Source organism: Myodes glareolus, chromosome 5 (assembly GCF_982192425.1).
Source record: "Myodes glareolus chromosome 5, mMyoGla1.1, whole genome shotgun sequence".
In the NCBI taxonomy this organism is placed as follows: Eukaryota; Metazoa; Chordata; class Mammalia; order Rodentia; family Cricetidae; genus Myodes; species Myodes glareolus.
The window spans coordinates 57,637,191-57,709,279 of NC_142030.1; the positions used below are offsets into that span (position 1 = coordinate 57,637,191).

The following is a 72,089-nucleotide window of genomic DNA, read 5'->3' on the forward strand; positions in this document are numbered from 1 at the left end:
AGCTCTCAATGTCACTTTAGAAAGAAAGGGGTCATCCGATAGTCCCATTTTTGTCCAATATGTTTGTTAAGCACATCATCTACCAAAGAAAGCTTCTGGGTTGACTAATTTCTTCAGAAAATATTATTTTTTGCTTGTCCTTTTCTGAGCTGGTGTTGGTTTTGTTGATTTGGCTTGAGGCTTGAGACTGGATCTTTCCCAGGAGGCTGTGGGAGGCGTTGTTGTGTCTCTTTTCTCTAGCCAGCGTCACACCCCCAGCCCTGACCAGTTCCCCATGGGTATCTCATATGAATTGCTTGCGTGATTATGTTCCAGCACCAACCAGAAAAGACCGCCAATAGTCTGTGAGATCTCCGTGGGCTGTGGGTTCATGAATTTCAATCTTTTTTCCCAAAACCAGAGACTCTAGTTTGGAAGGTTGTGGAACCTGGGGGAGGCAGAGTCTCACCAGAGGAAGTCCGTCTTGGAGACAGACCTGAGCTTCATTCCCGAGCTCCATTTCCCATCAGCCCTCTGCTTCCCGGTTCAGACGCACTATGAGCAGATGCCCCCACGCTTCTGCTGCCATACCTGCCCTCTGTGGTAGACTGTATTCCTTCTTAGACTGGAAGCCAAAGATGCCCTTCCTCGTTTAACTTGTTTCTGCCAGGTGTTTGGTCACAAGGAGAAAATTATATACATATATAATGCATAGAGGAAACATGTGCACCCCCTCCCTCACCACAAAGTCTTTTTCTGGTTAAGGGTAGGAAGATGCTCAGTATAGTCTAGCATAAACAGCCACAGGTGGAAATTTCCTCATACCTCTCATGTGCATTCCCCCCCCACATCATTATATTACAAAGTCCCCCAACAAAAGTGGAGATCGTATTGTTGGATTGTTATAAATCAGCAGATTTATATTCCTGGAGTAGGCTCGACTTGGACATGCTAGATCTCTATTATAGATGTCACTGGAGATGACTTTTGCTTTGTTGAGGACTTTAGACGTGAGGCTCAGAAGTCACTGGTCTGCAGTTTCCTCCCATGCAATACTTTATGTGCTTTTGATGTCAGTACAATGCTAGGCTCAGAGAGTGAGTTGGGAGGTGTTTTGTGAAGAAGCTGCATGAAACTGATGTAATTTCTCCCCCTAAACACTTGGTAGAATTCACAAAGTAAGCCACATGAGCCCAGAGCTTTGTTTATTTGGGGAGGGAATTGAACTACTGATTAAATTTCTTTCATAAAGATCTAATTATTTAGACCATCTATTTCTGTTGAACAAGATTTGGTAGTTTGTATCCATCAAAGAACTGATTCATTTCACCCGAGGCTTCAGAATTATTCGTATGCAGTTATCATCGTCTTTTCTTGTATTCCCTGCACTGTGAGCGGGATGTGCAGCGGTATCCTGGTATTGGCGATGTCGCTCTCGATGTTAGTAATTTGTGTTTTCCTTGGTCTGCATGTCTAGAAGTTGGTCAATTTTACTGATCTTTTAAAAATTTCACTGATTCTCTCTATTGTTTTTCAAATCATTCAATTTCATTGATTTTTCCATTATCTTTATTATTGCCTTCTGCCTGGTTTGGGTTTAGTTTTTCTCCTTGTTTTGTTTCCTTAAGCTGGAGGTTTGTATCAGATGCACAGCCCCGCCCCTGCCCCCCCTCCTCTCTTGGTGCTGGGAACTAGGACCTTTTGCATCTCAGACAAGCACTCAGCTACTGACCCCCTCCCAAGATGAAGATTCTTTAAAAGTGAATATCATCATTTTATTTCCTCTGAAGCACTGTTTCCCCTAGCAGTGTACATTTTGGTTGACTGTTTACTCTTACCGTCCTGTTGCTCAGCCACACTGTCTAGTTTCATGAGGGAGGAAACAAGGGACAAAACAGGACAAATATCTAATGAGTTTCCCCAAATTCTGTACTGGTTGTTTTGACTTTCCAACTCAATCTGAATGTTGATGTCTACTTTTCAGAATTCTCTGGCAATTGTTTGTGATGTGTTAAAGTTTCTCACTATGGTTATTAGAAGGCACTCTCCATTATGGTTAGAAACTGAAAGCCTGTTCTCTTTGAGAGTGTATCGGATGATTAGTAGAGTGTGTATTGACGGTTACTCATCTTACTGGGCAAGAATCCTTGATGGTCCCATTGCCTCCACCTGGGAAGAGGAGCCAGTAATAGAGACTTAGAATATGTGCTCTCTTCCTAAAGTAGAATAACAGTCTCTTGTGCTTTCAAGGGAATATCAATTTCCAGGTCCCTATCAGAATAGGAGAATGATTTCAAAATGGACAAGGTCTGTAGAGAGGGAGCAGTTCTCCCCAGTGAGGATAGAGGAGTGAGAGAAAACCTGAGTGGACACTGTCTGTAGTGGGCACATTCTCACTGGTGTGACCCCATGCAGCCGTGGGCACTATTCTCACTGGTGTGACCCCATGCATCCATGGGCACTATTCTCATTAGTGTGACCCTATGTACCATGGGCACTCCTCACTAGCCTGACCCCATGCACCATGTGCATTCTTCTCACTGGTGTGACCCTGTACACCATGAGCACTCTTCTCACTGGTGTGACCCTATATACCATGGACACTCTTCTCATTGGTGTGACCCCATGCACCATGGGCAGTCTTCTCATTGGTGTGACCCCCTGTACCATGGGCAGTCTTCTCATTGGTGTGACCCCCTGTACCATGGGCAGTCTTCTCATTGATGTGACCCCCTGTACCATAGGCAGTCTTCTCATTGGTGTGACCCCCTGTACCATGAGCTGTCTTCTCATTGGTGTGACCCTCATACACCATAGAAACAGCTAAAGAGAGGAAGGATTAATCTTGGCTTGAAGTTTCAGAGGGTTCAGTTCAAAGTTGTTTGACCTGTGCACTTGGAAAGAAACCCATGACAATGAGAGCGTGAGTCAGAAGCTGCTCTTCGGGATTTGATTGAGTGGAAAGCAGAAAGACTACAGGACTGCAGGAGGGGGTCAAGGGCAAGGTATGTCTCCAAGAACCTGATCTCAGTGATTTATTTTTCTCTTCAGTTACCTGTTGATTACTTCAAAACTGTCTCATCTAATGATCTTTGGAAACATTATCACTCACACCTAGAAGTATATTGTACTATCACCATGGGTATTTTTTAAGCCAGCCATGTTGACAATGAAGATCATCCATCACACTGTTCATTTGCAGATATAGATCTAATTAGGATATTGACTCTTCATTTTTTAAATGGCCTACCAGTAAGGTTCCAGCATCTTTCTCCTTTGGCAGTTACCTGGAGTGTCCCTGACTCTGTCTTCTTTCTCCCTGCATTCAGTTTAGTTTTTCCTACCTACCTCTACTCTACGCTGCCATAGGCCAAAGTGGTTTCTTTATTAACCAATGATAATAAAACATATTCACAGCATACAGAAGGAAAGCCCAAATCAGATTATCTCTATAAATAGAATTGTAAACCCTTACCTCATGAGCACATATACAAATTGTATAATTTATACAATCCTTTGTATGTTGTTTACTGGGCATAATATATAATTATCTAGTTAAGTAATATATTCAGATAAATATGAACAATGCTTAGTTTTTTTCACATAAAATATAAATGTTAAAGCAAATTCTGAGTTTGTCTTGTCACATGACTTGAGGTGTCTTGAGCACTTAGGGTTGCATTTCCTTTCTTTTAGGAGTATTTACTCAATCATCCCACTTGGAGCCACATGGTTATTAGCACTGTCTATCCAGAACTCGGTAAGTGCCAGTGTCTGCATCACAGGAACTAAGCACAGCAAGAGATGAAGATGCTTTTGATGAAATTTCTGGTACCCATATGGTAACACTAATACATAGGTGAGCTTGGACTTCAACCTCTAATCGTTTGACTCTTTTACTTCAATTCTCCTGGATTACATTTTCCTTAGCTTATTGGGATCCCATGAATAGAGAGAAGCAGGGCATGCTGGAAGATGGGAGATAAAAGGTTGACTTAATCCTGGTATCAGCCATCACAGAAAGTGGAAGCTCCATCTCTCATTTAAAGTCATGAATTTCAGCACAAAAAGGAACTCCTCTCCTCCCTTCCTCTCTCTGAAGTCAGCTTCTCCATCCTCCTGCCCAGTGCGGCAGCAGAAGGACCAGTGAGCTCTGTCATCACACATTGCCCCTTTCTCTCCTCTTTCCTCCTGCCATTACCCATCAGCTCACACCAGCCTCCTAAGCTGTTCCTTGCAACCTGCTAATGAAATCGCTGTTTCTTTTGTAATTGTATTTTAGCATGGTTCATGCTTTGATACCAACCTTAAATCAAACTCTTTGCAGAAAGGCTATCACGGGATGACAAGCTCCTTTCTGCACGTCTCATTACTGAAACATTTATTCAGGACATTCTGAATGATATGAGTGGCTGCCTCTGAGTGCTGCGATGACTTAATACACTACAACTGAAGGATTTTCATTTCCTCTCCTGGTCTGCTCACCGGTCCCTTCCGGAGTTTCTTTCTTATTGTGGATACACTATCAGAAAGGGGTGCTGGGCCCCTCTTGGACCTGTAGCCTGGAGACAGCCTATTGTGGGCCTGGGACCTGAGACATTGATCATAGAAGGATCTAGTCCCATGCGTTTTCCCCAGATTCTGGGTAGCTTGTTTTCTCATTACAGTATATGATCTCTCTCAAAGAGTTATGGGTAAATATAAAACTAAAAGGACAGCTCTTAAGAGGAAAGGGAATTAAAAATTAAAATCCTCTTGGTTTCTCTGTCAAGTGACCTGTATCTAGGATACTTTAGGATTTTTTGTTCAGCAGTTGAGAATTATGCCAAATGTCTCATGGACCCTAGACATGAGAACAACCACAAACAGGTATAAGTCTACCTATAAGAAAAGCAGAATTCTGGACAGAGATGTGCCTAAGGCTTTCTGTGAAGAGAAAATATCCCTTGGAAGATGCACATAACAAGACGATGCACATAGCAAGATGCTAGAGATGATTTTCCTTTAGTTCCAGAATTGGCAAGTCAGACTCAAAGATGACAACATGGGGAATTATTTCTGTACATTCTAAAAAGAATCAAAACCAATTAGAACCAGACACCTATTAAGGCTTAATTAGAAGCAAACTGTCCTTGCTGAAATGTTCCACGGTTCCCGAACAGCTTGAACTTCATTCCGTGTGAACATCAAACGAGCGCTTCCTAATCACTTGTTCCACTCATCGAATCGCCACCTCCTTCTCTTTGTTGACATTTCAGACAAACCCCATAGTGTGTCATTCATCTTAGTCCTTGAGACATGCTGGCATGTTACTGAAGATATCTAGCTAATACCCTCTCTTGCTTCCTCACAGTTCAGGGCCACTCAGCGCTTCCGGTATGCTGCCAGAGCCCCATTTTGGCTGCTTCTGCTCTGACTCACACTGGCTGTTCCCTCAAGTCTTCTGTATGTCAACCTCTGTACATAATCATTCGGGGATGCAGGCTTCAAGGAGGGATGGAGGAGGTGCTGTCCATTTTTTTTTTTGCCTTTTCACCATAAGATACTACATCTAATTTGATCATTTCTAAACACTCCAACTTTCTAGCTCCTAGAACAGCTTCCTCTGTAGCTCAATCCTCTTAGTCACGGTAGCAGCAAGGTATCTTACACTATAATCCTTTTGAAGCATCTGCTTAGCCTGCAGAAAAATTCACATGTATCCTTTGACTCAACAAGCACGAATCACTATATGCAGCCCATCACATAAATGATCTCAAGGATAGAAATCACATAATTGTCTTAATGGATGTAGGAAGACTTTTGACAAAATCAAATGTCATACTGGTGATTCAGTTTCCTTTAAAGGCGTGGCCTCTGGAAGGCTGGCCATGATCCAGTGGATGACCCCATCAGTATATGGCCATAACAAACTGGATTTGGTAAGCTATTAAAGAAGAAGACACAAAGCTAGAAATAGGGGAGGAACCTGAATCTGGGAGGAGTTAGGGGAAGGAGTAAGGAGGGCATATGATCAAAATACATTATATAAAAATTTTAAAGGATGTGTAAAAAAGAATAAACTTTACTTTTAAAAGTCCCAGAGAGACTAGGAATGGAGGAGATATATCTTAATTCAATAAAGGTTGTATGTGACAAGGCTACATGGACCATCATGCCAAATGCAGAAAAACTCAAAGCATATCCACTAAAGTCAGGAACAAGATAAGAATGCTCACTTTCCCTATGCCTGTTCTTGTAGTGCCTGGGATTTAGCTAGAGCAACAAGATGAGGGAATAAAAGGGACACCAAGAAATTAAAGCATACTTACTTTCATATGACATGATTCTATACACAAGAGACTCCTAAGACTACTGCAGGAAATCTTTGTGCTTGATAAACACCTCCAGCAAAGTAGCAGGTTACAGAATTAACGTACAAAAATCAATAGCATCTTAAAACACCAACGTCAAGTTTCTTAGTACTAGGAAAGAAAACAGGGAAGCAGTCTTATTCATAATAAAAATGCCTTTGAATAGACATAATGAAGGAAGTTAAATATCTTTACAATGAAAAAAATGCACTGAAGAAAGGTATTAAAGAAGACTTTAGAAGCTAGAACGGCCTTAATGCTCGTGGAGTAGCAGGAATAGTAGTGTGAAAATGGCCACCCTCGCAAAGCAATCTACAAATTCAGTTCAATCCCAATCAAAATGAGAATTCGATTCTTCACAGAAATAAAAAAAAAAAGTGAAAAGTTCATATGGTAGCACAAAAGGCCTTGGATAGCCAAATCAATCCTGCACATTGTGAACGCCGCTGAAGTACAATACCTGATTTTTTGTTGCATTGTAGAGACAAAGATCACTGTACAGGCAAAGAAACAGAGACAAAGGTCAAGGGGATAGAATAGAGACCTCAAGGGTAAGATCATGTAAATCATAACCACCTAACTTTTGATAAAGAAGCCAATGCTACTCATTAGAAAGAAGACAGCTTTCTGATAAATGGTATTGGGGAAACTGAATATGTGCATAAGGAAGAATAAAACCTGATTCTTAGCTCTACTCTGTACAAAAATCAACTCTGAATTAACCAAAGACCTCGGTGTTAGACCCAAGATAAAAGAGAGGGTACACTTAAAGGTGTAGACATGGGCTAGAACTTTCCAAACAAAATGCCAGCCACTCGGGAAATAAGAACAATGGTTACATGAGAGCTCGTGAGATTGAAAAAGATTGTGAACCACAAAAGAAACTGTCACTCAAGTGAAAAAACAGCCTATAGAATGGAAGAAGGTCTTTGCCAGCTGTACTTCTAACAGAGGGTTAGGGTTTAGAATATACAAAGAACTTTAAAAACTGAAGGTCAAGAAAGCAAGCAACTTTACCAGTAATGGACTGTGGAACTGAACAGAAAGTTCTTTAAAAAAATGGCTAAAAATACTTTGTAAAGTGTTAAAAATATATAGCCATCAGGGAAATGCAAATTAAAATTACTTTGATTTTTTTTTTATTTTACTCAAGTCAGAACAGTTATTACCAAAAAAGGTGACTCCAAATGCTGGCAAGTGTGTGTGGGAAAGGGGACCTCATATTCATTGTTGGTGGGAGTGTCAACAGCCATTGTGAAAATCAATGGGGAAATTCTTCAAACAGCTAAAAATAGAACTGCCATATAATCCCGCTATACAATCCTGAGCATGAGCCCAGAAGACCCTGTACCCTACAAAACATATATCTGCACTTCTGTGTTTGTGTGGCTATGTTTGCAATAACATAGAAATAGAACCAGCCTAAGAACCCCTCAGTGGATGAATGGATAAGGAAAAGGTGGTACATATACACAATGGAACTTTACTCAGTGGCAAAGAAGGATGAAATTGTGAAATTTGCAGGAAAATGAATGGATTAGGAAAATATTGTACTGAGTGAGGTAACTCAGACACAGACAAATGCTACATGTTCCCCTTATATGTGTATACTCATAATACAAAGTTTTAGAATAGTGCATTTAATTATGAGCAGTAGTAAAAGTCAGAATAGAAAAAGGGCAGTAGAGGACAAGGGGTGGGAAGGGAATCGGGGATAGTAGAGTACACTGGACGTGAAACTGAAGGGTAAACCCTAGGGCCAGAAAGAACTAAGCAAAAAGGCAGGTCAGAGAAGATGGCAAACACAGGGGAGAGAAGGGTAGCCAACATATTAGGGCATATATAAAAGGATAAAATCAGAACATATGAACATCCTATTGTCATTCCTTTTGCTTTCCCACCAGAACCTGATGGTAAACTGTATTGATGAAGACAATGTGCGGTTTGGTTATGGGGTGTAGAGAAATGAAATTGTAGGTAAACTTGTTCCTTCCCACGGGTTAGCTTTCATACTGCCAGAGGATCTACACAGGCTGCTGGGGAAGAAAAGCCATTATCAGTCTTACCTAGCTGTGAATCCTGAGAGCTGCCGTAACGACCTACCAGGCATGACATGCATCCTAGTGTTACAGGGGTAGCACTGGTATGGGAGTAACCTGTTCCACAAGAAAGGGCTCATGGTCCTGTAAATCTGGTCAAGAGCTCATAACTGGAAAGTTCGTAGGTTCCAGTGGGGGAACCTACCACTGTTTGTGATAAACGGTGATGCTGCCTTTTGCACATTTATTTTTACACCCATAGGTTAGTGCCATTCCCCGTCTTTACCGTTGGTGCATCTTACTATTTTGGTCTTCCATTAATGCGGAAAGCTATAACTGGCCAAAGTGCTGGAAATAAGGAAGGGTGGAATACTCTGACTTAAACGGAACAGCTGTAGCGCTCCGTTCTTGGCGCGGGGAACATGATGGAGAAGGAAGCAGAAAGAACGTACGAGTCCGGAGATACGCAGGGACAAAGAAGGGAATCACGTTCTGGAAAGACATAGTCAGGGCACTCACACTCTCACTGCAGCTGTAGCTCCCTGCACGAGACCCACCCAAGACCATCAGCATTTCTTCTTGGATGGGGGAGGAATTATGGGAGCATCACCCCTTCCTGAGGGACTAATAGAAGCTAACAGTTGTTGGGAGAGAAGAGTCTTATTATTTTCTTCAGTGGTCTAAGATGTGTTGCCCTTGCCCCACTGACGGATGCCCTTGCCATCCAAACTCATGCTAGAAGCTTGAGCTAAATGAATTTCCCTCTCTCTATTCTCTCTCTCTCTCTCTCTCTCTCTCTCTCTCTCTCTCCCTCTCCCTCTCCCTCTTTCTTACACACACACACACACACACACACACACACACACACACACACCATGAAAATAAAGGGATTTCCTGAGAAGAAGAGTTTCAATGGGAGAGGGTGAGAGATGAGGTTGGGAGGTTTCCGTGAGATGACAAATACATTTCATAAATCTGTGAGACCCTGGACAGTTTTTAAAACTTAGGCATGCTGTTGACACCAACAGTGGGTGCACAGGATGTGCCACCTCCACCTCACCCTATCTTTATGTCATATTTCTTCCTTCCAGATGGTCTCAGAGGCAAAACAAGCCTCCCTTTGGGTGATACCCAACCTAAGGATGAGGACATTTCAATCCCCATAGGTACCTATGGTTCAACTATTGATTTCTTCAGGGACATTCTCAGTTTGGAGGTAGCCTACAAGCTGATGTCAGCGATTTTCACAATCTCTCTCTGCAGTCCTCCAGACTTTAAACTGGCTAAATATAGGTACTCAGCTGTTGGCATATACACGATAGGGCTGGCTCTATTATGATTAACCTAGGTGTCTGCCATAACTGGAGGCCAGTTTACAACCTACCCATTCTGTCTTCAGTCTTGAGATCTGGCTACCAGTTCTTTGAGCAGTATGAAAGGTCCCGGTTACAACCGAGTTGCTCTCCTCAGCTCTCTGTTAAAAGGGGCACCATAAGGAGGAAGCTGAGGTGCAGTGGGGCAGAGGGGGTCCAATTCTGACCTTTCCTAGGATTACTGACTGGCATTCCTCAGAAACCTGGAGTGTTTTCAGGAAGCAGTTCCGTTTGATCACTGGCCACCAGTTTCGACCACAGGAGTTGGGGGTGGAGCTTGTGGATATGGTGTCTTGAGGGGAGACCTGGCCCTCAATCATCAGGTATAGCCAGTGGGAGTTCTTTTCTAAGCATCTCTGGAATGGCCTTGCGACTCAGGCAGCATGTGAAGCCTGACCTTCCTGCTGAACAACGTCTTGCAGCCTTGCTTTGCCAGCCCTCGCCTGAGTTCAGAGTCACAGCAGGACGCCTGGGAGCAAGGCTATGCCCAGACATTCGGAGAAAGCCGCTCCTTTTTTATTTCAGATTCTGTTTGTACCTTCTAAGGGCAGCAGCCTCAGGGTACTGTCCACCACCTCTTTCTTCTAGGAAAATGTGGAAGAAAAATTGTGACTGTCACTCTAAAGGTGACTAATAACATGCAGATATATTATAGGCATATATAATTATATATAATTTTTTCAGTGTTCAGTGTTAGCGTTGTTAATATTGCTTTACATATGTAAATGAACTCACCTCTGAGCAACCGCTTCAGGGGGTACAGCCTATTTTCCTCCTATTTTAAAGACGAGGAAATGGAGACTCTTGGTCAGCTTTTCATGGCAGACAAGGAGAGGATCTAGGGTTGGGGTGGAAGCCATCTGATTCCACAGCACCCACATTTAGCAGCTCTCACACTTTGTCGTTGTCTTATACTTTACTCCTGTCTCAGAAGCAATTGGCTTTTTTTCTAGAGCCACAAAGACTCCACAAAAGTCTCCACAAAGAGTCTATTCAGACCAAACATCTTAAGAAAAGCCTGTGTATAGACCGGAATTTAAGGATAAAGAGAAAGAAATCTCCTCACTTTATAATCACAAGGTTCCTTATAGCACAATGTTCCCTTGCAAGTACCCTGAAAATATGATTTAATTTACCATAATCTAATGCACCGGTAGCTTTTTTTAGAAAGCGTCTTAATATCAATTACTTTCCCTGTTGCTGTTGCAAAGTATCTGATAAGAGAAAAGTAAATAAAGGGAGGGTTTATTTTGGATCACAGTTTGCAAAGACAGTTCATTTTGGTGGCAGCAGGGTCATGGCAGAAAAACTTGGGGTGGCTGGTCACATTGTGCCCACAGTCGGGAAGCAGAGAGATGGATGCTGTGGTTTACCCAGTTTTCTTCTTTTCACGCAGTCTAGGACCTCAGCGTGCTTACTCATGCCACCCATATTTAGGGTGGGTCTCCACACCTCTACCAATTCAGTCTACAAACTTCCCCATAGATGTGCCCAGAGATTTGTCTCCAAGGTGATTCCTGTCAAGTTGTCAAGCAATATTAACTGTCATAGCTATCTTAGGGAGGGGTTCTCTGTCTCCACAAAATGAGGAAACTTTGAAGTGAGGTCTGAAAACCTCACTAAAAAACTTTCTGTAGGAACCAGAAAGGGGAATCAGATTAAAACAACCCGAATTTCATTAATAGTGAATATATTTAAGAATTGTCTAATACTAAAGGAAGACAGAGGGAAAATTTAAATACACTGGGGGCTTTGTTGTTGTTGTGGTTTGGTTTTTGTTTATTTGTTTGTTTTCACCAAAACAATCCCAGAGTCTGACATTGTCTGGTTCTTATAAAACCCAGTCGCTGTTCTAATAGCCTGTGTCAGCAGGGCTGGTGTTTTGTGAAGTGAATTAGTTCAAACACAGGGCCAGGTCACCCAACCTCACCTTCCAGATTTCCTTCAGTTCTTTCACCACGACTTAGGAACAGGACCTAGAGACACCAAGTGATCGGAAATCCAAGAAGCACCTTTGTCAGTTGTGGGTTTAGAACTCTGGTCCACAGGACCCATTTGTTGAGGGGGTATATTTAGTCAAAATCCCATAACAGGATCAAAACTAGGGAGAAGTGAGCATGCAGATACATTGAAAAAAAAAAATCTAGAGTTGCAGTGAGGGGTGGGGCCAAATTCAAGAGAGCACCGGGACACTTTTTAGTCAGCGGTGTTAAACATCACTGTTGCTTAGCACGGAGGCCTGGGGAGCACAGCTTCCTTCTGCGAAGAGAAAAGGCAACGGATCTCTCCATGCAACACTGGCCCGTGATGCAGGCAGAGCCACGCATATCTGCACACTGGATTCTGGGATCTGAGCCCAGTCCTGCCCCTTGCTAGCTTTATAATCCTTAACTTTCCTAACTCCTCCTAGGTTATTGATAAACTGTGAATAACCCGTTAGAAGAGCTGGGAGGATTTAATATGTTTATAGCTGCAAGTATAATTCCAAGACACTGCACAAGCAGGTAGCTGTTAGGATAGTCATTAAAATAAAATCACAGAGGCCTTGCCTTTAAAAGCTTCTAGCACCAGCATGGGTCTTTTCCTGCTCAATGTTTTGGAATCCTCACTCTGACAGCAAAAGTGCCATGGCCCCCTTCCAGTCCAGCTCTAAGACGCAGGACTCCTTGATTGGTGCTGCCCTTGAGGCTTCAAGGTGAAGACATTCTTCCTGGTTAGACTCTGTTGCTCAGGACTTTGGCACCCTCTAGTGCACGATGTCTGTGACTGCTTCCCAGCTCCCGCCCTACCAGGCACAGCTTCCTGAAAACTCTACAGCTCTGGTTAGAGTAAGTCTCTTAAAAACAATTGTCAGGGCTCTTCAGGTATTGGCCAGCCTTGACTTGGCCAACAGTAGCAATGGCAGACAAGCGCCGTCGAGGCCTTTCTGCGGCTGCAAACGTGAACGGGAAACACCGTGGTCATATAGCAGCATGTGACAGGGAAGGCAATGGTCAGACCTCTGGAAGACGGCTGTAAGGAAAAAAGTCCACAAAGAGTTCAAATAAAGAGGTGCATGTGTTTAACATGGGAGACATGAGTGAAGGGCACTGTGGGTCCCAGGCCTATGTCTTTAAAGATTAACTTCTACAACATACCATCAGTTCTAAGATGCAGAATGTTTATTCACATTTTCCATCTTTCTGGAAATGAATCCTTCTTACACATAACAGTATGTTTTGTAATTTGATCTGTGCTGATTTTAAGTTTCTTTAGTGTTATGCAATAATATTTAAATTCACTTTATAATCGCTGACATATTGATGGTTATAATGAGGAAGTCTGGTGGCATAAATTAATTTTTTTTGTCCAAATCCTTTAGACCAACCAATTTGTTCCCAAATGCTGTGCAGAGCTTTATTTTCTAAGTAAAAGCCAGGAGCGAGAGCAGGCACCTGGAGCTTCAGTGCTGGGGAGTTGAGGAAGACAGAGATAGGTGAATTCCTTGAGCTCACTGACCGGCCAGCCTATCCAACCAGTAAACTCCCGGTTCAATGAGAGATTCTGTCTAAAAACAATGAAATAAAGAGGGGCAGGGGAGGTGACTTGATGGGTAAAGGCACTTGCCACTTGCCACCAAGACTGGTGATCTGAGTTTGATCCCCAGAACTCACATGGTAGGAGAGAACTGAGACTCTTGCCAGCTGTCCTCTGACCTCTGTGATGGTTTGAATAGGTATGGATCCCATGGACTCGTGTGCCTGAATGCTTGGGTCATAGGGAGAGGTACTATTAGGAATTGTGGCCTTGTTGGAGTAGGGGTGGCTTTGTTGGAGGAAGTGTGTCACCGTGGAGACTGGTTTTGAGGTCTCACAAATGTGCTCAAGCTAGGCCCAGTGAGACAGTTCACTTTCTGTGACCTGTGGATCAAGATGTAGAACTCTCAGCAACCTCTCCAGCACCATGCCTGCCTGCATGCTACCTTGCTTCCCTCCATGATGATAGTGAACGAAACTTCCAAAACTGTAAGCCAGCCCCAATTAAATGCTTTCTTTTGTGGTCATGGAGTCTCTTCACAGCAATAGAAACCCTAACTAAAACAGATAAACAAACAAACAAATGAAATAACTGGAGAAAGAGAGAGGAAGACACTTGATTTCTGCTACACTTTGGTGCCCCCACACACATCACACTCACATTTTATAAAATGATAAATGAATTGTTGCAAGTTAATATGGAATAAAAGTCAACTCAATAGTCAATTGCATAGAAAAAAAGCAAATACCTGACAAGACCAAAGCCTCAGGAATGGCTGAGACGGAAGACGCCAGAGGGGAGCTACAGAGTAACTTCGACTCTCTTTGGTGTAAAGCTGGATGGTTATTTTGGAAAACCAACGACCTCTACATAGGTTTTGTGCCTCCCCAAAGACCCAGTAGTGTTTCTTCATTAAACATATACCAGAAATGCATGCTTCTTTTTTTCAGTATCTTTCTTTTCATTTTATTTTTCTAAAAAGAAAACAAACTATCTTCTTTCATTTTACATACCAATCCTAGTCCCCACTCCCTCCCCTCCTTTCATCTCCTCCACTAACCCCATCCCCCACCCCACTCCCATCTGCTCCTCAGAGAGGGTAAGGCACACTGCTTTGGGGAAGGTCCAAGGCCCTCCCTTCTATATCTAGACCGAGCAAGGTATTCATCCAAAGAGAATGAGTTCCCAAAAAGCCAGTACAAGCAGTAAGGATAAATCCTGGTGCCACTGCCAGTGGCCCCACAGTCCACTCCAGTCATGGAACTGTCACCGCACTTCTTTCCCATCAGCAATGGATGAGTGTTCCCCTTACTCCACATCCTCTCCAGCATAGGCTATTATTGGTGTTTTTGATATTAGCCACTCTGACAGATGTAAGATCGTTTCTCAAAGTTGTTTTGATTTGCATTTCTCTGATGGCTAAGGATGTTGAACATTTCCTTAAGTGTCTTTTAACCATTTGAGATTCTTCTGTTGAGAATTCCCTGTTTAGTTCTGTACCCATTTTTAATTGGACTATTTGGAATTTTGATGACTAATTTCTTGAGTTCTTTATATATTTTGGAGATCAGTCCTCTGTCTGATGGGGGGTTGGTGAAGATCTTTTCCCATTTAGTAGGCTGCCTTTTTCTCTTATTGACTTCGTTCTTTGCTGTACAGAAACTTCTCAGTTTCAGGAGGTCCCTCTTATTTATTGTTGCTCTCAGTGTCTGTGCTACTGGTTTTATATTTAGGAAGTGGTCTTTTGTACCCGTGCATTGAAGGCTACTTTTCATTTTCTCGTCTATCAGGTCAGTGTGGTCAAATTTATATTGAGGTCTTCATTCTATTTCGATTTGAATTTTGTGCATGAGAATATGTATGGATCTATTTGCATTTTTCTACATGTTGACATCCAGTTGTGCTAGCACCATTTGTTGAAGATGCTTTCTTTTTTACATTGTATAATTTTAGCTTCTTTGTCAAAAGTCAGGTGTTCATAGGTGTGTGGATTAATGTCTAGGTCTTCAGTTAGATTCCATTGGTCAAACTGTCTGTTTTTATGCCAATACCAAGCTGTTTTCATTACTGTAGCTCTATAATAGAGCTTGACGTCAGAGATGGTGGTGCCTCTGAAAGTTCCTTTATTATACAGGATTGTTTTGGCTATACTGTTTATTTTATTTTATTTTTTTATTTTAATTGAGTATTGTTCTTTCGAGATCTGTGAAGAATTATGTTGGGATTTTGATGGGGATTGCATTGAATTTGTAGATTGTTTTTGGTAGGATTGCCATTTTTATTATGTTGATTCTACCTACCCAAGAGCATGGGAGAGCTTTCCAATCAGAAATACATGTTTCTACAAAAAAAATGTTTATGAATAGTCACAGAAGCACCATGTAGTAAGAGACAAAAAAAATGACAATTTGCTAATGCCCACCATTATTTGAAATTTTACCATTTATTTAACAATGATACCACAAATGCAGCAGTGAACTAACCAAGCAACAACTGCATGAAACCAAGAAGATCATTAGTTTGACAATGAAAAAAGTCAGACACAGAGATAAATGTACAGGAAGCGCATTATCTATCAAAATTAACCCATGCCACTGTAACCGAGACGTTCACAACACAGAGCAAAGTATTTGCAGCTGGGTGATAGTCATGTTCTATTTTTTTAAATCTAGATATAGGTTGCATAGATATTATCATCCTACTAAAATATGTTGATTGCTAAGTACATCACTCAGTTGTTAGAGTGCTTGCCTGACGTGTGTGAGGCCCTGGGCTCAGTCACCAGTGTGAGAAACAGGGGGTAGAGTTGGAATTTTTGAAGCTCACAGGTCACAGAAGCAAGGTAGAGGCTGGATTCATCATATGAAGAGACCTAAGAAGCGGGGGAATGTGTACATGTGTGTCTAAGTATATGTGTGGGCAGGGAGGAATCAAACAAAGGGAAAGAGATGGCTGGAGAGAGATACTTAGGCTTGTCACTGAGCCCGGATTTTGCTCTTCCTTCTTTAGGCCGCTTTGGCTTTCTCAGGACCCTGGAGAACCACACAAAGGGCTTACTCTTGTTGTCATCGACATATGCAAATAGGAGAAAGCTTCCCCCAGCATCCTAAATGTGTTAATAACTCTGGCTTGTGTGCACAGTTTATTTTTATCAGCATCCGAAGCTTGGTACTCTAGATGTTGGTGACAGCCTGCTGACAGCTGAGTTTTTTCTAGCCTTGGGTATGAGTGGGGGAGGGGAAGAGCCCAGAGACTATATCCCTTGGAGATGGTTGCTGCTGGGGAAGTCTCTCTCCTGACTTTTTCTGTCTCCTCTTTTTCAGAAGCCCAGCTCAGATGCCCATAGCTGTTTACTGATTGCTATTCTCCATCCACGAGCGCTTTTTCCCCTTAACTCTCTAATTTTTACATTTTATAAAATGTTGTATACAGGACAGTAGTGATCTAAAGCCGCAAAGCTAGAGTTCAGTTTTGGAGAGCAGGACCTCTGGGCTTTCTTTCCTGCAGAAGCTTGCATCCTCCAGAGTCACAGATAGCTCATGTTCTCACAACTGACCTGGGCATCTCCGCACTTCTGTTTACGTTGTCTTCGAGGACTGGTCCAGTGGTGTTGTGTCACAAGTTTATTTCTATAAAGTGTGTTTTTAGATGTTTCTTCCAGTTCATTTTTAATGATCCAAGTTCAAGGCCAGGAAAATGGATGATTTCTGTCTTCTGGATCCCAGGTACTTTGCAGCTATTGCCCTGTGGATTTCAGAACAAAGTAAGCGATTGGCAGCTCCATGTTCTTGGAGTTTTATATGAGCAGCTGTCTATTTCCTTAGTTACTTTTAAGATGATTAGTATAGTAGAGCACATTCCTACTAAAGAACCCATGATCACACAACTATGAACAATCATTACTAAATACTTCTTTCTCTATGAAGCCTCATCGTTAAAAGCATGTGCCTTGGGAAAGATATCACATAGGCCCTGTTGTGTGCGCCCCAGTCCTTCCTAAGAGCTCTTACTACTCGCTGTAGTTCATTCTCATTGTTAGCTAGACTGGATGCACACCTCTGGGTTGATCTCTGACTGTGGTTCCTGAGACGTTAGACTAAGGCTGGGAGAGCCATCTTGAATGTGGGTGGCAGTAGCCTGTGGCTTGGGTCTTCAGTGCCACCATTCCTCCTCCTTTTCCCGTTCTGCCCAGATGTGAGAAACCCTAACCACACCCCTGGACCCATGGACCCTGCCAGACCTTCCCCACCATGAGGTACTCTGCCCTTCTTAACTGAGTCAGGATAAAGCCCCCCTTCTTCTTTGCATTTGCCAGATGTTTTGTATCTGTGATGGAAAAGCAACCCCTGAACCCGCCTCTCAGCCTGAGCTCCAGGCTCACCATGGATTTCTATAGCAGCACATTGTGCCTCTTGAGTTCTGACCGTATGCCTGAGAGATATGGGACTTTTCAATGGAGTCAATTCAATACTGCACGTGTACTTAGTCTGCCAATCCAGTGTGTTTTGAAACACATTCTGTAAACAGAATCCTTGGCCATTAACTTGGACCAACCATAAAAGGATACAAATAGGGCAAGCACTGGCTTAGGCAATAGGGCCTGTGATTTGGGGTTAGCCATTTTGTGCAATTGGGCTTCAACAACTCTTGTTAAAAATGGAAAAATCTGTATGCTTTACCTGATGCATCTTGGGATCACATTAGGCATGTAGTCTTCCTGCCAAGTCCTGGCTCCACCATGGGCACTTCTGTCCTATCACTTCTTAGGAAAAGAGCTATTAGAGTTAAGAGAAAAGAGAGCAATAGAAAATTCTAACGTGAATTTTCTATTTCTAATTAGGCCCATTCATCATCAAAGCTAGCAGTTTAATTCTAAACATCATAGACCCAAAGGAAATGAAAAGAGGAGCATTCTGTCTTGATTTTTAATTTTGCTTCAAGAGCAGAGACTTGATTACCTCATACTAATGGGGACCCAGGAACCCATATTCTCAGTGTCACATGATTTGTTTGTCAGTCCAAACTCCATTGATACAAAACTCCTGGTCTCTATTATCAGAGAGGCTCAAAATGAAGCTGATGTGATATGAACAATAAGCGATAGTGTTTGGTACTTTCAGGGTCATGAATTTCCTGTCTCAGGACGCTGTGGGCTGTTGGGATGTAACATTTATTTTAATGGCCCCAGAAATGCATGGAGCAATAGTGCAGCAAATTAACACCATCTTCCTGTCTGCCTCAAACTGTAAGAGGCAATTTGATTTGCCATTTATAATTATTTTGTAAACCAATTTGCAGAAGTGTAGCAATTATTGAGTATATAGATAACACGTATATCTTAAAAAAGAGTTTAACTTTTAAAAAAGATCAACATAGTCCACTTGGCAACGTAAGTGAGAGGAAGGAGGAATATGTGACTGTCTATGATTTTATTCTTTCTTTACTTTCATGAGTGTGTGACAGAGGGGTGGATGAGAGAAAGAGTGAGATTCTGGGGTTGGGGAGATGGATCAGTTGGTAAAGTGTTTGACACACATGTATAAGGACCAGAGTTCAGTTCCAAAGTTCTCATGTAAAATTTGGTGGGCATGGCCACCTGCCTGTAACCCCAGTATGGGGGCAGAGAGAGACAATCACTAGGTTAATCAGCATGGCCAGCAAGCCAGAACAGTGAGCTCTGAGTTTATTCAGAGATGTTGCCTCAATATATCATGGGGAGAAATCTAGGAAGATATTAGACATCAATTGGTATCAAAGTCTGACCTGTACACACATGAGCACTCCCCTGTGCATAACATACATTCTGTCCATACATGTGGGAATAACACACACACACACACACACACACACACACACACACAGCTGTTATATACTTCTCACAGGAAGTCAGTGAAGTATGTTATCCTTTTATCCATGGTGAATTCTATTTGACCTTCTAAAAACTTAGATTAATTGAAGTCTGTCCCAGAGCAACCTCTTATAGGAAGGTCTGAAAACTGGTTGGTTGAACCTCTCAGTCTCTACCCACCTCTCTCCCCTGCCACGTGCTGAGATGGTCGCCATCAGGGCGCCACCTTGTGTTCCTGGGACTTGTTGTTGAGGGAGCTTGCTCTGCAGAATTACCTGGGTCTGCAGCTACATTTGCACTCTTAGTGACTATCCCTTTGTCATGTGAAGCCTCTGAGACCTGAGGGGCTGTTTGTTATAACAGCATGACTGTAATGGTCAGCACAGTTGTCATCACAAAGGAATCTTGACTGGGAGGTTTAAACAACAGAATTTTTCACCAGAGGCTGGACGGTTGTAGACCACTGACACGTGGCCACCTTTTCACTGTGCCCTCCCGCAATCCCTCCTCTCAGAGCACCAACACAACCAGAGAACCACATGCCTTCCCCAACCCAACCATCTGAACTGAGAATCCTAGAGCTCACTTTGAGTAGAGCTTCACAGCAAACGCTTGGCTTATCTTGACTAATGCAGCAACTATTTTAAGATTTCTAAAAGCATATTCTTGCTCATTTACTGGGCTTACGACAAGAACTGACACCAGTTTTATCTCTGTGAATGCCACTGTCTTCATCACTTTACCGTACATGACCTCACTGCAAATTCTAGAATTATGCCCAGAGAAGCCGGTCCTTGACTCTTAAGGCTGCTAACAGTCCTCAGAACCCACTCCCTGGATCTTCCTTTCATTTTCTCTGATATATCATCTATGTTTTACTCTGAGAGGAGAAGACAGGGCAGGCATGCCAACCATCTCACCTGCTAATCTCCTGCTCCCTGTAATAACCTGGCATGGGAAAGGTGGGTTACATGGCATCCTAGAGAGCAGATTGCCCCACATTTCACTCCTCTCCTCTCTTCTCCTCTCCTCTCCTCTCCTCTCCTCTCCTCTCCTCTCCTCTCCTCTTCTCTCCTCTCCTCTCCTTTCCTTTCCTTTCCCACTTCTCCCAGGCCACAAGGATACACTAAGAGAAACGGACAACTGAAAGGGAAGAAAGAAAAAATGCATGCCTCTTTCTGTTATGTGTTTGTATGTATTTACTAACGCTATAGTCTTCACTGGGTGATGAGTTATAGGAAGACAAGGGTGGCTTACTTTCTCATATACATCCCTTGTGGCCCAGCACATAGGATAGCACAAAAATAAATGAGAGCTGTCTTCATCCTTCAGAGTAGAGTTGAGTCTGTCCTGGGAAGCTGTATGTGACTTCTGTATTTCATGTCCTCGATGGTACAACCTTCAGACGTCTTCACAGCTTTGCCCAGCTGTTGCACCTGCATTTCCCCGTTAAAATGAATAAGTCATAACAGCAGAGCAGCAATTGTCTCAGTCCACCTTTCCTGTTGCTATGACTGTTTCCCCAGCTGGCAGTGCAGAGCACAGCCCTGCATTATTTACTTTTGTCTATCTCTCCACCTTTTTAATCACCTTCAATGGTGCCTCTGTCATTGGCTCTAGGAAGGGTCTGTTAAACATTTGTTGTATCGGGGTGAGTTTCCTCTCCTTTTTTTCTCCTTTTTCAGTTTCTTAGGAATACAGCCTGTGGACCTCTGCCTTTTTTCTACATGAATTTTTATTGTGTCTACCCACAGCATCTTTGATCTGTTTGCCAGCCTTTCATCTGAGGCTGTCTGCGCCAGCCTGGTACAGGAAGACCTCGGCAAATATTCTGTGTTGATAAATGGATAATAAGACACACAGGAGACGAGGAACTTGCCCACTGTCTCACAGCAGTAAATGGAAGCTGAACTCCTTGTGTATAGTTGAACTCTCAATCCACACAGCCCCTGTCACAGCATTCTGCTCGCTAGCCAGCATTTCTTTAGCTCAGTTGTTCAAAGAAGAACACTAATAATGACAGAATTATGGAACTGATACTGTATGAATTCTAGACATGTCTTCCCTGTTTGTGACAAGAAACTGGACCACCAGCCATGGGGGGAACCCATTATAAGGAGGCCAGGGAGGAAAGTGAATCCTCCAGGTTCATACACCATCGACAATTTGAGTCCACAGCATTGCTTCTTCGTACTAATATACTCCTTTCTTGGAAAGAATGTGTGTTGGACATTTACTAACTACTGATTAACCTCACGATTACCTACTCCTTAGTGCTAAGCTTGGTTATTTATGCATAGGTCTGAACTATAAAGGAGCCTCTCACTAATCTCCATGAAAATGAGTGAACCATCCTCTGGTCAGTGTTCTGCTGCAAAACAGACAAGAAATCAAGGAGTCTGCACTCAGTATGGAAAAAATAAACATAGTTGTAGGAAAGGTGGGATTCCAACCCTGGAAGAAAATGCCAATGAGGCCCAGTTTTGATCATTTCCTCATTCTACAGAACCGACTCAAGGATTATCCTTAAAAAGTATGTTGGTAACTTTATTGAAATAAACATTAGAAACATTTATTTTCTTGATTATTCTTTTGATCAGAGACTCTCCAACACTAGGCAACTTTCTCCCTTAGAAAAGAACTCTTTGACCAAAGCTCACAGTTTCTAATGTGGCATAAACTCAACATAATCCCTGAAAGTTGAATATACTCAACTCAGTACACTTCATTGTCTGAGCTGTACTTTTTAGTTTTAAATATGAATTGTGCTCTGACTCAATGAAGATGAAGGCTCATGATTCTATGGGCTCCCAAGCTGCTCACTAGTAGCTTTGATCCATAACTTATCAGATGCCTTCTTTCTCTCTTTTTTTATCTTTAAAATTGTGTCTATGTGCATAAATAAGCATGTATATCTACATGTGCTAGTGTGTGTGTGTGTGTGTGTGTGTGTGTGTGTGCGTGTGTATGCGTGTGTGTATGTGGTGTGTTCATGCAGAGGTCAGACATAAATCAGGTACCTTTGTCAATGGCTCTTCATCTTATTTTGGGAACAGGGTCTTTCATTGGACGTTCTGGAGTTTCTTGTCTTGGCTCACCTGGCCCGTGAGCCTGAGGACCTTTCTATCTCTGTCCCCCAAGAGTTGCGGTTGCAGGAATGCTCAGCTTTACCATGTGATCTGGGAATCTAAACTCAGCTCTATGTACCTCCACTGAGCTGTCTTCTAGTCCTCCATTCCCTACTAGGGAGCCAAGAATCCCTGCCTGACTGCTGAGGAAAATGCGTACTTCACCCATTCTGCTTCTGGTTCAGGTCCTTTGCTCCCCTCCCATCCCTTTATTTCCTGTTCTTTCTACCCTCCTTCTCTGTTTCTCTTTCGGTGATGGGATGGCAGCCTGATGGCACATTCATTTTCAGCTTTCCTGCCATTTGAATGTAGTTCCTGACCAAACCATGCTCCACAGAATGACTGACAGAGTTCTACAGTGGTGTGTAGGTCCTCAGGAAGCACAGTAAAGTCCAAATTGAGCAGTGAGTGTCAATATGGTTTGAAAATTAGACTAAACGTTTTGAAAATGTGATTTCAATGGATATAAACAGTATTATATGTGCCTGGAAAAGTCCTAACTGAATAGAGAGCCTGAGAAAGTTATTAAAATATTTATCTGTATTTAGAGGAAAGGATGGTAAAATTATACGGGAAAAGATTCTTCCTGAAATCCTGGGTGTGATGCATGGCTGTTGCTGCTGATTTTACCTCTTTACAGATATCCTCATTTGCTCTGATCATTCATCTAGACTGCTGAAGGCAGAAGAATATTCACGTGTTGTTTTCACGTCGGTACCGAATGGGAAATCTGCTTTGTGTAGCAAACCTCATGGAGCCATGCAGTTCTGCAGGCAGGGCCTGCATCATAATGAGGGCAGCAAAGACACTGGAAAACATCCTTGGAGGAAATGAATGACTTATGACTGTCCTAGGTGTGCACGCCCCTTCCCTCAACACAGGCCCCAGCTAAAGCCCCAGGAAGCTCACATGTTCCCATGTCATCTAGGTCAAAATACCTCAGCTTCCCTGCTACTACTGTTTCTTTATAATATTCCTCGGTGTTTCACTTGGGAAACAAGACAAATCCCATGCCAATCATTCTGTCTAGGGAGACGAGTTTTGCTTTTAAGACTGGTGCTTATGGAAAGTGAGCGAGACAGGTCCAAGGCTCGTTCCCCTAAGCCTTTTTTTTTTCCTGTTGTGCATGTATCAACACCCATGGTCCTTACTGCTCTTGCAGAGGACATAGCGAAGAGCCCTGGGGTCTGTGTCTTGACTGTGCTCTTAACCTTCTTAACGTATATGACACTAGGCATCCTTCATAGAGACCCAGGAAGGTGACAAAGCTATCTAGAAGCTTGCATCTCTTTTCTCATGGTTTGGTAGCTGTCTCTAGGGACAAAGAAGTCAGACTTTCTTGAATCTCTTGCTAATGTTTTGTGTAGTAGGGCATGGCTGTACTTTTAAAATGAGGGTTTATTAGTGCATATGCTTTCTTTTTATCCTGCCTCAGTACTAGACACCATTGGCTAAACACTTTATGTCTCCAGACTCTTGTCTATCCCAACTTCCCTGTTACACAGAATTAGTATCACTCCCCCTCTCCACTTACTGCTGGAGAAACCAAAGCACACAGAAAGTAATTTCTCTATGCTTGACTAATAGGTGATTGAACAGGATTTGAACCCAGACCAGCAGGTTGCAGAACCTTCCCCTTTAACCTCTGTGCTCTGCTACCTGTTGGTCCGACAACAGAGCATTGCTATGACTCACACTTATACTTACCACCCTTAAAGTTAGAGGCATGTATGAGTTTCCTTATTTTGTTTATAATGGTTCTCCAGTCCTTTCTTTGGGGTTAAGGAAGCTGCAGTGGAAGCGCGGGTGTAGAATTTGAGGAAAAGATTGCATTCAATCCCACTGTCAGGTGTGACACTTGGCCCTCTAATAGTGTAACTAACTGTGGTTAAGACAGCTGTAGCAGCGGACACGCACAGAGAGACACGTGATTAGTCATCTCCGTGCTCGGTTTCTGGGTTTATTTTTAGGAGGAAATGGGACAGATTCCGATCTCTTCAACCTGTAGCCATCTTTGCTTCTGACCTGCTATGTCAGTTCATTTCCTGTCAACCCATTTTTGCCCTTATTAGAAGTAGGGCAACCTGCATCTTAGTTTCCAGGTAGGAAGTGGTTCCTGCCTGTCTTGGCCAGGGTAGTCCATTGTAGTAGGATGCATGATAATGGTAATAGATAAGGGTGGCAGAGTAGGAATTAGAGAGAGCTGGCATTAGAAGTGGGTCAAGATTATCCTCTTCAGAATCCGACGCTAGTGATTCACTTTTGCCAGCTAAGCCCCTACCTCCTGAAGATCCCACCACCTCTGAAAATATTTTCCCCATCTAGAGAACAGGATCTAATATATCAGCTTGTGGGGATGGCATTAACATCCAAACCACAACAGGGAGATTCTCACTCAGAGAACATAGTCCCGTGACCACCATCAACATCCCACAAAGCTGCGTGTGTCTGACCTCAGACTATGGTATATAATTTTAAGCTGATCAAATAAAAAGCATTAGAAAAAAGGGAAAATTTAAAACCCAGAATATTGCACTGGGGTGAGGCTCAAAAGTAGGGGAGGGCGCTTGTCTTGAATTCTTCAAACAATAGGCTCTATCTCCAGCACCAAAAGATGAAGCAAGAAAAAGAATCCTTCATCCCATCTTGTAATCACATTAAAATGATTGCCTTTGGAGAGATGACTCAGGGGTTAAGAACACTGACTACTCTTCCAGAGTACCCTGGTTCAATTTCTAGCACCCATTTGGCAGCTCACAACTATATAACTCCTGTTCCAAGGGGATCCAACACCCTCATATAGACATCTATTCAGGCGAAACACCAATGTGCGTAAAATAAAAATAAATAAATTATCTAAATGATTGATTTTCAGCTGTATTAAGGTACTCTTTCCAGTTATTTCTGTGTCTCCTCTAATTGACATAATACTGAAAGTTCGATATTGATAAATGACAAGTAATTAAATAAGGCTTATCAAATTGAAGGGGCTATTCAGAATGACATTGTCAGTTGATGTCAGGCAAGATTTGGACATGGGTTTTTGACCTTTACTGGATTTGCCTAAAATGTTTTATAATCAGGCAACCTTTTAGAACATAATTACTTCCCATGATGATAGGCTTGGCCGAGCGCAACCACTGGCTAAGCAACCTGATTCATCTTACCCTTCCGCACAGCAGATAGCTTCTGTAGGGCTCTGCTTCCTGTCTTGCCAGGGTCCACATCACTGGATGAAGCACATTTAATAGATGAAGCACATTTAATAAAAGTTCAGAGACAGATATTGGGTTCAACCTGAGGGTCAAAATAGCAAAACAGCCAGCCACTGGCTCTTCCTACTACCTCAGTCTGAAATGGGGATCCTGCCTCTGGGAATCTCAGAATGAGACTGAGGTTGAGAGCTGTCTGCTCCTGTCATATAATCCTCTCTAGTTCTGGGATTCAGGGCGTACACCACTGTCAACTGGTTTCTATGGCAAGCTAGTGTGGCTACTAGGATTAGAGATGTGTGTCATTGCTGCCTGGTCTGTAAGGCTGGCCAGTGTAGCTGTTTGACTTTTCCAATCCTCAGGCAAGCTTTATTTATTAAAATACAAATGAAATACCACTACAACTGAACTTCCAGTAAAAGCATCCATGTTTGCTGGGCTGTTGATCATCCATGTCTTTTGTGGACTGTGTATGTTGATGTTCATGATGAAAGATCTTTGCACGTATCTCATGGTCTTGACTCTCATCTCTCATCTTCACCTGTGCAATTTCCAGTTGTCCTGGTTGTTGTCATAACCATTCTGACCTCTGGTTTCTTCCTTGTGTGAGTGAGTCATTTTAACGCAAACGGTCTCCCCGTTCATGCACTGTGCTATGGAGTCGACTAAATCCCTTAGAGCACATTTTAATCTCTAGGAATTCTGGCTGTAATACAAGTTTCTAGACATTCTGTCTTCTCCTCAAAATACTTATGACAACCAAGTCTGTCCGCGCTGCTCCAAAGATATGCTGCATTATTTCCTTGTCTTAGGCTTCGTTCATTTGTGGGACTTGTGATGATCTTGTAGCCCACCTTCATCTGGTGACATTTACACTTTCTCAGCCTAGCTTACAACATGGCAACTCCTTTGTGAGACTTCTCTTGGCCTTAAATTGCATACTCGCTTCCCTTTTCCTTCCATAGACCCCAGGAGGTTTGGTATTTGTGTTTAACAGTTTTTGTTTGGCATCAGTACAGGTCCTCATGCAAGACGTCTCTCCGTTCTGTAACTTCCCTAGAGGAGGGACATTTCTTCCTTCAGAGTTGTAGCCTCTACGTGGCTCAGCGCAGCACCTTGCTAATAATAGGATCTCCGTAAATGCCTGACAACTTAAACACATTTTAATAAGGCTGGGTTCTGACTGTGTGACAAAGGTTACAAAACCACTAAAGCTGGCTGTTCAAGAACTTAGCGCTAAAATTATTTTTAGATTTTTCTGTCACACTGACAGAATTATGTACTTGATCAGAGGCTTTCTTTAATGGAATTCTTTCTGGAACATCCAAAACCTTGATACAAAGGAACTCTGTCACCTGCTTCCTTTTCTAGGTATCACACTTGGCCTATTAACTTGAAGTTTCTTTTTTTTAAAAACAGTTTGGGAGAAACTGAAGAAAATAGAATAAGTCACCAAAGTAGAGTTATAGAAGTAAGAGGGGCTTTATTTACAGTAAGGCTTTCAAATTAACACCTCCAGCGTGTCTGCTTCTTCATCCAGGTAGGTGTCTTCAGTACCATGCAGCAGTTGCTGGGGGAACAGACCTTCTCTTGGGCTAGGGGTAAAGTCCCTTTCATCTACTGAGAGTACACATGGCAAACCCTCTTCCTTCCTTTGTCTAGGATCCTGAGTATGAGGTTTCTTGTGATACCTGCCTATCTGCAGTCTTACATCTTTTGTGTCATGATCCTTAGTTAGAACCTGATTTTTAAACAAGCTGTATATTCTCTCTTAGAACAATGCATATCATTTTGGAGGTTCTTAAATTCCCTCAATCCAGCCCTTAAATTCTAAGCTCTTAATACCTCCCATAGATTATAAACTGGACAGCTGAGATTTACCTTCCTCATATTTATATTTCCAGTGACCCAACAAATAATGAATACTTTGTAAAGAGTTGTTGAACTAATAAGTATTAAATTGGACAGATATTTTGGATAAGGGTAACATAGCATTTGGTTTCTTAGTCACAAGAATGTCCATTGCATTTAGCTACTGACTTCTACCCCTACTGAACACCAAAACAAGGATAAACGGGATCATGTAGGACTTCTACAGGATTAACCTGGTGGTAAAGAAAGCATTTTCAGGGGCAATCTGGAGACTTACAGTGAATGTCCCATAGTGCTTCAGAAATGTTTCTAATGAGAATCACCTAGATGAACCCCAGGACACAGACTCAAATGGGCAATTATAACATGATCAAAGAACTCAGGGATTTTAAAAAGAAAGATAGAAAACTGAAGGAACTTAAAGAAGACAAGAATAAACTCCTGAGTAAAGTCCAAGAAAGCACAAACATAAGGCTGAAGGGAATGAGGAAGAAAATCCAGGATTCAAAAAGTGTATTAAATAAAGAGAGAGAAACACTGAAGAAAATTCAAACTGCAGTGGAGATGGAATTAAAAAGACCATTAATTCAATTAGAAAATCCAAGGGGAAAGTCTTACCACTAGAATAAATCAATTAGGAGGTTGATTATTAGGGATTAAAGATAATTAAAGAAGAATTGGACCCCTCAATGATATAATAGAATAAAAGAATTAAAATCATTAAAGGAATAGAACATGGGGACAACATAAAAAGACAAATCTACAAATTAAAGGCATAGAAGGAGGAGAATTACAGGCCAATGGCATAGACTTGATCTTCCACTGGATCGGAGAAAAAGCTTGCCTAAATTAAGGAAAGATGTATCCAGAAAGGCACACAAAGCACACATACATGCAAAAATTCTCAAAAATTACTTGCAAACCAGATACAGGTATGTAGAAAAAGACCAAGCTTCATGAAGTTGGCTTCATCCTGAGATTCAGAGATGGCTCCACAAAGGTAAGCCAGTAAAGGTAATGAATCGTACAAATGGGCTCAAAGACAAAGCTCACAGAGGTCTGAGTTTGCAGGAAAATGCCTGTGACAAATTCAATATGCCTTCAAAATAAAAGTCCTGAAGAATGGAGTACTGGAATGAGCATACCTCCACACAGTGAAGGCTATCAATGACAAACCCACAGACAGCATCATCTTCAATGGAGAAAATTTTGAAGTTATCTCATTAAAGTTGGGAAAGAGACAGCCCTGTCCGCCATCCCCACTCCTTTCCGTCATCGTACTCAAAGCACAAATGAAAGCAATCAAGATGAAAGGAAAGAAGTACTCATATATAAAATTTCAAAAGTAAAATACAAACTGATGTCAAGTGACTGGGGCAAAGCTCTCTTGTGTTCTCAAAAGAGAAAAAAAGAAAGAAATTTGTTTCCAATTCCTATTTAATGGAAGCCAGCCACCATGCTGAGAGAAAGCCAAGGAACCATATGGAGAGACACTGTATAGGCATTCGGGCCAACAGCTTCTACAGAGTGCCTAGCCAACAGCTAGCTCCAACCGACAGACCTGTGAGTAAAGAAAACTCTAGAAGGTCCCAGCCCACAATGCTAGCGACAGTCCTAAGCCCTGAACTGCACCAGGTGTGGCTTCTCAACTCTCACCATCTAGTTTACAGACACACAGAGCCCTAAGCGGAACTGAGTGGGTATGCCATTAATGTTGGGCTTTCGTTAGCACAGCGAAGGACGAAAGAGACAACAGTTTAACCTTATGTGAGTGTTTGCTTCTTAACACTATTCTAAGTGGTTCTCACAGAGCAGCAAATTTGATGTTCAGGGCTGTTACTAAGATAGGTGTTATAATCCTCATTCTTTGCTGAGGGGAAATTGAGGCAAAGGAGCGGTAGCTTATCATTTATCCATCCATGGAGGTAGCCTGGCCCTGAGGTCATTTACACTTAATAATTATGCTACCTACTCAAAACCAGGATTTTTGAGAAGATAAATAGATTTTTAAATTTAGTTTAATTTTATTTTAAATTAATAAATAATTGCCTATGCTTATGAAATAAAATGTGATATTTACATATGTATCAGTGGAATGATTAAATCAAGCTATTACTATATGAATAATCCTAAATATTTGTTATTTGTGGCTAGAATATTTAAAACCACGTTATTTATTATTAACTGTGTAATTGTGCAAAGCAGGAAATGATCAGAATGTAAAAGCTGTACCTCTGATATCTTCCTCTTCAGCCCCTGCCTGCAGCCGCCACTAATTTTAGCCTTCCTTTCTAGGAGACAGATATTTTTAGACCCCACATCCGAGTGAAACCACAGAGTATTTGTAGCTCTGTTCTCTAATTATTTCAGAGTAATGTCCCCTGGACTCACCTGTCACAAATAACAGAATTTTCCAGGTCTTTTAAAGGTTGCAAAGAAGCATGCTGAGCTACGTCTATGTATTGTATTAGCAAACTTTCTGTTTCGTTCACTCTCTGCCCTCTGACAAAGTGTCCACAGGAATAAACTAAAGACAGGAAGATTTCCTTTGGCTCACAGCTCCAGAGGTTTCTGAGCAGCTGGTTCCATTGGGGCTTCTGGTGAGGAAAAAGACCAACAGAGAGCTACATAGCTTGACTCGGTATCTGGGAAACAGAGTCAGGCAGAAGGTAATGGGGAAGGAGTCATTTCTCTAGGTCCTATATCTTCCAATGAGGCCCACCACCTCCCCCAAAAGGCCACCAGTTTATGAATCTATCCACAGATTAACCTCCTGGTAAGGTTAAAACATTTTTAATTTGATGATTTCCCCAAGCAACCACTACTACCATTTGAGTCTGTTAGGGGGGCCACTGCTAATCTATGGATGGCCCTCTCGGCTGGTTTTTCTTTGTTTTTTGTCTAGAATACTTTGTGTATTTGAAGGATTTTTTGTTGTTGTTGTTGTTTGATAGGAATTTGAGGATCTTTCCATCTATGAGAAGGACAGCATCATGATAGGGATTTCATTAGATATGTAAATCTCTAATTAGTGGGTTAGTGGTGTGACACTAACAGCGTTTCCAGTCCAGGAGTGTTGGGTGTCTTTCCCTCTTCCAGGTTGTCAGCATCTGCTTCTTTTATTAACATTCTGTAATTTTTGTAGTACAGCTTCTCATTTCATTTGTTGTGTTTTCTTTGAAGTACTTCGTGGTTTTGATGGCATCATTAGAGGAATTATTTTATTAATTTCCTTTTCACATGGTTTCTGTTAGTACACAGAAGCAGTACATATTATAGAACATATTGTATAGCACAGAAATAGTACACAGAATTTTTGAATGATTTGTATTTTTCTGTCCTATAGCTTGACTGAAGTAGTTCATCAATTCAAGTAGTTTTTTAAATTTTAATCATTTGTACGCAAGATCTTGTGCCAGTAAATGGAGACAAATCCACTTTCTCTTGTCTTCTTTGCATACTTCACACTTATTTTTGCTGTCTACTTGCTCTGTCTAAGACTTCTAGCATTTTTGTTGAGCGAAAGTGGAGAGAACCGATGTTCTCGTCTGCTCGTCAGCCGCATATGAGAAGCCCTCAACTTTTCACCACTGTGATGTCACATGAGAGCTTATGGTATCTGGCCTGGCCTGCACTTCATCATTCCTCACAGACATAATTTGTTGTAACCTTTTATTATTGTGAAAGGATGCTGAAATTTATCAAAAGCTTTTTTTGAACCTACTGAAATGAACATGTAATTTTAAAAGTCCATTATTTTCTTAATGTCCTGTAAAATATCTATTGATTTCTGTCTCTTCAGCCATTCTTGCCTCTCAGAAACATTTGTTCATAATGTACGGTCTTTTCAGTCTTTTTAATGTGTTGTGAGATTTGGTCTGTTACTTATTGAGGATTTTTGTGTGCATATTAATCAAATTAATATTCCATACTTTTCTTGTAGTGTCATTGTCTGGTTTTTGCATCAGAGTAGTTCTGGCTTAATAAAAGGGAGCCTGAGAGTGTTCTTTTTCCCTGTGTTTTTGGACCAGTTCAAACAAGATTGGCAGCAATCCTCCTCTAAGTGTAGTAGGACTTGCCAGTGAAACCATCTGGTCCCAGGCTTTTCTTTGTTGGAAAATTTTTGACTACTGATTTAATCTCCATACTAATTATCAGTCTGTTCTGACTTTCCATTTCTTCATGATTAATTCTTGGTAGATTGTATGTTTCTAGGAGTTCGCTGAGTTCTTCTAGATTAATCCTCTTGTCCATGCTCAGCTCTTGTCTTTGCACGTCTGCTAGCAGTTGTATTGTCCTCGTCTCTCACTTCAGATTTATTTGTTTTGATTTGCCTCCCTGTTTATTTTAGCTAGTGTAGCTCAGAGTTCCACAATTCTCTTTATTGTTTATTCAAATTTTGTTTTACTGATTTTCCTATTATTTTTCAATTATTTTTTGTTTGTTTGTTTGTTTCTACTCTAAATCTCTGGTGATTTACTCAATATAATAACCTTCAGTTTAGGTTTTTCTTATTTTTCTAATCCTTTAATGTATAAAGTTAGTTTTTGCATTTGACGCACTTCTTTTTGAATGTAGGTTTCTGTCACTATAAAATTATGTATTGCAGATTGAGTATCCCTTATGCTTGGAACCAGAAGTGTATGGGATTTTCAAATATTTCAGAGTTTGGAATATATAATGAGATATCTTGGGAATGAGACCTAAGTCTAAACACAGAATGCATTTATGCTTCATGTACACAAAAGCTGTGGATAACTTCATACGGTATTTTTAGTGTCACTGTGTTTTACTGTGACCTGTCAGAGAAAGTCAGGTGTGGAGTTTTTCACTTGTCGCATCATGCTGGCACCCAAAATTTTCAGATTTTTGAGCATTTTAGCTTTGGATTTACATATTAAGGATGCTCAAACTTGTTTTTCCTACATCCCTTAATTAATTGCATGCTTTACTGTCATTTCCATTTGTCTCAAGAGACTCTCCGATTTCCCCTTTGATTTCTGCTTTGACCAGTTGATTATCAAATGTGGAGGGGGTGGGTTTGTGTAGGTTTTAATTTCTTCTTGTTGGTGATTTTTAATTTTCTTTCAGATACTGAGTTATAGTTTGATTTCTTTGTGGTAGGTATGCTTTGTAGAATTTCATCTTTTTAAATTTGTTTAGATCTGTATTTGACTTTACCTGTGGTCTATGTTGGAAGATGTTCTTGACACACTTTAGAAGCATGAACATTCTGTTGCTGGGGCTGGTTTAGGTGGATTTGGTCTATGGGTGTTGTTCAAGTCTGCTATTTCCTTGCATACTTCCTGTCAAGTTACTCTGTCTATTGTTCAGTAGAAGGAACTGACATCCTTTGCTGTCATTCTATGTCTGTCTAGTTAGTCTTTCTCTGACATCAGTGGGCTTTCTTTAGGCCCTCTGATCCTGTAGCATGTATATTTATAATATGGTGGGTTGATACTTTTATTTCTATGTGATGTCCTCTTTGTTTGTCTTGAACGTTCCTCACTTAAAGGCTATTTTGCCTTTTGCCACCAAATGAACCTCTGCTCACTTTCAGTTACCAGTGTGTATTTCTGGGGGTGGGGGGGCGTTCATCTTATTTGAGCTTTCTGGATCTGGTTGTTTACTTCCTTTCCTAGATATGGGGATTTTCCAGTCACCAGGTCTCTGCAAAAAGATTTTGGTCATTTTTCTCTTCTCCTTCTCAGACTCTAATGCTGTATATTTGCTGGCGCCCCATAAACACCTGAAGGCATCGTCATTATTTTTCTCCTTTTCCTGCTCTGTTTGGATAATTTAAAATGTTTGTCTTCAACTTGAAGAGTTATTTCGTCTGCCAACTATAGTCTACTTTTGAACATTTCTATCATTTTTAATTGAGTTATTGTATTCTCTCCCAAGATTCCTGTTTGGAATGTTTTCCATCTCTTTGTTGAAATTTTAACTCTGTATTTTGTTCTCCCAATGCGGGTCTCGTATTAATCACAGCGAGTTTTTCAGCTTGGGCCAGCAAGCACACTTTGTTCCAGTACAGTGAAGGTTTCACTGTCAGATTCCTAATTCGAATATATTATCACACAAAGAGACCTGGTAGAACATGTGCTCCCCACCCCCACCCCCAAACTTCACAAACCCAGCCTCTGTTATCTCATTGCTCTTAGCACTGTCTTCCAAGTTCCAGCAACAGTGTAACAGGCTCTGAAAACTCAGCGACTTTCCTAACTCTCCCAAACTCTCCACCCTCCTCCAATTAAACTCAAAGGCATAAAAGCCACACAGTCAGGTCCGTTACAGCAAGCGCAATCACTGGTATCAGTTTCCATTCTGTGCTTTCTGTTGCCACAAAACACTAATCAAAAGTAATTTTGGGTGGTGGGGGGTGGTTAATTTGGTTTATAGGTTACAGTTCAGGAAAGCCAAAGCAACAACTTAAGGCATGACCTGACAGAGAGACCATACAGGAATGCTGCTTCCTAACTGTTCCCAGGCTCACGCTCACCTCCCTTTATTATATAATCCAAGCCTACTTGCCTGGGAGGATGGGGCATGATGGTCCTGTCCACAGTGGGCTGAACCTTTCGATATCAATTAGCAGTCAACAAAATGCCTGCCGGTCAATCTGGCATAAGCTATACCTCAGCTGAGATTCCCTCTTTCCAGGTATGCAAAGTTGACATCTCAGTTTAACCATCACAAGGCCTCTGTGAGAATAAGATGGAAGAGCAATGGAGAACGATATCAGATATCAGTCTCTGGCTTGAAATGCATGGGAACATGTATACACATACTTACAAATACCACATATATAGACACATGAGACAGAAAATTTAAAAAGGTTCTATTTACCTTAGCTTAACATCAGACTGTAAGTGTGTTTTATTTTTGGTTCTCCACTAATTTAGCATTATATCTGGAATAGACTAGGTACTTAATAAATGTTTGATAAATGAATATGTTTTACAGTAGTTAAATTCCAATATGTTCTTCTATTATTCAGGCCCACCGATATTTAGCCAGTAGGCATTTATTGTCTACTGCAGGCCGTGTGACGACTTATCCTGTCAACACCACGTCCTCATGGAACTTGAGGTTTAATTGCAACTCAGGTTTTTAAAAACATGTGAGCGATACCCATAAATGCAAGGAAATGAAGAGGCGTTGCATGAATAGATATTCAAGATGGAAGTCAAATAAAATCTAACGTTCAAGCATCATATCTTCTGTCATATGCAGAATCCACTTAAATGTAAATATCTGTAAAATATGGACGAGGAGATGGCTCAGCCAGGTAAGAGTTTGTCTTGAGGGCACGAGGGCCCAAGCTCAGATCCCCAGCACCACTGTAAGCGGAGGGCAGGGGAATGCACCTGTGTTCCTTTCCTTAGGAGGCAGAGACAGCTAGATCCCTAGAGCAAACTGGGCAACTGTCTATCCAAACCGGTAAACCCCAGGTTCAGTGAGAGACTACACCTCAAAAAGTATGGGCGATTAAAGATAACCAAAGTTAACCTCTGACTTCTGCAGGGACACACACACGTGTGTTGGAAGGGAAACTGGGAACCAAGACAGGGAAAAGGAGAAGAAAAAAAAGTGTATTTTTCTCATACGAAGAAATTAGATTTGAAATTCAGACGTAGGCAGGTGCACATGCACACACACACACACACACACACACACACACCATACTATAAAAGCAGAATTAGTTCGTTGGAAGGAGGTGGGGAAAGCCAATGGAGAGCGATCATGAGCCACAACTACAATGGTTTGTTTGCATGTAATGTGTTTGAAAATATGATGAAAGCCATAATTTCAAGCCAGTTCAGAATCAATAAGATAATAAAGGGTCACACAAAAAGGAGTGTCTGTTGGGGTATATAAGCATAAAGATGAACTTGAGGGATAGTAGAAATGCCAGTGGATAATAGGAAGTGGGTTCAGTATGCCAGAGGAAAAGAAAAAATCAGAATGAGCGAGGTCACCCAGGGGCTGTATTTTACCCCGATGAGAAGCCATCTGAGGGTTTACAGTCGAAACTGGAGTGATTTGACTGACGCTTTTAAAAGTTGAGGAGACACCATGTAGACAATGGGTTGATGGACATAAGTGAATCTAGAAACTTGTTTAGAATCCATTGTAAAAACCAAGGAAGGGGAATAATTAATATTCAGGACAGGGTGACAGTAGCTGTCAGATGGAGACTGGGCAGGTATCAGGTAGTTTTACTCAGCAGAGTTTCCTGTTGTATTAGTATGAGGGAGTAAGGGGTGAGTGGAGTCATGGTCATGAGGGAGTGGTAAGGGAATGTTTCATTCTGATTGAAGCACCAAATGGTGGCAGTGCCATCTGACAAAGGGCAGAAGATGGCGGTGGTTAAGAGCAAGTTAGAGGATTAATAAGTATTTCCTTTCTTGTCACTCTGATGAAATGCTTGACAGAAACAAGGGAAGGGAGAGTCATTTGGGCTCAGAGTTTCTGAAAGTTCTGCACCATGGAGGAAGAAACGGGAGGTGCAGAAGTGCCTGCTACAGGAAGCAGAGCTGGAGAAGGGCATTTTAGACCCAGTACAGCCTTCAAAGGCATACCCCTAGAAACTTACACACCCCAGCTAGCTTCCGTCCCTCAACCATTCAAAACAAGAACCGGTGGGAGACATTGTATGCTGAGTTTGTAACAGCAGAAATGCAGACAGTAGCTAAAGGCACGGCGCCAGACACTTCAAGAGCACACAGTGGTAATTGCTGAAGGTCTCTAAGTGCAGTTATGTACACTAGCACACCCATTTTGTTTAAGGGGCATGAAGAGGTTAAAGAAGTCTGAGGAATGTATCCACAGATGTTTTAAAGAGGAGGATTTAAGAGAACGATCCACTGTTGGATTTTTTTTCTTTAAATGGTTCCTGTTTGTCCTGTAGGCTCTCACCCTGGATTTGCTGCCCCAGCTGTTCTATCCATGCAACTGTCCATAATTAGGATAGAGCGAGTTATTAATCAGTCATGTTTAATTAAACTCAACAAAACCAGCCACACACAAACTAATAATTGATTCTGTGTAAGGTCTTTGTGGGACATAGGTCCAAAGAAGAAACAGGCCCTGCCATCAAGGGACTGTACAAGTGAGACCCCTGAATAGAGGATCGGAATGTTGTAAGGGGCAGACGAGAGAGGGGCACCGTGACAGGACACGGCATCTGCCCGACAGAAGGGTGTGAACTGGCTCTTGAAGGATGGATGGAGGTTGTGAGGGAAATGGTCCTCCAAACTAAAGGCTCAGCCCGAAGGAGGGCAAAGAGGTGAGGGACGGTCAGTACACGGACAGAGAGAGGTGCAAGAGAGTCCCGAACACAGCCAGGTTCTGTGCGTGCTGCTGGGGGCTTAACTGGTCTTTTAAAATCTGCTTTCTTTTCCACGATATGGCGGTCAAAGCATCTTTCTAACAGGCTCCTCCCGAGATGGAAACGACAATGGATCAGGAGTTCTGAACACAGTTTCTAGCTCAGAGAAAGTGCCATGAGCCACCTGTGGAGAGGCATGGGGGAAAGGAAGCCAAGGGCTTGGAACCAAGGCTTTGAGTGCCATGCTAAAGATTTTCAACTTTACTCTGTGGGCCGCAACGATTTGCCAAAGGGTTATTAAACAGCAAAGTGGCGTGCGTGGAAATGTCAAATCTGATTCTGACTGCTTCATGCAGAAAAATAGGAAAGCAGGTGACCAGGGTACAGCTGTAGGATCTCCTCACACAGGTGACCAGGGTACAGCTGTAGGATCTCCTCACACAGGTGACCAGGGTACAGCTGTAGGATCTCCTCACACAGGTGACCAGGGTACAGCTGTAGGATCTCCTCACACAGGTGACCAGGGTACAGCTGTAGGATCTCCTCACACAGGTGACCAGGGTACAGCTGTAGGATCTCCTCACACAGGTGACCAGGGTACAGCTGTAGGATCTCCTCACACAGGTGACCAGGGTACAGCTGTAGGATCTCCTCACACAGGTGACCAGGGTACAGCTGTAGGATCTCCTCACACAGGTGACCAGGGTACAGCTGTAGGATCTCCTCACACAGGTGACCAGGGTACAGCTGTAGGATCTCCTCACACAGGTGACCAGGGTACAGCTGTAGGATCTCCTCACACAGGTGACCAGGGTACAGCTGTAGGATCTCCTCACACAGGTGATCAGGGTACAGCTGTAGGATCTCCTCACACAAGTGACCAGGGTACAGCTGTAGGATCTCCTCACACAGGTGACCAGGGTACAGCTGTAGGATCTCCTCACACAGGTGACCAGGGTACAGCTGTAGGATTTCCTCACACAGAAAGCAGGTGACCAGGGTACAGCTGTAGGATTTCCTCACACAGAAAACTTCTCCAAGACTATACAATGTGTTTTGTTTTATATTTTCACTGATTCATTTTACATAAATTGAATGAGTCACGGAGTGATTTATCACGGTGTAAAGAGGCGACAAGCAAGCGCACCCATTGAAGGAAATGCTTTCAGTTTTCTTGAACAGTGCTACAGTGGAATTCATGCGATGGAAAAATAGCACACTCAACTTACACAAGACTCATCAAATAAGACAAATTCCAAATTCCTGTGTGGTCACATTATTATTTTTTTTTAGGTGAGTGGTGTCTTTCAAATTTCTGGCACTAGTTTCTTAGCTTGATTTGGATTTGAAACCTGCAGATTATCTGAAGAGAGTTGCACTTCCATGATAGTGCTGAGATGTTGGGGATCTGGTTTGTAAGGCAAGCTTAAAAGTCACCAACAGAAATCACTGTGACTCTCTTATGGCTTTTCCGACTGATGGAATCCCCAAAGTGGTGACTTCTTGGCCATTTGCTTTCTTAAGTTCATGCCTAAAATTATTTTTTTTCCCTTTTCACACTTTCCTCTTCGCTTGTCACTGTGGTATGGAGGTCTTTAATTGTGTCCTTGCTGAAGGGCCTTCGCTTAATGTGCAGGTCTGTACTGTTGGGAGGTGGGGGAGTCTTTGTAAGGTGGAGTCTTACAAGAAGTCTGTATGTCATGAGGGGCAGGCCCTTAAAGGAGTTGTTGGACTTAAGGCCCATTTTATTCTTTTTCTCTCTGACCATGAGATGAGTTGTTCTATTCTGCCATATACCTGACTTCATTGCCATCTGATACCCTACTAGAAACCTAGAAACAGTGTGTGTATCTGGTCAGTTATAGATTAGAGCCTCTAAAACTGTGACCCAAAATGATGGCCTTGTTTTCTTTATGAGTTGATTATCTCTTGCAGACAGAAGGACTAATATAAAGGTCCTTAGGACTAATACAAAGGTCTTTATGTTATTGCAGGTATAAACTCAGACTCACGTAGGACCCCTTTGTGGTCTCCATTTTACTCCTTGAGTCCTAAAAAGAATGTTATAAAAGAAATAATTCTGGCCCCACTCATTTTCTTCTGTCCATTGATGCTCTTGGCCCAGTATGTGATCACTTGTTTGCTTCTGCCGCTATTAGCTGCCGTGATGATGAAGGGAGGATCTTGCCTTGTATCAGATTCACACTCAAACCCCCAACGAGGAACTAGACATACCTTCCTCCTTTGTCTGTTGGCAGTCACAGGCATTTCTTTGCAGTGACTCAAAACTAACGTGCTTGTTCCGCTGTTAGCACAGTCAGTTAATAGCCTCATTTCTGCATATTTGATCCTAAAAAGGCTGACAGAGGAGCATGGGGCTTTGGATATATTTTTGCTGCCCCTTACTGTAATGCTCTGCAGCCAGGGTATGAAATGCAACTTCTCTAAGCCATGGCGAAGGTCTTCAGCAGTTGCTCTACATGCAGCTTTCACAGACGGAGCAGGGGGAACTTCTGCTCTAGCTGTTTTCTGAGGCGGTTGTTCTCAGGATTAAGAACTCTGATTAAGGTGGCTATAGCATCCTTCATGTACGTTTGGAAGCACTGACCTCATTTAAAGGCTTCTTTCTGACTGTGAGGTTTGGCTCAAATGGATGAGTTTGTTCCAGGGCTTGATATAGGATTCCCCTGTGTATGCTGTGAATACCATTGGTTAATAAAGTAGCTGGCTTGGCTTGATAAGGTAGAATAGAGCTAGACAGGGAAAACTAAAGTGAATGCTGGGAGAAAGAAGGATGGAGTCTAGAGAATCCATGTAGCCTCGCCAGAGACAGAGGCCGGAACTCTACTGGTAAGCCACAGCCATGTGGTGATACACAGATTAGTGGAGATGGGTTAGTTTATAATATAAAAGTTAGTCAGAAATACGCTTAAGCTATTGACCAAACAGTATGGTAAATAATATAGTTTCTGTGTGGTTATTTTGGGAATCTGGGCAGCTAGGAACTAACAAGTGGCCTCCTACAACAAGGGCCCGTCTGTATTGGGCTAGTAAATGCTTAACCACAGCGTCTGAGACAGCGAGACTGCCCTGGACTGTTGTGTTGGCTGAGTCACTATAGGTGTTAATACTCCTCTGTGTCATGTCAGGTTATCAAATGACATCATGGGATGGACAATAGTCTTGTTATTTAGTAGTTCCACCGTACAAATGCAGCACACAGAAGCAACTTCATGAAGCATGGATGGTAGAATCACGTGGTAAAAGAATAAGAGAAAGGTTTAGTTTGGTCGTGCGTTAGCTTTGCTTTTAGTAAAGTGCATTTGGCGGCAAGTTTGTGTCATTCAAAGAGTTAAAAATAGCATGTGAAATGCCTGAGAACTTGGCAGTGTTGGCCAGCTGATCCCAGGGAACTGGCCCACTTCCTTTGCCTTTGTACACACAGATGACCAGTTCGACAACCTCTGTGGCTTAGGGGAGAAATTGCCACAGCCCTATAACATCGTTTTGTTTTTCTCTTTAGCTCAGTTATTACTACCAGAGAACTCAACAAACCAGAGACAGTCCTGTCAGTCCTGACTCCCAGAGCAGATCGTCTGGACCAGTGCTGAGAAACTTCAGTGGAGCTTAAGTAATTCTGTAATTCTGAACTCAGTTATTCAGAAGCAACTTAAAGAGGATGGACGCAGTCATTGTGCTAAACATCACTCATGTATGCTATTCTAGTCACAGTGGTGGGATGAGACACTTTGATATTAGGCACATAATAAAAGCTTTCTGCGTTATCATTGCTTTAAGAGTACGCTTCCAGTGCCGTCACTGGTAATTTATTCATCTGCTCATTCTTTGTAATTTTCCTGGGTTCTTTTGTATTCCAGAGTGCTGTGTTAGTTATAGCTTATTCAAAGCAAACTCGCCCCTTCTGTCCCAAAGGTCAAAGTCTAGTGCAGAAACAAATGTATAATTTCCCAGATTTGACAATTATATGACACACAAAAGTCACCAGAAAGGTCAACCGCGCCTCCTGCGGAGCCGCACGGCTCTTCTGAAATCATATCATGCGTGATCACACATCTCCCTCATTACTAACCTTGAAGGGTTCGGATCACACCTCCAGTTCAGTCAGCTGACACCGGAGATGGAAAAAGATGATGGGAAAAGATGGGAAAGACACAGTATTCAGAGGATGACTAGAACCTTGGAAGACCCAAACAAAGTTCCTCAGAGGAAATAGTGGTTAGGTGGTCATTTTAAAATATGGTGGGCAGCTCCTAGGGAGTGGCCATGGACCTAACCAGAAGGCAACCAGTCTCCGTGTTTGATCTCTTTGTATTGTTTGCTGCTTGCAGACCTGGAACAAGAGAATCGTCTCCAGAAGACTACAGGTCACTACATTAGGAAAATGGCATTGAAGCTGTGTCTGTACGGGGTGGTTAGTCTTGTCGACTTGATGGAATTCCGCATCGCCAGGGAAACAAACCTCTGAGCATGTCTGTGAGGGAGTTTGTAGAATAGACAAAAATGAAACGGGATGTCCACACCAAGTGAGGGAGGCGCTGCGCTGTGGCCTGGTAGCCTGGAATGAACAAGGAGCTGGAGGAGGCAAGCTGAGCAGCGAATCCACTTCCCTCTGCTTCCTGACTGCAGGCGCTACCCCAGTTCCTGCTGCCAGCTTTGCCAGGATGGGCTGTACCCTCTAATGGTGAGCCAAACCAACCCTTTGCTTAGGTGACTTTTGCCGAGCATTTGTCACCACAAGCACAAAGCAACTGAGAGAGAAACTTGATAGTGAGAAGTGGGGCCGCCGATGTGGTGAACCAGACCATGCAGTCTGTAGACCTTGGGAGCTGGTTTTCAGGAGGAAACACTGTTCAGGAAAGGCCCGGGAACACCATAAACAGACATTAATGAGCTGTTCTGGTGAGAATGGACCGTATCCCCTGGAAGTGTAAGACAGAATAAACCCTTCCTTCCTTAAGCTTCTTTGTAAGGCATGCATTGGGAGCAAATGTTTAGTGAAGTACTAGGAAGACACACAGACACACAGACACACAAACACACACACACACACACACACACACACACAACCACCCCCCCAATAGTGGCAACGTGGACAGATACAGAGTAACTTTCTTTCAAAATACTGAATTGAAAAGGAGGCTGTCAAGGCTACAGGGCAGGAAGGCCTGACTATTCTCACCAGGTTTTGGTGGGAGGCAGAGTATGTGTATTCTGGGGAAATAACTCTCTCTGACTGACATTTATCTAACGGCCCTATTTCTTCCTTTATTCTTGCCTCACCTCCACCCCCACCCCACAAAGGGAGATGTGTGTTCTCATTCTGATTTTCTACGCTGTCTTGTTCTCCTCTTAGGTTAGTCTTAGAGATATTGTGACCTCTTTTAATGTAGGTAAAGGAGAGAATTTTTTAAAAAATGAATACCCTAAAATATTATTCAGGTGCGTATTCTCCCTCCTTGGGTAATTAATAACTTAGGAAATACACATGGCTGCATTGCCATCAATTCCACTGGGAAAAGGTTGGAGAAAACTGACCAACATCCTAGGACATTGGCTGGCTTCTAAGAACACTGTTAGAGAGTTGAGTTGAATGGTTTTCCAGGATTGGCATTGCTGATGAAGGTCCCCACTCTTCTAGGTGACACAGGGTAGGTACTCAGAAGGATGAAGAAGGGAGGAAGGACAGTGACCAGGGCGACAGTCAGACTCCAGAGCCAACACATAAGAGGGTTGGGTCCTGTCTGCTTTGGAAAAAGAGATAGCAGGGATTTCAAGTGATTCTGCTTATTCCGAATGCTCCTATGATAGAATATGGATCGCTTCCAGCCTGCAATACTACAAGTGTAACACGAGAACTTTCTATGGCTTTGTGTTTCCCATGGGGAGACAGCGCCTAACCCCCGCTGCTTGAACTGTAGTAAGAAGATGGCATGGGTTGTTACAACGCACAGCAGAGGGTGCACAGCACTCCTAGGCATCTCGGGGGTGTGACAGATGACAGGGTAGTTATGGTGGATGAGCATCCTGAGGCAGAAAAAGACCTCAGAACAAGACTGAACCCCCAGGTGGAGTCTTGAGTGGGAGCCCTTCTCTACACTTCTCTGTCTGTTTCCTGGCCTATGGAAAGGGCTAATAACCAGCTCTTCACAGCTGGACCCTGTCATTGCTCACAGAGACCTGGACTGAGAAGGTGGCACTGGTAACCATCACACTGGGTGAAGATATGATGTCATTGATCGTACAGAAAGAGCAAAAAGCATTCTACATGGCAGCTCCGGGTCCCATGAAGTTCTTTTTAACATGGGAAGAAGGAGGACAGGGTCAAGATTTGTAAGAGGGCACTGTGTGAGACTAAGCAAGACTTGAGAATAAATCAATATAAAGACCACATACCCGCCCCTTACAAATCTGTATGTTCCTGAAGAACTGGGGTCTTAGCAAGTTAAATGAAATGAAGCATTTTCTCTGATCTTCCCACTCCTGTTGGCTGATAGTGATCTTATTTCCTTCTAGATCTTATTCTTTTCCTGCCCGTTTGACAGCAAAGGGCTTCATGTTTGGGGGTGGTTGTAGCACTAACTCTAATTGTTCTCAATAATAAAACTCGGAGTTAGCTATAGGGGTAAAAACTGAGGGATCAGAGAAGCAGTGCAGCCAACCACTGGAGAGACCTTTTACCTCTATCGAATCCTCGGACCAAAAAGGCGATCCTGTCCTCAGACTATGTCCTCTGACTGCATCCCCAGACTGGCTGCTTCAGACTGCTGCCTCTGACAGCATCCTCAGGCTGCAATGAGGTAGTAATGGTGCATGACTTCAATCCCAGCACTAGAGAGGAATACAAAATGGGAGGAATCAGCTTTCACTCACAGTCTCATTCTGAGATTCCTGGAGGCAGGACCGCCATTTCTGACTGAGGTAGAGGTAGGAGCCAGTGACTGGTTGTTTTGCTTTTCTGACCTTCAGGTTGAATCACAATTTCTGTCTCCGGGTTTTTATTAATCATGCTAAGTTAGTACTCTATATGACTGTTAATATCATGACAAAATGTTTAAAATACATATATATTAATCTTATAAATTTTGAAATAATATTTATGTCTTAAGAAAAACAGTTACAGGGTCAGTATCAAACCAAGGAATTATGAGATTAATGGCAATAAAATAATTCTTAAATTTTTGGTTTTCTTCTGTCCCATATCATGTGGATCTTCTGATATGAGCCAGAGATTTTGGATTTTACTTTAACAAACGTGCTTGGATTTAGAAAATGAGAGATCCACACTTCAACTCAGCCAGTTTAAATCTTTAATTAGACTGGGACTATAAAAGATCGTTTGCATTATATGTCTGTAGAGAAGAACATCTGAAATAAACATTTGGGAAGATTTATCAAATTTTATTCCATTGGAAATGTGATACACCAAAAAATCAATTTATTTTTTTTTCTTGGGACATTTTCTTTTCTGGATGATTTGTCCTTTTTCTTCAGATGCCTCATTTGTCCAGTGGTCATTGGAGTCCTTCACTGGATGCTTTTATTCTCCTGAAAAGACAGAAACAAAATCCTTCTGCAGCCCTAATTTTGGGGAGATTCTTTTTGACAAGTTATATTTGATCAAATAAAAAGCATTTGCTAGTTTTATAGATTAGTTTAGATTAAACAACCATGGTGCTTAATGAACTATCATCTCTTCTAATTAAGAAGTTTCTCTTGTTCAAATCGAATCTTTATCAATTTTGATTTATGGTTTCTCCTGAAATGTTTGTTTTATTTTCTAAAACAGTTCTATCATCCAGAGTAGTATGGTGTCTAACAGTAGGCATTAGGTTCTTTAATTGCTCTGGGAAGTTTTCTCCACGATGACAGGAAACAACTGAACCAAATTTGGCTTTATGTGAGAGGCCCCGCAAGGCATTTCCCAATGGCAAAGGGTTAACTGGAATGTTCAGTGCCTGCCTTTGCCACATGTTTTGCATAATCTAGAAGGAAGGGGCATTCTGAATGGATTATTTTTAGAAAAAAACATTGTTTTTAGGAACACCCTGTTTACGATCGATCCCTTTTAAGGTGATCTTGTTTGTCATAATCGAAACACTTGACATTTCAATTTTTCTTCAAAACTCTGGAAATCACCTCTTCTATCCAAGTATCACCATGGTCATGAAATTCAAAATTGATTGTATCTCAGATCCATTCATCCAAGGACTCCAATCTTTCCTTTAATGGCCTAATTATACTTTTACATTAAGAATTAGCATTTTCAAAGCCAGAGATTCAATTATTCTTCGTCTAGCTTCCGAATGTGGTATCATTCTATTTACTGCTGATGTCAATCTTTGTAAGAAATCAGTGACGTTTCTTTCGGGCCCTGTATGACTTTGGTAAATGACTCAATCTTCTTTCCTACTTCTCCAGTTCTGTCCCAAACATTCAAAGCCACTGTATAGCATCAATCCAGGATGTGGTCAAAGTATAGAGATTGCCTATGTAAATTAGCATAATCTCCCTCTCCAAGAAGTTGATCTTGGAGATTGCCATACCTCTAGCCTTATTTTCCTGTTCAATGAATGGCCTAGGCCTCGTTTTTCCAACAGGTCCTCCACTGTAATTGAGGACCAGGCTACAAGGCTGCTGCAACCAAGTCTTTCCAGTCTTGAGGAATAGTTTTATTACAAGTTGACCATGAGTTTAACATTTGTTTCACAAAAGGTGAATGCTTGCCATATGGGACTATCACTTCTTTGAATCTCCTTAAAATCAACATAGGTGTCCACTTACCTCTTGCACAGCCTTCAGGACATCATCATTTGACAGTTGCTTCTCTAAGGTTACTGGATATACTAAGTTTGGTTGTTTGAAAACTTTAGACTATTCCTTCCTTTCTAGCCTTATAATACAATGCTGAAATTGGTTCTCTTTTAAAGTTCTCTGTTTGGATCAGAATATCTCTATGATCTGTTTTACTAAGTTTTTCTAAGGCCTGTATCTTGGCACATATTAAACAACCTTTTTAAAGAGATAAACTAAGAATTATCAAAATGATAGCAAGGATTATCAAAATGATAATTAACAGTATGTCAATCCAGTTAGGCTGATTATCCCTTCATTTTTTAAAAAAATTTATTTATTTTTTTAAATGACCTTTTCTAATTTCACATACCAATCCCAGTTCACACTCCCTCCCCTCCTCCCACTCCCCTCACCTTCCACTCCAGCCCCTATTTGCTCCTCAGAGAGGGTAAAGCTTCCCATGGGGAGTCAACAAAGTCTAGCACATCACTCTGAGGTAGGACCAAGGCCCTCCCCCGAGTATCTAGGCTGAGTAAGTTTTCCCTCCAAAGAAAATGGTCTCCAAAGAGCCAGTGCAAGCACTAGGGATAAATCTCCGTCTCACTGTCAATGGCCCCAAAGACTGCTCAAGCCACACAACTGTCACCCACATTCAGAGGACCTAGTTTGGTCCTATGCAGGTTCCCCCGCTGTCAGCTTGGAGTCAGTGAGTTCCTACTCGCTCACGTGAGCTGTTTCTGTTCGTATCCCCATCATGGTCTTGACCCCTTTGTTCATATTATGGCTCCTCCCTCTCTTCGACTGAACTCTGGGAGCTTGACACAATACTTAGTTGTGGATCTCTGCATCTGCTTCCATCAGTAGATTTATGAAGGCTTATGATGGCAAGGTAGGCATCAGTCTGATTACATGGGAAGGCCATTTCAGGGCCTTAGCTGTTATCCCTTCATTTAATTGTTCCATTTTAAAATCATGCATTGCATCATCATATAGAGACCTAACTTTCTCTACTGTGTTTCCCCCATTTTTTTTAATGTGGAAAAACACTCCTTTTTTTTAACTAATTCCTCCCTTCAAGAATTCCCCGTTTTCTCACCAAATCTGCTGCCGATGACAATGAAGATGGGAGACGGGCTCTGACTGCGGCTGCACAGAACAGTCAAAGCCTGACCAGATTTCAAGACAGTTACCGAGTTTGGCAGCAGTCCAAGATGGGGGTCCAGGGATGGCCCAACGGGGGAGAGAAAAGGAAAACTTAGCCAGTTGGGTAGTAACTCCAACCGCCTATGCCGGCAGCTGCAAAACCACAGCAAGAGGTTTTTCATGAATTAGTACCCCAAAAGCTGGATGCCAAATGTAACGTGAGTTCTTATCTATCTTAATAAATAAAAACCTGGAGTCAGCTATTAGGGGGTGAAAGCCGAGTGATCAGAGAAACAGTCAACCATCCACTAGAGAGACCTTTTATCTCTACCAAATCCTCAGACCAGAAGGGTGATCCTGTCTTCAGACTGCCTCCTCAGACTGCATCATCCCTGACTGCATCCTCAGACTGCATCATCCCTGACTGCATCCTCAGACTGCATCCTCAGACTGCATCCTCAGACTGCATCCCTGACTGCATCCTCAGACTGCATCCTCAGACTGTACCTCAGACTGCATCCTATGACTGCATCATCTGACTGCATCCTCAGACTGCATCCTCTGACTGCATCCTCTGACTGCATCCTCTGACTGCATCCTCAGACTGCATCCTCAGACTGCATCCCTGACTGCATCCTCAGACTGCATCCTCAGACTGTACCTCAGACTGCATCCTATGACTGCATCATCTGACTGCATCCTTAGACTGCATCCCTGACTGCCTCCTCAGACTGTCTGCTTCATACTGCTGCCCCACACTGCAATGAGCTCCTGTCTCCTCCCACCTTATATCCATTCCTCTCTCCACCCAGTCATATCACTCCTGTCTCCACCTCCCTAGTGCTGGGATATGGGATCCAAAGTGCCAGGATCACCTTTGTGTGAGCTCTGTTACTCTTTTAGACTGAATCACTTCCCTGTAGCCCAGGGTGGCCTTGAACTATCAGAGATCCATTTGCCTCTGTCTTCTGAGTCCTGGGTTTAAAGGTGTGTGCCTGCACTCCCTGGCCTCCAGTGGCTTAGCTCTGCACTCTGATCTTCAGGCAAGCTTTATTTGTTAAAACACAAACAAAATATCACTCCAGACTGTTGCGTCAAATCTTCCTGGCAGGCAGAACAGTGACACTTTGGATGCAAGAGTTAAAGGTCCGGTGCCGAGGCTTAGAGAACCCAGGCTTTAGAGGAGTCAAAGAGAGAGCTTCTCTTCCTGGCTGTCTCCCTCGACTTCCAGCATTCTGAGGTATCCTACCAGGTAACCTCAGGCAGGTGCTAGAGCTGGGAAGCTCGGGGACTATGCTCAGCTACATTCACACTTCTAAGGGTGAAATCAGTTACCAACCATAGGACCAAGGGTCCCAGGGCCTAACTTCATTCATCCATTTTCTCCTTCCCGATATGAACTAGAAGAGCAGTTCTGGAAGAGAAGGAGTGTGGTTCCGGTCCCAGAAAACACGAAAGGAGGTCATTTGCCCCCAAGGCATTTCGATGGAATCCTGTTGGCGCTTTCTCCTGGCAGACGTTAGAGAAGTCTGCTAGCTGAATCAGCTTGTCAATACCTCGTAAAACACAGCTTTGCCTGCTGCATTTGGTGAGGGGCCGGGTGAAAGACTTCTCTTTGTTTCAAACGGGAAGTCCGAAAGGCTCACAATCTGCAGATCTGAGGCCATCTGCACGTGCAAGGAAGTGACCTTCTTCCCTGACGTCCAGCACACTAGTCACTTTCTAAATGACGCGCAGGACTTGGGACCTTCTGCAGTAGTTGAGTGTGTGCTCATGGCACTTTGATCATGTGACTGTATCTATCTCCAGATAAACTTGGGATCTTTATGTTAAACGAACCCTTGAGAACCTAATGAGGGGAATTGGTACCTTTCTCCAGCAATGGGCACAGAAATAGAGTATTTTCAAGTCCATCTCAGAGAATTACAAACTCTGGTTTAGAAACACTGATCATTAAATGAAAGGCAATGCTGCCTTGGTTTAGGAAATCTTGCTGCTGGGTACTGGATTTTTGTGAATATTATCTACATCAAGCATGCAGCTTTTGCTCTGGGATTTTTTTTTTATAAACCCAGAATATTTTTAAAATATCCTTTGTAGTGGAGTCTCTGTTTACTGAGACTATAGGAAACTTACACTGGAGTCCATTCTAACATTAGAGACCACGGTCCCCATCATCTAGACTCACGGAAGCGTGACTCCAAAAGCCTTTATTCATCATCCCTCTCTCTCTCTCTCGTCTTCATGTTTTATGACAAATGTCTAATCTGTGACTGATTTGGTGTGGGAGGTCCTTCTGTCTATGTGTTGATTTATTGGTTAATAAATAAAGAAAAGTGGTCTCGCCTATAGCATGGGAGGAGGAAAGCGGAGTCAAGAGAAGTCATGGATCCGTCGCCTGAGACAAACACCACCATGGAGCCACTGCCGGAGATAGACGTGCTAAAACTTTGCCGGTAAGCCACGACTGTGTGGTGATATTCAGATTAATAGAAATGGGTTAAATTAAGATGTAAGAGTTAGCCAATAAGAAGTTAGAACTAATGGGCCAATTGCAACTAATACAGTTTCTGTGTGGTTGTTTTGGTTCTGGGTAGCTGGAATAAACAAGCGATCCTCCTTGCAACACTGATTGTTGTCCATCAGGAAGAAAAATAAGCAAGAACTTAGGAAAAAAATCCCAATGATTTCTCTGTAATTTTGGGTGGTATGATTGGGAATTATTTCTGCAACCAAAGAATATTTGGGAATAAGAATGATAAAAAATGAGTGAGTTGAATAATACACACTTTTCCAATCATATTTTTAAAATGGTGTACTCACCCAGAGGTCTAGGAACAATCAGTTAACATGTGCCGTGTTTACTCAGTGTAGGTAACAAGATACAAACAGATCAACTGTTGGGAACGTGTTAAACACTTGCACAATAGTCTGTACACGGAGGGGAGCTAACATAGAAAACCAGGGTCAGTTTTGTGGGTGTTCAAGTGTGCCCTCTGCTGGTCACTTTGGGGAAAAGCACAGAGCATTTACAGCATCGGTCCTCATCCTTTTCCCAAGAGTGTCGTTCATTCTCTATGTGCCATACACAGTCAAATGTGTACAATCTGATGCACCTGTCTCTGTATATCTGTGTGTATAAGATGTTCCACCAAAACACCCAGCATATAAACAGCAAAAATGTCAGAAAAAATACACCAGGCAAAATTTTATATTTTTAAAATCAAATTTTGATAGCTAATTTGGATCAATTGAATGAGGTGGATGTGTTCATTGTTAAAATGACATAGCAGTTTAGAACTTGGGTGATAAATACATTATTCATTTTAGTCTCATTTATCTCAGAGTCAAGAAAACTGAAGTTTCTAGACTTTAACATTCAGTGGAAAAGAAAACTGGGGGAAAGGACAGCAAACAATTGAGATTCCATTTCTAGTGAATTTGTTATGTGTGTGTGTGTGTATTTTCATAGTGAACAATGGTCACCGATTTGACAAAGGACACATTCAAGAGCTAATGTATACTATTTACAGAAGGATTCATATTAGGATTAATTGTTGTTAATGACTGAAGCTCTGAAGGAGCGGACAGTGAACTAAAAACAGACATGAGGAAAGCCGATCCAAGACCTTCACAAGATTTAAGAGTATGGAGTTCCAGTTAGAGCCTGGTACGGTTTGGAAGATCAAAGACACAAGAAGGCTAAGGCATGCTGGGCATGAATAAAGAATTAGTAGACAGAAATGCCTGATCTTAAAAGACCTAGTGATTAGCAGGAAGAGTACAGCGTCATGTCATACTAGCTGCCTGTGCTGTTTTCATGCATCAAGCATGGGGGAGGGGTGTGCTTCCCCATCAGCAGGACTTCCCCAGCGGTGGAGATGCTCAGGGCTGGTTCCAAAGAGCAACTTCAGCAGGAAGTGCGGCAGATGGTGGAAAAGACAGGAAGGTGACTGTACCCAGTCTCTGGAAGATGACATGGTTGTTTTTGTCAAGGCAGTCAGGCAGCTTCTATGCTTTTCCTTATGCCACATAAGTAGCCTCCGCCCTACTTTGAAAACTGTTTGACGACAATTTCCTTTTAACACCAGGTGACAGTTCTGGATACTGAACTATGTTTAGGAGGAAGGTTTTTTCCCTTGGTTCTTGCCATTTTCACTGATTTTAATACAAATCAAGAAGACTTCAATGACACACATTTATACCAAATAATTAGGCAGAGAATAATTTTAAGATTCGATCCTAGGACCTAGGACCTAAAACCTTCCTACTTTTTGTTTGTTTCGATGCAGTGATCATTGCTTTGGTCCCATCTGTTGTGATGCGATTATAAATCCTACATGGTGGTCATCTAGCCGGCGTGACCCAGAGCTGTACTAGTGAGACAAGATCGGAGAACATCACTCAGAACTTGCCGTTGTATTTTACTGGTAATGCTAACCACAGGTTGTTTGCTTTAGGTTCAAGTAACAAGTGGAAAAGAGAGCAGATTCTTTGACAAAAGCTGTGATAATGAACAGTACAGGTAAGAAGCATTAAAACTGAATTCCATCATTTAGGCAGTAATTACAGTGCTTACTCAAGAATGAACAACAGAAATGGCCATCTAAGTGTTAGAGGTGGCCTGTCAATGACTCCTTCCAGCCTTGTAGAGGACAACATGGAGCCAAGGCAGCTTGATTCGAAGCGGGCTCTCACTTCTTACAGCAGATTCTGCTGCCTAAGTCTGGCTTCATTCCTCCCACCTGGCCTGCTCTCGGAGACTGCTCATCACGTGTTATCAAGAGCGAATGTTTGAGTGGCTGTCACAGTGGTTGTTGATTATCAGTGCTCACCTTGAGCACAACTTGATACACAGCAATAGCTACCATCCATGCTGTCTACGTCTTGAAAGGTGAGTACCTATAACATCCCATTGCAGCAGTCTCTACATTTCAGAGAAAGAGCTGGGTGGTGGTAGCTTTAGCTAAACCTCTGTATGTCTATTCTCTACAGAGTGGAATTGAACAGACAACCCTTTCTGGAAGACTGGGTCACTGCACAGCTGCAGCTGACAAACACTTGTGCAACATCCAGCTAACACACAAATAAATGAGTCCTTATCTACTAGATGCCAGGCATTCTCCTAAGCGGTTTACATATGTTATGTTTTAAGTTTTAATGTCTTCAAGGGAGAAATCTTCCATTCCACTTAGGGAAGAAGTTAGCCCAAATTGTCCACAGTTGTAGAATTAACGAATGGTGGCTCAAAGTTTGAACTCTTGATGTCAAAACCACTGTCCTTTGCTGAACATCTTATATTATCTCCCTATCAAGTGTTTGCTTAACTGGTATATTTACAACTTCACTACTGCAAAATGTGTTTTCCTTACTGTTGATTGCTTGCTTAAGCAAGCAAACTGTTATAATAGACAAAGGCAAAAGATGTATTTTCCTAGCTCCATTTATAAATATTTATAACAGAATGCATCCTTGTGGTGCTTTTCTCCCATGCAATTGATAAATTGCATATTAGAGGGATGAGAAGTCAGAAATATTTTTCAATCAAATTCTATTCCCCAACATGAAAATGTTTATCATCTTGATGCACTTTAAATGTTTGAGGAAAAAAAGAACTTCCCATTTGAAGTCTCTCTTTGAAAGATGAGCATATTCTACATCCTCTACTTTCAATTTCTCTCCCACAGATGGAACCGGAAGTAATGATTACAGAAAACACACTTTAGCACTGTAAAATAATTGAGAGCAGAATCCAACTCCACTGATGTCATTGAGATTATTAGCTGCCCATCAGAATTTCTCTGTTCTCTTTCTGACCACATAGGAAAGCTGATCTTCTCCATCGCCTCTGAAGCAGGCATGTGGATTGTCATTGGCCACAAGACACAGTAGCAGCCATATCTTTCCTCCCACAAGGCTAAGGAAACTGAGATGGACGTCTGTAGCCTATGTTCTTGAGTGATTATAATGGGCACAGCCTTGGTGTGCATCATGAGCTCTGCTGTGACACTCAAATATTTGGGGACTTTTGTTGCAGTAGCCAACCCAAGAACATACTGACTAATAAGCTAATATGATAGCTATTCCCATTCTGCACATTTCCTTCACACGTTACTTATATAAATAGTTTTTACATGGATGTAATTATAGTATGTAGATATAACTTCTTGTACTAAACTGTTCAAAATATCATGTTACAAATATTTCCATAGTTTTTCCACAACCAGTTATCAATTTCCTGGTTGTATAATACCCTCTATGACCAACCTAGAATTAATTATTTATTATTAATTGTGTTGTTATTTCTTTATTTTTTGTTAAGCATTATGGAACATATGTAAGTTTGAGCATATATCTGAATTCCCTTTAGGAAATACATTTCAGGATAAAATAAAACAGTTTTTTAGTTAGGTGTTTTACAGGCAAACTCACAGACCTTTTTCTGAATATTTGTACAAGAATTGTAGTGGTAACAAAACTGAGATGTTTGTTGCTTTTTGTCATCCTTTTATATCATAATGCTAACTTTCCTGAGATATAATGTCAGAATAGTCTTTCCGAAACATCCAGACACCAATTACAGGGGAAAAAAAAGGGTTACTGGAGCCCAAAGTGTTCCATACACCTGTAACATCTGTACTCTAAGGCAGAGGCAGAAGGGACACACGATGGAGGATTGCCTGGACTACATAGCAAGTTCCAGGCTAGCCTAGGCTCCCTAGTGAGATCCTGCTAAAATGATATTTGATTACTGAATTTTACATCTGCTCTAAATGGCTTAAAGTTATACCGATTCGTGTCCCAAAGGCAGATGGATCACGTTAGCTGAGATTAAACTAGCAGGGTTCCACCCTCTCGCTGAACCCGAGAATATTTCTTTGGTTGGTGGTAAACATGTTTACATGACATTAATCCTTAGGAAAACCAGACTGGTCACCCTGCCAGAAAACACAATAACTCTGCCTTCATCACTTTGCATTGATCATTTTGACGAATAAAGCAATTTTATTTATTTAATGCAAAGGCTGTACGTCTGAGATTGTTGTCTGTTTTTATACACCTAATATTTCATATTCGACTATCGCTGCTTTCTGAGCCCCTCGGTATTCATAGCTGTTACCCCATACACACTTTGTAGAATGATGAAGTCAACGCCTTACACAAGCATCTCAAACATTCAGAGACAGCAGCTGTGACTTCTTCACTGACAGCGAGGGCTTCTTTTCCACTCCTCTCTCTTCTGCCTCATTCGTGCCTCAGTTGGATTTTCCCTTGCATTTCAGAGACCAAGAGACCAAAGCAAACACCGATGGCAAAGTCGTGGTCTGCACAGAGAGGGGGCATTGACTTAAGAATGCCAATCACAGGCCAGACCCTTAGTGACACCATCAGATCAGCATGTGCAGGACACCTAGGATTGGTCACCTGATCTTTCCAGCACAGCCTTTTACCTGTAAGATTCCATTGGTCACCTTCTAACTTGCCGTTCTCAAAGTGTGGTTGTAACAGGTGAGTAATGCTTGCCATCCTACCATCGACGGTGCCCAGGCGGCATACAGAACCACAGGTGTGATGGACACACCTGGGGGAGGGATCCTCAGATGAGCAATTGCCTCCGTCAGATTGGCACGTGGGCCTGACTCTGGGACATTCTCTTGATTTATCACTGATGTAGGAGGGCCCAGATCACTGCTCTCCTTAGGCAGGCGGGCCTGTCCTGTATAAGGAAGGCAGCTGAGCAGGGCAGAAAGAGATGATAGACGGCTCTCCTCCTACTGCTCTGCTTCGGTTCTTGCCTCCAGCTCCTGCCTTGGCTTCTCTTGATGATGGAAAGTACCGAGTAAGTCAAATAAACCTTTTCCTCCTCCGACTTCCGTTTTGGAGGAACAGAACAGAAACCAAACCAAACCAAAATACCATCAATCTCATAAAATATAATTGACAACATTATTAAATACTGTATTGCAGGAGAAACTAAAAAGAGTTTAAGGTCATCTTTCTGTGTGAGAAATTGCATGCCTGACTATAAGAGGGTGATGAGAGAAATAGAAGACATTTTGTACTGAAAAGCAATTTTCAAAGATAAAAGCTATGCCATTAAAAGCGCCCCCCCCATTACAATTATAGCAGATCAATTACTGCCATCAGCTACAAGGCACAGGATTTACTTGCTATCCAGGCTAGAGTTCAAATCTAGGATTACTTCGCTGTAATTTGAAGATAAATTATGCCGTTCTTCCATGTCTGTTTCACAGATAAAATGAATGTATCAATACCCTTCTGAGGTTCAACACAAAACTATGCATTGAAAATATTCTAAGGGGCCATCAAGATGGTTCAATGGGTAGAAGAACTTGCTGTGTAACCCTGACAACCTGGACATTGTAAGGAGCCTGGGTGAGATGAGAAACCATTTGTTTCTGAGCCAATGAGTGCGTTGCTACGTTGTGGATGGATTGCAGGAGGAACAAGTGCAAGCAGGAGACCTAGCTTAGAGAATACAGCATGAACCCCACAGAGAGAAGGTGGGGCCCTTAGCACAGTGGCATGCATTCAGGAAAGAGGGAGCAAGCAGTTAGATATATTGACATTTTCAATAAGTTTGTCCCAAAAAAGTATCAAAGAGATTAGGTGGTGAGATGACGAGAGATGAACAGATATCAGCAGACACTCTGTCTCTGCCTCTGTCTCTGCCTCTGCCTCTCTCTCTCTCTCTCTCTCTCTCTCTCTCTCTCTCTCTCTCTTTCTCTCTCTCTCTCTCTCTGTGTGTGTGTGTGTGTGTGTGTTTGTGTAAAATGAAACATGGGTGGGTATGTGCCATGCCACACTTATGGACATCAGAGGACAGCTTGGTGGAGTTGGTTCTCTCCTTCTGCCATTTAACGTGGGTCATCAGACTTGCTCAGTACCTCATTCCTGTGTTTTGTTTCTGATGAGAAAAGTAAGGGTTTTGAATCTGCTGACGGGAATCATCCAGGAGAGAGTAGACTTTTGGGCATGGTTTTAGTTAAGAGGTGAGTGATGGTTCTTTCATTCCATAAAACCCAACTCAGTTCAGCAAATATTTCTGGAGGCTCTATGCAGGACAAAGCACTATTTTCCATAGGATACGTTTGTGAACAACAGTGAAAAGGTCGCTGTCTTTGTCTAGACATGACAAGTTAGTAAACTATACAGCATGTAAGAAGAGAAACATGGAGGGAAACAAGATTAACTAAGGGGTTACAGAAATACCCAACAAACACGGGCTTCCATTTTAAATAGAGTGGTCAGTTAGAGCAGGACTTATTGGGGAAGTGAGGCGCCAACGTTCCAGGAAGCTTGACGGTGCACTCTAAAGCAGGGACAGTGTCGGAAGCACACCGACAGAAAAAAAAAAAAGTATGCAAACAATTGTTGCTAGCATCTGGTTGCCTAGGGAGATAAACAGTGGGGCCTGGAGGACCCAGCTGGGCTGAGAGAATTCAGGTTGGGAAGAAAATAAGGAGACATGGGGCAGAGCATGATTTAAGATGCGGGGGTGTAGGTGCCTGCGGAGTCCAGGAGATGGCACTGAATCCTACAGAGCTAGAATTATAGGTAGCTGTAAGGTGCCTAATATGGGTGCTGGGGAATAAACTTAAGTCATCTGTAAGAGTAGCACATGCTTTAACCACCAGCCATCTCTCCAACTCCAAGGTATCAGCTTTTAAAATCAATAAACCATGAGGAAATAAAAAAAAGGAAATGATACAGACAAACAGAAGCTAATATAGAGCAAGTTTAAAGTTACTCACAGGCTTTGAAAAATTCAAAATGTGTCCCTTTGAAAAGACATGAGAAAAGAGTAGTGTGAAAAACATTTTAAAGACTATATCATAAGGGGTACTGTGAAGACTAGAAGACCTGAGGATGCATTTTTTTTAAAACCTCATGGAAATTTACTAGTTAGTAAGTTAATTTCAAAACCTAATTTTTAAAGGAGCACAGTTGCTGGAGAGACTGCTCAGTGGTTAAGAACTCCTGCCACTCAAGTAAACCCAAGTGTGGTTCCCAGCACCCACATATGTAACTCAACCTCCTGTAACCCCAGCTCCAGGAGACCTAATGCCATCTTGTAGTCTTTGGGGGAACACACACACACACACACAGAGAGAGAGAGAGAGAGAGAGAGAGAGAGAGAGAGAGAGAGAGAGAGAGAGAGAGAGCACACAGCACACGACACACAATCATATAGACATACAAATACACATAAATAAAAATAAATCTTTTAAGAAGTTTAAGCAGAGGCACCCTGCATAGGTGAACAATGTTGCTTCCAGAAGGCATAATAGTTACATGAAAACTGCATGGCAAGACATGGAAGACTTCAATATAAGTCAAGGAAGCCTTCTAAGTCTCACAAATGACAGTCTGTATGCCATTGCCCTTGGTTACCCACTCTAACTACGTAATAAGACTCTGTTGCTGAAGACTGGTTGTAGTACATAGAAAATCCATCTTAAACCAACCGGAAAACTTACTCCTCGCTGGCTGGCTTCGAGAGAGCCAGGAAGTGCTCTGCAGGCTACTGGGGGAGAGAAGATGTCAGTGGGATTATCCAGTACTGCCCCCCCTGCATGCTGCCATATTAATCTGCCTGGCAGAATATGCCCCCCGTTACAATGGCGATATGAGTGTTACAGATTAACAAATTGCTTTCTACTTGGATTGAAGCCTGCTTCACAGGCAGAATTCATGGCTGATACTGTAAACACTGTCAAGAATTCATTTTGATTGAGTATTTCGATGGCTTTCAAGAAGTTCTGAAAAGATTATTATCAAGCGAAACATAAACTGCACACCACCACACAGCAAAAGACCCAAGAAGTGAGACTCCTCAGACATCAGGAAAACGATCAATCAGCAAAGTAAATGAAAACAAAAATACATTCTAGCAACAGATTCTCAGGAGGTCTTTCAAGGCAATTCATTTGGTAATGAAAGGACATTTAAGCTATCATTTTGAATAGAAAAGAAAGCAAGTACTAGAATTATGTATAGCCTATGATGGCTTGTATATAGAACTAAAAAGTACAAAACAGTGGCTATTTCTTTGGAGATTCATACCTAAATATTGTACAATTAAAAATATATAAAAACAGAGGCGGATATTGCCTATTTGGGAGTAAAAGTAAGTTTAAGTAAGCCTTGTATTATTGATTCTACTCCCCAACAGAGCTGACTAGGGACCTGCATTTCTTGAGACCGTCCTGGCCAGTCACTTGCTGCTTTATGAGCTTGACCCAGGTGCTGAACTTCTCTCTTTCATGATTTTTTATTCTGGAAACCGTGGTCTAATAACACTGACTTTGGAGATTAGAATGTAGAATTAAATGACTTAGGACTCATAGGAGAGCATGAAATAGCTCCTGGGTCAAAGTAAAGATCTACTAGATGATAGCAGTCATAACAACGGTGACTGTGCCATTAGTATCACCATCATCATCGCTGTTCGCTCAGCCCTACTTGGCGATTGTGAGAGAAGCCAGAGCTATGGAGTTTAATTGGAATCAGAGCAGGAAACTCCAACAAGAATGATGCAGATGCTTAAAAAAGTAGCCTTAACAAATATGCTTTGTCAGTTAATGGAAACCCTAGTGATTATTTACATACATAAAATTTAATTAACATATTTATTCAGTCTGTGTCTCATTATTATGAAACTAGATTTATAAGTCAGATTGCTAAGAGCAAAGGACTATCCTATAATATCAAAGATTAGTTTTAATTCTTCCAAGGATTGTTGACTTAAAGTCTTGAGACTAAATAATGCTTGCTATATGATGTGGCATTACAAGAGTATTTGTAATAGGATGCCGTGTGTTTATTCACTATGCACAAATGAGCAAATTTGGATATAGGTTGAGTTTGCCACCGACCTTGTGACATTTAACTTTTTTTTTTATCTCAGGGATCTACTGCTACTTAACTACACTACACTAAAAGAATTGTGTTTTTAAAAAATAATTCATTGATTTTATTTTACATGTATTTGTGTTTTGCCTGCATGTATGCCTCTGTGAGGGTGTTAGCACCCCTGCAACTGAATTTATAGACAGTAGTGAACTGCCATACGGGTGCTGAAAACTGAACCCAGGTCCTCTGGAAGAGCATCTAGTGCTTTTAAACCACTGAGCCATCTCTCCAGCTCCATATTGTAGAATTTATTTAAATGAGCAGCACAGCTGAAATATCTATTTAAAATTTTTATTTATTTGTTATTTTGGGAGGGTGGCATCAGCACATGCCATGGAGTTCAGATGGCTGTCTGTAGGCATTGGTGCTTTCCTTGTACTATGTGGGTTCTGGGGATTGAACTTGGAGCACAAAGACTCAGCACCACATGCTTTATTCACTGAACCACCAACCCAAAGTATAAAACACATTACCAAAATCCAGCATCCACAGGCATCCCGAGGATGTGGGAATGTATGGCCAGATAAAAACTTGCATGGGAATGTATTTTGCAGCTTTATTCACGACTGACAAAACCCAAAAGCAAAGGAGATGTCCTTTAGTGTATAATGAGTAACAAAAGCACAGTTCAGGCAGATGATGGATCACTACCCAAGGCCGAAAAGACACAGAGGAAACTAAAACGCAAACGAAGCCATTGTGAAAGGTTGCACACCCTACAACTTCCACTTCTCTCTCAGAAGGACAAAGCTAACTGAGAAGGTAAAAGAGAACAGTGGTTGCTGGCAGGTTGGGAGAGGGAAGGAGAAAAGCCAGAGAGCAGGGCCGTGAAAACACTCTGTGCGGTGCTGTATTGGTGGGACGTGCAGCCATTATAAATTTGTTAGAGTGTACAACAGGAGGAGTGAACACTGATGTGAACCACAGATGCTGGTGAGAGGCACAAGTAAGTTCAGGTTGTTGGTGGCAACAAAAATGGCGAGATGTGGAGTCTGGGTGTGCAGGGAGGCATAAAGAGAAACCTCTGTAAGTTTCCGTCAATTTTTTATGAACCTGAGATTGCTCTAAAAGTGCACTAAATTTAAAAAAATGCACCTTTTAAGTAAAAGTAAATTTGAAGATGAACTTTGAGACCAATGCAAGAGTCATGCTACTGTTTGGCACGAGACCTTGTTCAAGATCAAAACCAAAGTTAAAAGCCATGAATTGTTGTAGGATGTTTGTACACTATATGAAGATGTGTTGCTGTGATTGGTGCAACACAAAGCTTAATGGCCAATCCTAGGCAGAAGAGATAGGTGGGACTTCTGGGCAGAGAGAGGAAGGGGAGATCATTGAGGTGCGTAAGAAACGCCAGGAGACACAGAACAAGTCAGTTGTACAGGTATGCAAAAGGGAAAACAGGTTAAAAAAAAGCCACGTGATAAAACATAGATTAATAGAAGCAGATGAATTTAAGTTATAAGAACTAATTAGGAATAAGCCTAAGCTATAGGCTGAGCTTTTATAATTAATAAGATGTTTCCATTTGGGAGCCGGCTGGCGGGACAGAGAAAGTCTCATTGCATGGATGGATTTCCACAGATTTGGTCTTGCTCATCTATAGGCTCTTCTGTCTCTGTTGACAGTCTCATGGCTCCACCCACCTCCTTTGCTGCACAAAGAAACTTCCTGATCCCTCATTAAGTCTCTGTCTTTTTTATAAAACCTCGAGTGAGTCTTGAGTGGACTCAATGCAGCTTGGAATGACCGATCCCATTGGGTTCTTTTCAGTGTGGTAACTGAGCATTTGCAGGTCTGTCCCTGAAGGATGAGCAGTTCTATAAAGAGAGGTCATGTCTTTCTCATTGCTTTGCTAATTCAAATGTGGGCTCCCTCTTGGCTGAACTAATCCAAGAGAAAGTGATTTTGCTTTCATTCCCCAATGTGATGCGGAGTTTATCTTTAGTGCATTAACAGTGCTGATATTATCTTTGCTGTGTTAACGGATGCATGTGTCCCCCAGACAGTTCTCTGGCTTCTTATCAAAAATTTAACTTTATTATCATGTCTTTCCCTGTTGTATCCATTTGATGTTTCCGACTATCTCCATCCTTTGAAAACCCCTTCCAGGGAGCAGAAGTCAGTAGCCTAACTACTTGTGACCTATAAGGACATTTGAAAACTTTAAACTGAAGAAACCTGTACTAATAGGAATACTGCAAGATTCATGGTTCACAGAGCAGGGCCATTTTACTTCCCTAGAGAATGTTTAGCAAGATGGGTTTACTGGTGGTTTTACTGTCTGAGTGAATGATCTCTCATTGTACTGTCCTTGTATGCAAATCCCAGGAGCCATTTATGACTTAGCATCTGATCCCAAAATAAAGCTTTAAGTGAACCCAGAGGGTTTTTTTTATGGTTATTATGACTTTATTTTTATCCCATTTTAAAGTAACAAGTAATTGAGGAGTAGATCATGATGTTTTAATATCTTTATATATATGGATAAATATGTAACCTTTATTTTGTCTTAATCAAAATATAATTACATTGTTTTCCTCCTTTTAATCCCTCCAGTCTCCCCTCAACTTAAATCCCCTCAAGTCCATGTCTTCCTTTTCTTTTATTATTATTGTTACACATGTGTGTGCATAGATATATAACTACAACCTGTTTGATCCCTTTGGAGTTGTGTGTATGTACATGATTCCAGTGCTGACCACTTGGTGTTGTATAGCCAATTTAGCTATCAGTTTAGCTTCATTTCTTAAACTGAGCCTGGGGTCCAGATTATTTTTGTCATAGTTCCTCAGTACAAAAATGCTGGACTACCAAGGAATACCAGCTCTGGGGAAGAGGAAACAGCCACACATCCTTGCAGAGGACCCAAGTGTAGTTCCCAGCATCCATGTCAAATAGCTTTCAACCTCCAGTAACTCCAACTCCAGGGGACCCAACACCTCTGACTTCCAAGAGCACTGCACTCACATACATATACCCCATATATACATGCATACACACATGTATATAGAGTGGTGCGGGAGAATTGTCTGTATCCTGTCAATCATGTTTTAAATAAATGCTGATTGGCCAGGCAGGAGGGATAGGTGGGAAAACCAGACAGGAAGTAGAAATGATGCAATGAGAACAGAAGTATTCTGGGAAGGAAGAAGCTGATTCCTCCCACTCCTGCCCAGATCACCAAAGCAGCAGGATGTGATCTGCCCCACTGAAAAAGGTACTGAGCCATATGGCAAACATAGATAAGAATAATGGGTTAATATAAGCTACAAGAGCTAATAAGAAGCCTGACCTAATGGGCCAATTAGCTTTATAACTTACAGAGTCCTCTGTGTGATTTTCTTTGGGGCTAAACAGCTGTGGGAACTGGGCAGGACAGAAAACCCAAACAAGCAGGCCCTCCATGTTACATATATATATATATATATATATATATATATATATATATATATATATAAGTTTAATATAGTTAAAGTCTTTTTTAAAGGAGGTGATAAGGATTGAGGAGACACATGTACACAAAAGCACCTACACTCATGCACATACATAAAACACACACACCTAGAGAAATGAAAACATATATACATATAAGTGGGGATAGAGTCCAGTAGTGATATGGCATTTACTAGTATGTATGAGAGCCTGGTTCAATTATCACCACTGAAAAATAAAAAGAATGAGATGATACCACAGAGAGAATAACTACAGGATGGTGGGGATTGCTAATTTATTCGACTATAATAATCACATATATCACATCTACATGTATATAACGTATATATCAACATGTAAAATATATGCATATGCACATGCATGTATGTCTGTGTGTGTATATATCTTATGTGGAGGTTAGGCCTTCAAAATTTGAACAGAGGCAGCAGCGCTTCCTACTCCAGCTTCAGAATCCATGCACTCACTTTCACTGCACTCTATGACTACAGGAGGGTCACAGCCCATTCCAAGTCAAGAGGAGAGGACAGACACAGTTTCCTCGTTAAACAGAAGGAGTATCAAAGAACTTGTAGCCATTCATGTAAAGCTGCCACATCAGCCATGAGAGAGGCAGCCAATACAGCATGATGAGGAGGGATGTAGGAGTTAGACAGGGGTTTGCATTCAAGTTCTGTCTTTTTTGGACAACTAATCATGCTTGATCCTATTTTCCTAGCTATGAAATGAGAAGGGAGCTTTTTTTTTTAATAATTGAGTTATCATGAGGGTTAGATGAGCTTATGCCACAATGTGCTCATTACAATGCTGGACACATAGTCAATGTCTAATAAATAATAGCTCCCTCTCCCTATCCAAATTAAATCCAAGTGCTTAATTATCATGACATCTTAAAAAAGAATTAAATTTTGAAATAATAAATGCCATAGTTACTAGGAGGCAAAGAAGTCTCTGTACACATAACAGACATGAGAAAAGATTAAAAACGAGGTTGGTGTCACTAAGCAACACTCGCCTCCAGCCTGCTATACAAAAAGACAGCAAGGAAAGAACTCATGTGCTGCTTGGCTCACACTCTAGGAACTGTGGCTCTCTCAACCTCCAGGGTCTTATGTGCTGAACTCAGAGACACCACACCGTGGGAAGTCGCCCTACCTTGAAAGGCAGAGCGAGGTGAAGGCATCATTCTGTATGGACTGGATTCTCCAAGTAATAGCAAAAATACTACAAGAGACATGAAGTGTGCTCTTCATGGAAAGCTAAAAATCGTAGAGTAAAGAAAGCCAAAATTCACATATGAGAAGAAAATAAAGCAAGCCTTGTTAGACACTAAGAATCCAAGTGTAAGGAGCATCAACATTTAGGCTGAACTACCCACAACAGCCAGAAGGAACCAGCCGAGACATTCATCAGCAGAAGAATGGGTTAAGGAGATTTCTTTCACTACAAAAAAGAACAAAGTTATGTTGTTTCCAGAAAGTGGATGCAGCTGGAGACCAAATTAAGCAAATTAGGCCAGACTCAGAAAGACACATATTAGCATGCTTTATGTTTTATATATGTATGTAAAAGCAGAAGTGAAACTGTTTAGAAAACAAAGCAAACTGCTGGGAAGAGGAGCGGTGAAGGGACAGGCAGGAGGATGGGGGAGAAGTCAGCTCAACTTAGAGCATATATTTGTGAGAAAAATTAAAAACAATAACAAGAAAACCAGGATTCCTGTCTTCCTTCATTCACCTTTTTGTTATTTACATACATTATGCAATTTAGACTTCTCATCGACTACAGAAAAGAAAAAAAAAACAGTTCAATATTGGAAGTCAATACGCCCTTCCCTCAACCTGAAGCATTTAACCACGTTCACTTCTCCTAAAGAAAGCTGCCTGTCTTAACCAGTAGGGATGCGGCACATCCTTTATCGGGCTGTCAATTTTTGGTCACCATGGAAAAAATATTTTTGTTCATCTAAGTACTTTCAGCCCATGGACACATACGGAAGAAGGATGTTAAGGATTTTAACATAGCCAAGAAATGCCAGCCACAATGTGACAGGGAAGTCAGTGCCCAAGAAAGCTGCTCGTGTGACTGGTAGAGCATGAAGCAACTTTCTTTTCCAACAACAGGCAGCAAATGACAATGCCCTGCTCAGGAAGCTGAAAGGCTTCAGCAAGGACTTACATCAAGTTTATAGAGCGTCTCACCTCTTCAAGTGTACAAGTTCTAGTCTTAAAATGCATCCCAAGTATCTGAAAGTTAAAAATCCCAAGGTAAGGAAGGTTCTGAAGTTTTAATGAGGTTTAATCATTACTGGCTATGTAGCACTGGGAACCCTAACACTTAGTTTCGTCTTTGTTTATCAGTAAAATGGAGATGGCCCTGAGTTCTAGGTCTCGAGCTCTAACCGAGATGCCATGCGTGCACTTGACAGTCCGAATGTACCTGGCATCTGGTAGGTGATGGTGTTGCACCATTATTGATACAGGTCTATAGCAACTCAACGGATTAATAAAAACTTTAACGCTTAGCTCTCTCTGTAAGGATTCTGATTTAATGGAAATAGGAGCAGCGTTAGCACTCACTTAACTCCCCACGTTAGAATCTAAGTCTCAACCGTATTCGGAAATCAAGTTAGGTAACTTTCTGCATTAAAAAGCAAAGTGGTTAAGTTGTATTCTATTTATAAATTTATAAATATTTGTAAATAAATCTTACTCTTTATTTATTCTTCTCTTGCTTATTACATTCAGACCATAGTTTCCCATCCCTCTTCTTCTCCCAGCACCCAGCCTTCCTCTCCCCATTCACAGATCCGCTTTTCCTCCTTACCCTTTTGAGAAGGGCAGGCCTCCCAGGGATATCAACAGAACATGGCATATCAAGTTATAGTCAAACTAGACACATCCCCTCATATTAAGACTGAATGAGGCAACGCAGTATGAGGAAAAGGGTCCCAAGAGCAATGCAGTATGAGGAAAAGGGTCCCAAGAGCAAACAAAATAGTTAGAGACAGCCCCTCTCCTTCTGTTAGGAACACAGGAACACCAAGCCACACAACTGTAACATATATGCAGAGGACCTAGGTCAGTCCCATGCAGGCTCCCTGACTGTTGGTTCAGTTTCTGGGAGCCCCGAGGAACCCTGCTTAGTTGATTCTGTGGACCATTTTTTTGTGGTGTCCTCGCCCCTCTGAGTCCTACAATCCTTCCTTTCCCCTTTCTGCAGGATTCTCCAAGCTCTGCCTAAAATGTTTGGCTGTGGTCTCTGTATCTGCATCCATCAGCTTCCAGATGAAGCCTCTTTGAAGATGATTACACTAGACTCTAGTCTGGTTACAGAACATGGCTGGTTCAGGTTCCATAAACCCCCTTCCTAAGAGTCATTGCTAGGGTCACCCTTGTGTATTCCTGGAAGTTTCCACTATGTGGGTGTTGGCGGAGGTTTCTGTCCTGCTTGTTCAGCAGCTATTCAGTCCCAAAGAAACTACACAGAAGTCTACATTAATTATAAACTGGCTGTCCTATTTGCTCAGGCTTCTTATTAACTAATTCTTACATCTTAAATTAGCCCATTATTCTTGTCTATGTTAGCCGCATGACTTGGTACCTTTTTTGGTGAGGCAGTCACATCTTCCTTCCTCTGTCTGAATGACAACTGCAGACTGATTCTTTCCTCTTCCCATAATTCTCATTGCCCTGCCTATACTTCCTGCCTGGCTACTTGCCAAACGGCATTTTATTAAAATGCAAGTAACAGATCTTTACAGGGTACAAGACCATTGTCATATCTTAAAAACTATTTGTGGAAAGTGCTCCCACAGCACATGGATTTCTATCTCAACCCTGGAATGCTGTCCAAATTCCAGTCGTATCTCCCAGTTTTTGATGTTGTTTTTAATCCACATCGGAATTTTGTGAGGTTGGTGTTAAATATCTCACTTCATCATTAGAAAGTGGAGCCATTGCCTATGTTCACAGACAATAGCAACAGAGATCAAGAATTCTTCTGATTCATATAGTCCAGGGTTTCTGGCTGCTTCATTTTGTTCATTCAACTTCATTTGACATATTAGTCGATGGCTTTTATGTCATTAATGCAATACAAATAGTGTGACCATCCATGATTCACAAGATATTTAATAGTCAAAATGTATACGCACATATTGTGCACACTCTCTCATGTGTGTGCATGTGCATGCATGCATGTGTGTGTGTATGTGTGTGTGTGTGTGTGTGTGTGAATTTATTAGTTGGGATGTTAGCTTCCAGTTTCTACCTTTCTTTGCTCTCTTCATAATCACTAAAGGAGAGCTGAGGCTGCTGTTTTAGAGACTCCCAATATTAAAAAGAAATATCCTTCATATCTCCAGTTCAGAGTCTTTTCACCTTGTCTTATTTTAATTAATTATATTAATCACATTAAACATCAAGGAGACACCCTAACTTTAATTAAATAGAGAAATATTGGCAAGAGACTTAATTAAATGGTAATCAGATTTAAGGCAACGTTAATAAGATGTGATTATAATGTCATAGTTCATTATCATGAAATTAAGTGTATCAAGAAGCCATTGTCTAAGCTTTCAATTTATTTTTCATCATTTATAAAGCAAAACTTGACTCAGCACCTCGGAGAATGCGAACTGAATTCTTAGAACAGTCTCATAATTACAGAAAGGCATTTGTGAACCCTGTGCTTCTGATGTGGACGAGCCAAGAGGAGATGCTGAGGTCAAGGCAGCTTGCCTGTGCTTCTGACGGGGACCAACCAAGAAGAGGTGCTTAGGTCAAGGCAGCTTCTCTCAGCTTTTTGTCCCTACACTTCGGGGTTCTGAATTCTACTACTTTTCTGTATGTCAGTACCAAGAGGGTTTTGCACCCCACTAAGACTGAGGGGTGCAAACTGCCACATAGATTCTGCACACAGGGACTTGATTCCTTTGGTGCCTGCTTTAAGCTTATTAATATCCCTCTATTTCTGAGATCATCTCATGTGTGGACTGGGGCATAAAATCACCCAAATACATAAAATATGTATATTTTGTGTGTTTGTTTTGGGACTTCGAAAAACAGTCAAAGGATAATGGCAATGACATAGTTTATAAGGGGTAAAGAACATTTGTTCTGGTCCCATGGTCAAGTCTTCAATCTATAGCTCCTATTTTCAATTTTAGACATTACTGTGGAATCCTAACAGAGTAGTTGACCACTTCAGGAAGCCAGAGATTACCAAGGCATATGCACCTTTATACAGATTCTCTCCTTCAATTCTTCAGACTCTTCAGCTTCAAGTACTGGGCCACTGTCACTAAGCACTCACCCCTGTGTGCTGTTGGTTACCATTTCCCAAGGCCTATGACGAAAAGAACCATCCTCAAATTCCTTGATCATCTTTCAAGTTCCTTTTCTGATGGTTAATATATGTGGTGCTTGCTAAGACCTGTCTTTTATTTTAATTCTCAACAAGGTCCTTTTAAAATTTTTGAATCATACCCACATATTCCTTCAGCAAAAAGGAACCCTGGATATTGCTCTCTGAACTCCCATTACATGTATTTATCCTCCTCTGTGCATACCAGAGGTTTCATGAACCCTAAGACCTGTTCATGGTATCTTAAGGATCAGTGTGGCTTAAAACCAATGAGAGATAGGGAGTATTGCTTTCCGAATCCCAGAGAAGAATTTGAGATTAAAAGAAACAGGAAAAAAAAAAAACAAGGAAAAATGGGTGAAAATAAGATGAAGAATAATTTTATATTTCAGTTTCTGGTTCTGGAAATTGACACCTGAGTGATTTGGCACCACATTGAAAGTGTAGGGGGAGAGAATTTCTGACATTATGGACGCTCCACCAAGCAGTGCTCTACTAGGATGTTCCAGGACGGATGTGGACCCTACGTGATGTACATCATATGGAATTCCTTTCTAGTTACAATCCCCAGAGATGGAAATTGGGAGGTTGTATGCATGTGTGTGGTGGAGGCCAGAGGATACAACCCAGGCTTCGGGAAGTGCTAAAAACCAATTGAGAACGGATTGCTAGCAATTCTGAATGGGACTTGGAAGTACATGGTTAACGATTTTGAGAGTAAATATAAAACAAGTGAAATCTCTTTGAGGTTTCTCTACCTCTCTAACTATCCATCCCGTAGTTCCGAATTTCTAACACGGGCTCTACTGTGTACCCTCGTTCTTCTAAGCTATCTTTACCTTCCGGGATCCAAACGTGCGGGAGACTGATATCAGTATGTATAGTTATGTCTGGGTTGTAATTTTGCAATAAGTTCAAAACCCAGGCATAAACATTTGGGCTTCTGTGTGCTTCAACATCCCATGTGAAGCATTGTATTTCCTTTTTATTCCTCAGCTCTGCTGACTAAGTTCTGAAGTATTCATCTGCTTTCCAAACTATAATTGTTAACTCAGGCATTTCTCTTGCTTCTCATCTGCAAGCTTAAAAATTTCCTCTGCAACTTTCTCCTTTTGGGAACTCATGGTCCATAAAGTTTCATCTTCTCTTTCTTATTATTCCCGTATTCGCTCTTTTTTGTCATCATTTCTTCTGTCTGTAGTGTATTTTATAATTTTATAATGTATAATATCTTAAGAACATGTTTAAAACCTTTGCTTTTCTGTCCTCTTACCTGTTCCTGACAGATGCTTTCTGCAAAAGTCATAATGTTACTATATAGATTAGTGCTATTATAAGTTCACAATCACAAAGACCAACCGCTTGTTTCCTTCTAATGACATGGTTTAGTAATTAAGAATAAAGGAAGTCACACTATAGGCAAAGGACAATCATTGTGTGGATATTAGGAAAAAAATAAAATTGAGAATTTTCAGTTGCTATATAAAACATAGGACATTCAAGTATATTTCAATTTGGTAAACAGTAAGTTTTGACGTATAAAAATACAAAATATGACATTTATACTTGGATGAAAATATTCACTGTTTGCTCAACATTAAGTTAAAAAGCCTTGTCTGTTGATCTGAACAATCACCTTGGTTAAAAGGTAGAAAACTGGGCTAGAGAAATGCAGAATGTTTGTTTCCCTACAATACCAAGGGCCTGGACTCTTGTCTCCCTGAAATACCATTGGTCAGGACTCTTGTCTCCCTACAATACCGAGGGCCTGGACTCTTGTGCCACTTGTAGTTTTTCTGCTTACCACGTGGTAACAAGGTAGATGTCTGCACGGGATGTGGAAGAGGTACCACGGGACAGGGCAGGAGGAGTAGGAAGTAGCCTGCTGCCTTGGCGTTACTCTACTGAATTCTCAGACTCCATTAGGATTACGGTAGCTGGTAAAACCCCAGAAAATACTTTAAAAGGATAAAGAGAAGCCAGGTGGTGGTGGTGCATGTCTTTAATCCCAGCACTTGGGAGGCAGAGACAGGCGTATCTCTGGGAGTTCAAGGCTATCCTGGTCTACAGAGCAAGTTCCAGGACAGTGTGTTATCTCAGGACTTCATATTACCACACAGGCTTGGGGTGCTTTTATATCAGGAAGCCTAAGTCACCCTCCAATGGACACAGATGAAGATGCTTTTTAGACGAGCTTGGGTACCATGAGCAGAAACAGGTACGTGTACGGTTGTTTTTCTTATGGGACAGAGGTGATTTCTTGGGATATTTTCTGATTCTGTACAAAGGAAAAATCACTATGAGTTAAAAGGAGATCTGGATTTCAGCATTTCTTCCTGTCATGATTTTTCCTGTGTGGTCATCTCAGGGTGGCGAGACTGGCCTAAAAGGGCAAGGTTTGTGTTAATTTTGCTTTAGGCAAAATTATTCTTCTTCAGCTCCCTGGTAGCTTTGCAGCACGGCTATTGTGACTTGGTCGAAGCGGGCAACACCAAAGCTGTTGTGAAACAATTCTTCATTTGCAGAAAGATCTGCTGTGGTTTGTGTGAACGTCCCTATTAGGGGACTGCACAGTCCACTTTGTGAACCGGCCATGAAACTCTCCTGCGCTTCCCTTCCTGTATCACAGCTGGAGGTCCACCAAAAGGCTCCTCTTGGTTGTTCTTTCGCCCTGTTTTGCAGAGCAGAGCAACCTGGTAACACAAAGGAAGACGCAGCTGTGGTGGTGAGAGTGGCGGAGGCAGGGGTCAGAGGAGCCCCAATGGCAACAAAAGGCACAGTGACATCAACAGCAGTGAGCGCTGAGACAGTAAAGCTGCAGCCAGGGAGTGTGGTAGTGACAGCAGCAGTGGCGATGGTAGAGATGGTGGCAATGGTAAGTCTGAAGATAGATCACAGAACCCTTCAACTGACTGTCAGGAGCAGAGCTTGCTGGGTCACTCTGGTGGAAGGGCAGTAACACCAGAGCGAAGACAGAAGTACAGATGCTTCTCATAGGGCTTCAGGCCAGGCTAAGGATTCTGTCAGGAACAAGACTCAGGTTATTCACAGTGCATACTGACATGGAGTCAGACTACACCCTACACATGTCCTGATGCTTAAGGAAGGCTACAAGTAAAAGTTATTGATTAATTTGTTGGGCAGAGGAAATTTCAAATTAACATAGTATCCCACCTATGTCATGGTTACTATTGACTAATTTTTAGGCAGATTTACAGTGAGAAAAGAAAGAAAGAAAGAAAGAAAGAAGGAAAGAAAGGAAGGAAGGAAGGAAGGAAGGAAGGAAGGAAGGAAGGAAGGAAGGAAGGAAGAAAAAGACAGATTTTTAAATGCGAAGCTTGGGAGCATGAGCATAGAAAAAACAGATAAGGCACCTCAGAACAAAGGTCTGAAATACTAAAGCAAACACACACTTTGCCCTGGGACAATAGCCAAGATGATCTGAGAGAATGGTGATTCCCATGTGAAAGACGTTCATTTGAGAAGATAGGACATCCTGGATGCCTTGCTGAAACAGGCCCACGAGGGAAGTGTCTTCAGCAGTTCATCCATGCTGCCCCTTGAAGGTCACCACAGTCATGGTACAAGAGGGCCTGGCTGTTCCTTGAATGGACAGCAGAACTTGGCTTCTTCCCAGTGATGCTGGTTTTGAAGGTTGCAGAGTCCCGGAGGGACAGCAACATTGCGGTTTGGGTCAAGCCTCTGGGTAAAGTCTCTGAGACAGGCAGTGTGCAGCAGGCGTGGATTCTCTCGGTGGAGATCCAGACAGAGCCATGTGGGAAGCTGTAAATGCAGTGCTTAAGTTGCAGTGAAGACCCCTGGATGTTGGAAGATCTAGCCATGTGGGATGACTGCCAAGGATGGGGATCAAAGGAGATGCTCCTCCATGATGGACTAAGATACCCTGAAACCACAAACTCAGATAAATCTCCTCTCTCTTAGACGGCTCTGTCACAATCCTGAAAAAAGTAACTGGGAGGATGCCAGGCACCAGCACTAGAAATACCCATGAGTCCTCTCTGGATAAAGCAAAAGAGCCCCACCCATCTGATTGGTGGCAAAATCGCCGCATTAATCCCTACAGCTCTGATGGTCAAGAACAGTTTAGAGACTTAAGGCTGACTGGGAGGCATCAGGAGACCATCAATATGTAGCCTTGGTTAAGGGCGTCCGGACTGGTTTGTAATTGTCAACTTAACCCACGGTGTTAATTGTGCTGGAACTCTTGACTCCCAGCTGCCAAACAGTTCTAACCAGACCTCAGGGTGTGCGCATTCTTCCTTGCTCAGTTCTCCATAATTTCTCCATCTTTCCTGCCTCAATCTGGTTGGCTAAAGTTTTGTGTTGGACTAATTATTTGACATCCAGCTTGAGCGTCAGTGAAAACTGTCACATTTCTCTTGTCTTCTGACACTGAAACCTCTGAGGGAAAAGCTAAACCAGTACTTCCATGGGTCTCACAAAGACCTTTCCTAATTTTGGGTGAGAGTCTCCAAGAATTTAGTACTTCTTGGGGAACAGGCCTGATATTGTTCAGATTATTTGTATCACAGAAGAGTCTTGCTGTGGCCCGTGCCTGCAATCCTAGCACCTAGGAGCCTGGGGCAGGAGGTTGTGAGTTTGAGGACAATTTGGCCCATAGTTCTAGGACAACCCAGAAAACGAGAAGGAATGAGGGGGAGAATTTAGAATGGAGAGGAACACGTGATAGCATCACCTTG

At 41.9% G+C, this 72,089-nt stretch overlaps 1 long non-coding RNA gene across 1 annotated transcript; it reads left to right on the forward strand.

The window, feature by feature from the left end:
• Positions 1-3,674: 3,674 nt before the first annotated feature.
• On the forward strand, positions 3,675-40,451 carry LOC146894911 (uncharacterized). The gene is made up of 2 exons (XR_015001135.2): positions 3,675-3,739; positions 40,178-40,451. It is a non-coding gene; the product is annotated as an uncharacterized LOC146894911 (long non-coding RNA).
• Positions 40,452-72,089: the final 31,638 nt, after the last annotated feature.